This window comes from Drepanopeziza brunnea, assembly GCF_022702325.1.
Source record: "Drepanopeziza brunnea f. sp. 'multigermtubi' strain 214-2 chromosome Unknown ctg5, whole genome shotgun sequence".
Classification (NCBI taxonomy): Eukaryota; Fungi; Ascomycota; class Leotiomycetes; order Helotiales; family Drepanopezizaceae; genus Drepanopeziza; species Drepanopeziza brunnea.
This window is the reverse complement of record NW_027094068.1, coordinates 210121-278792: the sequence shown is the minus strand read 5'-3', so window position 1 is coordinate 278792 and position 68672 is coordinate 210121. Positions and strand designations below refer to the sequence as shown.

Below are 68672 nucleotides of genomic sequence, written 5' to 3'. Positions count from 1 at the left end.
CGAATATCAAAAATAAGCGAAAAAGGTTAAGATCGAGTTAAAGCTTTTATTATCCTTTAATTACGAACTTAATAAAGGAGTTAAGAAAGCTAAGAAAAAGATAATAAAACGGTCTATTAAAATAAAAGTAAAAGCAAAGCTCTTAAAAAAGCTTTGGCTTAAGACTATATTAGCCGCTATCTATTTTTATAATATGATACCGAAAGCGAAAAGCTTTATAAAAAGTCCGAATAAAGTGTTATAGCTTTAGTTTAAGCAATATTTTAAGTAGTACGATCCGGCGATTTTTATACGGATCGATACCGATTTAAGACTAAATTATAACGGTTTAGTTGCGTATAACGCTCGTACGTACTTAATAATTAAAAACCGAAAAGCTTTTCGTAATAAAAGAGCTTTTAAAGTCAAACCGAAAAGATATATAAGCTATTTAGTTAGATATATAGCTTTTAATATATATAAAGTCTATGTTTTTATGCTTTATAAAGTGATTATTATACGCAACGTAACGTTTAATAAAACTTAATTTTATCTTAAAAACGAAGAAAAATCGGTCGGCTAACCGATTAGCGAAATCAAGAGCATCGTTATTGAATTAAAGCATATTAAAGACTTTAGTTAAATAAAAGACGCTTTGTTTAATATAAAAAACGCTGTAAAAGATCGCTTAAAAAAGACAAATGCAACTGATATAAAAAGTGAGCAGCTGTTAAACTTTATAAAGGTTGATTTAAAAGGATCTAGTTAAAGCTTAAAGAATACGATTTTATTTAATTCGAGCGATACATAAACGTTAAGAGCTTTAATTTTAATTAAAGACTTTATAAATACGTTTATATTAAAAGCAACTGCTTTACGAAACGATTTAATAGACTTTGACGATTCGAATTACATTATTAAACGTCTCGCTAGCTCTTTAATTAAAAGCAAAAGCGAAAGTGCTTTAAGACTGCTAAAAGCAAAGAAAAGCACCGTATACGAGTAAAAACTTAGCTTTAATAAAAGAGCGCGCAAATTATACTTTTAAGTTATTATTTAAAGCCGAAGCCCGAAAAGCTAAGCTATAAGCCGATTAACGAAAGCTTTTACGTTAATAACCGGCGGAGATTTAAACCGAACAATTAAAGAAGAGCTTTTAGACCTTTTTAAAGCGAGCATTAATAATAAGAAATTAGACTATAAACACTTTAAATAAAATTCCGACTTTAATAAAAAGCATTCATTTATTAATAGCTGCATTAGAAAACGCACGAGAATATACGCAAGTGTTAATAAGCTTTTATTAAATAACTCTCGCGTCGATTCGAACTGCTATTGTGGAGGGAAAGAGCTCCGACATATACCCAACGTCAAATCAAGAGATATATATAAATATAGCCATGGTAGAATCGTAGGTGAATAAGGGGGGAGAAGGAGGACGATCGAAGGACACTCGAATGTGTGCTGTGAGTACGTGTATTGTATTGTGTAGTGATGTGGTGCTGGTTCAAGGAGGAACCAACTACTCGTCTATATAGGAGCCTGCACGTGACCTAACCACGTGACCTAACCACGTGCCTAGCAGGGCCAGGGCATACAGCGCACCCACGTGACAAAGGTGCCTAGCATCAGTACTATATACATGGACAAAACAAATACAGAGCCGCAACTCCACCACACTATTCGCGCGTTTTAGATTTTGTATCGACTTTTTAAATTAATAACGAACTCGTGCGCGAAGATAATAAAGATTACGAAATATTATACGCTGTTATAACAGCTGCTACTTCGTTTAAGCTATTACTAAAACAGCTTAACCCGTAAGAACGAAAACATTTAAAACCTTTTACTTATTAAAAAGAGCTATAACGGCACTTATACGGCAAAAAGTTTATAGACGGAGCTCTTATAAAGTTAAATAATTAAAAAAAAAAGAATTGCTAAAGAATGATTTTCGAGAACGAAGCTAAATCAAAACTTATACCTTTTAAGTAAGTGTTTATATATAAGATTAGCTCGTCCGAAAAGATCGTAAGGTTTAAATCGAGGATTATAATTAAAAGCGACTTTTAAAACGAATTTATTATCTATTCAACTTACGCTATTACGTTAGCAGTTAAATCGTTTAAGATAATAATAGCTATAGCAATCGAATTTAATTTAAAAGTAAAACAATTCGACGTCGTCAACGCTTTTATTAACGTTATAAGATATACGGATAGCGTCTTAATCACGTATTATTTCTTTAACGATTTTAAGCAAAAAAGTATGCTCGTAAAAGTCGATAAAGCTTTATATAGACTCAGAAACTCGCTAGCTTTATAGTATTTCGACTTTATAAGCATACTCGACAAATTAAAGCTTATACTATTCGGTAAAGAATTATATATTTTTACGAATTTAAATAAAACGGTCTTTATAGCGTTTTACGTAAACGATATTCAAGTTATATACTATTACTTTAATCTTTTTAAAGCGCAAAAAATTATTAACGGTCTTAATAAAGCGTATAAGATCGAAGCGATAAAAGATATTAAATGGTTTCTTAATATAAAAGTCGCTTAAGACCGTTAGCGAAGAACGCTAACGCTTATATACGACGCTTATATTAAAAAAATAGCTAAGAAATTCGAACTTACGAACGAACGCTGCTTAGCAACTCTATTACCGTTTTATAATTTAATTAAAAATAAAAAGATAGCTTCGCGAAAGCAAGTGAAAGAGTATTAAAAGAAAGTTAGATCCGTGCTATATACAGCGATTATATTACGCTTAAATATAGCTTTTGCAGCCTTTTAACTTTCTTACTTTAGCACCAATTTAAGCGCGGAACACCTTCGAGTTATAAACTAATATCTACGATATTTATTTAGCTCGCGCTTTAAAAGTATTTAATACAATTAGTTTAATAAGTCGGAGCTAATAATAGCTTTTAACGCTTTTTACGCCGATAATAAAGAAATAAAGCGATCTTTTTAAAAGTATATTATGTTTTTGTTCGAAAGTGCGATCTTTTAAAAAGCTTTAAAGCAAGATATAATCACTATATTATTTATTAAAGCGGAGCTTCTTAGCATAGCCTTTATAATAAAAAAGATTATAGCGCTTTAACGATTTTTTAAAAAGCTGCACTTTCGTTTTGCGACGCTTTAAATAGTTTATTATAATAATCAATAAACTATTAGGCTTATAGCTAGTTAAAAGGAGCGCATTTTTATTAAACTTCGTTACGTCGATATTTATAATATATAGCTGCGCTAAGAGCACTTTAAAAAGAGCTTTTAAATTTAATATCTTTCTATTAATAAGATGCACGCTAACGGTCTTATAAAGAACTTGATTCGATAAAAGTTTAAAAGCTTTATTAAGCTTTTAAATTTATAAGACGTTCGCGCGTTTATCGAAAAGCTTTAATAGCACGCATATGCTATTTACTTATTACATTTTTTTTTTTTTTTTGTACGTAATTTAAAAGAAAACATTTATTTAGCAATTATAGCCGTCATTCTATCTTATCTTATACGCTTTTACTTTTTGCTTTTTATAATAAAAGATTAATTAAAGCTTTTAATAATCTTTTTACTTTAGCTCGGCGCTTCGCAAGAGTCATAACAACGGCGAGCGCCGCCGCGAAAGCAGTAAGCGTAATAACTAACGCAAAAAAAGCGACGACGACGGAAGCTACGAAAGCGACGAAAGCAATAAAAGCGGCTAGCGCAAGCGCAAGAGCTGTTATAGCAGCAGATTAAAGCCTTTACATAAAGTCCGAAAAAAAGTTTTAATTAAAAAGAGCTGCTTAAATTAAATTATTTCAAAAGTTAAAAAGCTTGACTTACGAAAAAGTAATATACTCGAAGCGCTTTGCGTTATCGGATTACGGTTCGCTATTATAAGACTATTTAATTTAATAAAGGCCACATTTAAATTGAAGGTCTTAAAAGCAAAAGCAAAACTTGTAAAGCTACCAAAACTACTTTTAAAACTTTTACTTTTATTCGCTAAACCGCCCGGACTACTAGCAGCACTTTTTAAAAAGGCAGCATCTAAAGCGAGCTGTTATCGCATAGCATTTCGAAGACTTTAGCGAACTCTTTATATAGCATTATTATCTTTAGCGTTTACGAAGTTATCGAAAGCGGTGTTAATAGCGGCAAAAGCAGCAGTGCAATTGCTATAGCTACTTTTAGTATATCGGAAATAGCGTATAACGCTCGTATCGCAATTATAACAGTTTTTATTAGACTTCGATGTGATTTTATTATTAATGCACTTAATGCACTTTAAAGCTTTAATAGTCGTTAGCATAAGCAAGCGCTTAATAAAAAGGTTTAAAAGAAAAAGCGAAGCTTCGAGAGTAAAAGTGCGTAATATAGCCGCCGCAACTGCCGCAACTGCAATAGCAGCAATAGCTAAAGCAAAGAAAAGATTCTTTTAATAATCAGTATAAATATATTAATCTATTAAAAGCACTTACTTTCAAACGGCTTCGGCTGCGCTTAACGATTTTACTAGACTAAGTTACTTGCTTAAAAAGTATTATATAAATAAATAAAAGTTGAGTGTTTATTATAATAGAAACGAACGCGCTTTTACTTATATAATAACGCGATAAAGACGGCGTTAAAGACTTTTGCTACGTAATAAGACCGATTTAAAAAGGAATTGCATTCTTAATTAACACTTAATTAATAATAATAACCGCTATTTGTTTATTTTAAATTGCGATAACAATCTCTTTTATTTATATCGAATTTAAAAAGCTTAATCACTTATTTTTTTTCTTTTTTATTTGCTTGCAGCTTAGCAGCTACTTTGCTAACTTAAAAGGTGTATTATACGGAACAAGCATAGTTCTACTTAAGCTACATATGACATGTTATATGACCTCGCTTAATAGCGCCTTTAACATATTAGAGCTCTTAAGTACATATACATAAATCTTGACGAGCTTTTTAAATAGAATATACCAAGCTTCATTTAATACACAGAATCTCTTCTTGATCTTAATGCTAGTAAGCATTACACTTTTTTTATAACTTCTTTAATAAGTGCTTAGCTTTTTATTATTTCTCGAATGCGTAAAAGCTCGTCGAAGTCTCGATGATCTTTAAAGTAAAAAAAAGAGATAAGACCTTTATCCGCTTTTAACAATCGATTGCTTTGCTTTCGTGCATCTTTAAAAGACTAAAGCGTATTATTACGAAAAGAATTGCGTAGATTGCCTTTACTAACGATATCTTTAACTTATAGCACGCGAAAGCTTTTTTATAGCGCTTTATATTAGACTTCGCTTCGTACTTAATATACGATATCGAATCCGCACTTACAGCTAAATATTAAATCATTATAATTATTATAGACGTTTAAAAAGCCTTCGATACGGTCTTAATTCGTCGCTTTTTTAAACGCATAATAAAGTAAAGCTAGCCGTATTTATTACTTAAGCTAATAAAATCTTTTCTTTTAAACCGTAAAGTTAAAGTCCGATTAAAAAAAAAAATCACGGATACTTACGACGTAAAATGCGGCACTTTGTAAAGATCTTTATTATTACTAATGCTTTATATGCTTTACTTAGCCGAGCTATTTAATTAAGATCGGATATTGCGCTTTAAATACGCTAACGATATTTACTTATATCGCGTTAATCGCACTTTCGATCGAAATATCGTTATACTTCGAAACGATATTAATTTTATTATTAAGTAAAATAATACTTATAAAATCGCTTTCGCTTTAAAAAAGATCGAGATAATACACTTTTCTCGCAAGAAAAGTACGTATGCTTTTCTTTTCGTAATCGATATTATAATTATTTCGTATATTATTATAAGTTCGAAAAACAAAAATATACTTGCGATACGATAGCTTAAAGTTTAGTTTAACCGCAAGCTAAAGTTCCGTCGATACGTTTGAAAACGAGCGGCTAAAGCTAAGAAAGTCGCTTAATATATCCGCAATCTTGTTAAGATAATTTATAATTTATTTACGACTTTATTACGCAAAGCAATTACTACTTGCGTACTGCTTTTAATGCTTTATAATACGAAAGCGTAATACGTAAAGCGCTATCGCTTAATCTATAAGTCCGAAAGATTAAAAGTTATTAACGCTCGAATCGAAAAGATAATTGATCTTATTAATAAAACGATAACTTTCGCGGCGCGCGAAGTACTTTCGGTTTAAAAAACGATATTAACGGCAACGCTCTTTCGAAATGCCAAGCTTTTTTTCGGCGTTATAGCTTTAAAAGAAGCTAAAGCTAAATTTGCAATAAAACTAAAAACGATAAACGATAAGCACTTATTAATTAGTTAGATACTTTTGCGAATTTAATAACGCAATCGCGGCGCGAAGATTATTAAGATCTTTAAGACTAAAATTTAAAAACTAAGAACTCTTTTCTTAAACGTTTTTCGCTTTCGCTTCGTCTTTTCGCACTTTATATCGAAAAGCAAACGAGACTTAACGAATAATAAAACGAAAAAAAAAGCTGCTGCCGCATTCGAAGCATAATAGCAATAGCTTTTGTTAAAAAACATTACGATCTTTTCGGACGAGTTAAAACAATACGATTAAAGCAACCGATTAATAAGCTACGAATACGTAGTTTATTAAAGACGTTAAAAAATAAGCTACGAATATAGCTTTATTAACGATTGCTTTTACGTTTTTAATACGAAAGCGATAAAAGCATAAAAAAGCTTCGAACGAATAGTGCACGCTTATTCGACGGCGAGACGGATCTAGCTTTGCATCGATAGCATATTAATTATTTAATATTTTCGCGGAAATGCTTTTTTATTATCGTAATAAGCTTTTTTAAACGTTTAAAAAATAATAAAGACTCGAGACGTGCGAATACAATAATCTTTAAAGCATATAAGCATTAAAAAAAACGAACGAGCGGATAAGCTTATAAACTTAAAAGTAAAAAAACCGGATTAAAATACTAATTTAATATCGCAATTTATAATTAACGGCATCCGTATACTCTTCCGCGATATACGAAATAAAGCACGAAAAGCTTAATAAAGCGCAAGCTTTTTTAAGCTTTTACGTTCGTATTAAAAATAAAGCTTTTTATATTTAATTAAGCTTTTTTCGGAGCTAAAACTTTTACGATATATCTTATATAAATTACTTGCGATCCGAATTACGCATAAAGACTTTACTTAATATTATATTAAGTTTTAGCATTACGACGCTAACTTAAAGTATGCTTACGGCAAACGCAAGTCTTTTTTGCATTTAGCTTTTTATTAATTTACGCAACGACGCTTTTTCTTTTAGCTTTATAAGACTCGATCGCGGACCTTTTCGAGCACGATCTCGAAAGCTTACGACTTCTTTAAGAGTCTTTTTAATAATCCGGCCGATTTTTAAGCTTTCTTAACTATCACGGAGTTTTACTTTAAGCATTGCATTCGATAAAAGTGCTATTCTAGCTAACTAATACTACTTTAGTAAAGAAAACGAAATACGCTCCGCTTTACTTAAGCTATAAAAGCTTATTAAATTAACCGCGTTACGAGATTAAAACTCTAAGATAGCGTAATGCGCTTTCGAAAGAATTCTCTTTAACACTAATATATTATATTAAATTTTCTTTTAAAGTTTAAGCTTTTTATATTCACTTTTTCTTTTTCTTTTGTATTCGGCTAACCTCGGTCCGGCCTTGATTCTTATCGTTACGCGACGTAAACAGCTCGCTTTTAGTTAGCTATAGCAATTTATATTTGCTTAACTCTCTTTTTTATAGTTTTCCTTTAATAAAAAGTTTCTTTTCTATATAATCTATCTTATCTATAAAAGAAAGGCGCATGCGATAATAGCTTTCGCTATAGCACTTTGAATTGCTTTTTAAGGCTTTCTTGTATATAACTCTTTAGCTTAGCACGTCGCCGTACCTTATAGGAGGTCCCAGGGCGGCAGGCTTCGCCTGCTACCCGCCCGACGTTAATAAATACAACAACAACAACAACAACAACAATATATATATACATAAATATGCGTGAGGAGACGGGGAAGCGTATTGCATTACTGGAGAGTAGAGGCTTCGACAGGCGTCAAGACTTCCAACTTTGGTTTCGGAGCCTGGAACGGAGGGATACCAACGGAGCACAGCATCCGATACCAATAATACGATGTAAAGATGGTAAGTCAGCCCCCCCCCCCCGGTCCAGAATTCACACCCCTCAAAATCCGCGAAACCAAACAAAATGCGAGAGATCAATGCTGGCAGTGACCCAGACCAAGATGTCGAATGTCTGAGAAACGGCTCGAGATCCTTTGCGTGTTCGATCTGGATACATGATGAGGAAGCAGACAGACAGTGCTAACGATGTTGCAATGCGTGAAAGCCTTTTTTTCGTACCGAAACAGCATTACTAGCTCGAGTCTATTAATTCCACCGGAAGTAGTCTATCAAGCCATCAAGCCTAAATCTACTTATCCAATAAGAACCAAATGCGTAAGATCAGAGCTGAAATCCCCCCCCCCCCCTTCTTTTGAAACTGCTCTTCTAGCCTCTCCAAAACGAGCGAGCTTAGATTTTAAATATCAAACGAGACGCCAAATCTTTTTCTATGCCTTCTGCTCCAGTCAAATCCCATTGGATAAGATAACAAGTCATAGAACAAGACCATCTCATACCCACCGGTAGTCCATGAGCTAAGGTACTCGTTAGTATCTATTGCAAGGCCTACAAAATCTTACTCATCTCTTTACGCTTATGAGTTTGAAAAGAAAGAAAGAAAGAAAAAAAAAGAAAAGAAAGAAAGAAGAAAAAAAAAAAAAAAAAAAGGTGGGGGAAAAAAAAAGTGGAACTTCTCAAAAGAGCCGCAGCCAGGGTATGGACATGAGCGTCTACCGATACTTACTTAAGCATTCTTTCGTTCTGGGTCACTCACTGTTATTGTAACCTACTACTTACGTCGCAGGCGTAAGTATTACCCCTCGAGGGTAGGGGAAACAGGGGGTTTAAAGTGGAAACTAGACTTTGGAAGCACCCTCGAGGGGTAATAGTACGTACTACGTACGTAGTACTTAGGCCTGTACCGTGGTACATACCCTATCCCACGTCCCAACCTCCCTAGCCATCCATCAACTTCCCAAGAACTATACGTACGTACGTACGTACCCGATACCTACCTATCTCCCAACCCCCCCAAACCAGAACCCAGCTAGGACAAATTGGTGATCCCGGCGTACTATCCCCGCCCTGCGGACCTGGGTGCGCTCCTACGTACGCAGTACTAGTACTACTAAGTAGTAAGTAGTAAGTAAGTATCAAGTCTCGCGTACCACATCGTATCATTTATGATTATAAGACGTAAGTAAAAAGGAATTGAAGCGCAAAAGGAAAGAGAGAGACGCAAGGCCGTTCGTTGTCCGGAACAGGGTTTTGCTTGGTTGGTTGGTTGGTTGGTTGGAGTATTACCTACCTAGGTACCTACCTACCTACCGACCGACCGACGCCGAGACCGGCTGGCTGCTCTGAGAATCGCGCAGGTGGCAAGTGGAGGTAGTAGTAGGTACTACGTAGGTGAGTGAGTGAGTGCATGCGTGCGAGTAAATCTATCTTGCTTACTTACTGTACTTACCTACTTACCTACCTAACTATCTACCTATCTATCTAGCTACCACGGTACAAGTACAAGCCTAAGCATTATCCCTCGAAGGTACATCTTCGCTGTTTTTATGCGCTTTTATTTTACTAAGCTGTATACCACCCTTCCGCCGCGATTACGTCTAAATAACGCTGTCTCATAGTTCTAATTGAAGCAACAATTCTTTCTTTTTCGATCGAACCTTACGCTTTTGAAACAGCTATTCTTAGTCGAAGATAGCTTTAATAGACTTTAGGATATTTTTCTCATATACAATCTTTATTTATAATCAAATCGTTTCGATCGGGTTAAGATAGGGAGATAGAGCTGGCCATCCGATCAGCTCGATATCACAAGCTTTTAAAACAGCTAATGTACGTAATACAGTAGTACTACTACGTAGTAAATCGAGCAATATGTCTTTTAGCATTACGTAGTATCTTGCTGAAACTTTAATTCGGGATGATCGTAGAAAATCGGGATCGATTAAAGCGTCATGAGGCCATAAGGCAGAAACAGGCATACACGCATAACACAGCCTCCTTCGCCACTTCTCCCGCCACCTTTTCCGCCACCTCTTTCGCCACTTTTCCCGCTACTTCCTTCGCCGTTTGACTTAAGCAAATTCAACGAAATAAAAACTATTTTTAGCTTTTTTATAATACTAAGCACGTGCGCTCGACTTTTTTTACGTTACCTTTATTTTTATTTATTTAATTTAACTGATTATAAGATATTTCGGCCTTTTTATCGATAACGTGTATTTACTTCGAGATAAACTATTACTTATATTGAAAAAGCTTTACGCTTGTTGTTACGTCACGTGTTGATTCGAGCGTGCACGTAAGGCTCTTCAAACTTCCGCTTTTAGCCTTCTTTTTGTTACTATACGGTGCTAGCAAGCAAGCCTTGGTTAAAAGAATAAAGGATTAGTTAGCCGAAGCTAGCGGCCGCTTAACGAGCTTCGCACGTGATATTCGAATCAAATCAATCACGAGCGAAACTTTAAATTCGATTTGAACTCGAATTTTTATATTAAGTATCGGAGTTTAGCGACTTAGCCGATTTTATGAGCGCGTTTATTAATCAATCGTTTACGGAGTAGTTAATGCGAGAATGATGTAGGCTATACCCGATTGAGATTAGCTCCGTCGGAGGTTCGGCGTCCGAGTGGCTGTCTAATGCGTGTGTGCCTGTTTCTGCCTTATGGCCTCATGACGCTTTAATCGATCCCAGAAAATCTTATCGACGTTTAAGATGCTCTCCCCCCCATGAATACATGTCGGACCCAGTTTAGGCCCATAAGTCATAGAGCGGTGGTTTCTTAATGGCTCGAAGCCTTGTCAACTCCACTATATAGACTAAATACTGTCTCAAAGATGCTTTTCAAAGCTGAATCCTTATAAGTTGATTGGTTTAAGCCCTGGTAAGATCTCTTGCGAAATTATACTACGTACGTAGTAGTAGTACTACACTTTCGACATGTACTGTACTACGTAGTACTATTCATGGCGGGGAGAGGGGGGGGAGAGATTTAAATTTTTTTAAGTAACTTTCGGAATTGATCGGTTTCTGTTCTTTTTCTTAAAACCGTCTTTTTACTGGATCGAGTTTTTCACAAATTCTTCTTGAAAACATCTATCCGATTTTCCGTTAATCTCGACGAACTACGTAAACAAGATGCTAGTTTTTATTGATTCGACGAGTAACATAGACTTTCTGATGCTTTCCCGGCTAAGCCTACGTCTCGTCGATAAACAATACTTTATCTTATTAATCGTCGGTTTAATCAACGTGCCCGCGGGCTTACGTTGATTTATCGATAGCGTAATCGAAAGTCAAAAGAAGTTGTCTTTGCTAAATTCGGTAAGTAAAATCTTTCCCAGCTATAGCTATTCGAATAGCTTTTTCTTTATAACTCAGATTCATTAAAGCAGAGATCTGATTTTGAAGCGTTTCTCGATGAGCTAGTGATTTTAAAACCTAATCGACAATCCGTTTTCTTACGTACTAAAGTATCGAGTGTAATAAGTCGTCTAAAACGTTTTCAAAGTGTTATTAGATTTCGTAAAGAATGTTTAACTTGATCGAGAATAAATATAATTTAAAAAATAATTCAAGATAATAAAAAACCGATATCGTTATATGAAATATAAATACGTAATCGATCGTTTCGAGCAAGATCAAAAGCTTTAAAAACCTTAAGAACTCCGAAAGATTCTACTACTATTATCGATAATTGTGATATTAAAACTAAAAAGAAAAGTACGAAAAGCAGCATCAAAATACTTATCAATTAAAATTTAAACCTGTTCGATACGCTTTTATTATATTCCCGATCCAATAAGACGCTTCTCCGAGCTGCTTCGACCCTTTCAAAAATCTTATTTCCCTTGGTAAAAATCCTTGTTTCGTATCCTCGAGGGGTAATACTTACGCCTGGGACGTAGTAGATCTAAACCATTCATCCATCTATTCATTCATCCATTCATCCATCCATCCATCCATCCATCCATCCAGCTTCCCAAATCCCTACTTGCTTACTCCATACTCAGTAGTAATAACCTACTACCACTAGTTTGAGCAACCAAATCTCTCGTCCCCAGCTCAAACTCTGAACCGCAAACGCAAACGCAAACGCAAACTCATACGCAAACACAAAAACTCTAATTCCTTTACTACGTACTTACTGTAGGTCGGTCGATTATTTCGGTCGATTTTGTCCCATGCCTCGAAGAAAGTGGAGTCGTATTTCCTATGCCTTAACCTACTTTTTGAGTGGGCCCGCCCAGCCAAACCTACTCGCTGCTTTATACAGGAAAATTTTTTCACTAATGCCGGTTACACTAGAATTATTTTTTAAAGTTCTCGATTGTAATTTTAAAGCTGTTTACATTTACAATTTTTTTTAAAAAAAAATTAATAGAAATAAATAAATACAATTTTATCGCTTACGGATCTCGGTGTAGCGCTGAACGTGATCGCGAATTAAGGACACATATGTGTTTTTAATCACAGATATCAGCTTAGGAATCAATTTTACAAGATATGCTGTCCGCGCAATTAACGGTCTTGTATAGCGAACACGATCAAAGTATATATGTTTTCTTTATTATATCGATATCGTAGCTTCTTTAATTCGAACGTTGTAGTTGCAACGAGCGCGCCACTTGCATGTAGCGTTAAAGTAGCATACGTATCTTATATAAGTCTTTTCGCTATTCGGACACTTAAGCTTTTATCGCTCGTGGATAGCTTGATTAGGTATTGCGTTTTTAAAAGCTTTCAGATTGTAAAATACATCGCTTTGCTGAATTGAAACAGGTTTCTCTTAAGAATCTTTGAAAAATAGATCTGTATTTATACGTATTAGAATCGAGTATATCGAAGCCGAAGTCGTTAAAAGTAGCGTCAAGCAGCGAGTAGATTTGGCTGGGCGGGCCTACTCAAAAAATGGGTTGAGGCATGGGAAATACAACTCCACTTTCTTCGAGGCATGGGAAATAATCGACCCTTACTGTAAGACATACTTACTACTACGTAATACATGTGATACGGTATCTAATCGTTCCTCTATGCCACGCCCTTCCCTCCACCCTCTCTCTCTCTCTCTAACCCTCCAACCCCCAACCTCCCACCCCTCCCAACGCCGTCGTGTAAGCCCGCACGCAAGCAAACCGCACGCCGAAAAAACGCCATGTACCTACCGTACCTACGTCTGAAATCTCTTTTTTCTCTAGGCTCCCCCACAGGCCCACCCCAGACCAGATCAGACCAGACCAGATCAGATCGGGCCGAAGAGAAAACGAAATCGAAATCGGATCGGAATCGAAGATGAATCGAAGATGAATCGAAGATGAAGAGGGGGGTAGGTAGGTAGGTAGGTAGGTAGCGTAGGTAGGTAGCGTAGGTAGATAGATAGGTAGATAGGTAGTAAGTGAATCGAATCAACTCATATAAATCGCCTCAAATAAACCGAATCCAACGGGCTACACAGCCAGAGCAGTTCATCTCACTGTACCGATCGATGGATTTGGATTTGGATTTGACAGTTAGGATTTGGACGAGTTTGATTAATACATTGGATTTGATTTGATTTGATTTGATTTGATTTGATTTGATTTGATTTGATTTGATTGGAATTGAATTCGGATACGGACTTGATGGACTTGATGGATTTGATTTGATTTGGTTAGATTCGATTTTATTTGATTCGATTTTCCTGGACCGGGATGGGCTTGATTGGATGGATGGATGGGATGGAGCCAGACGGGAATTACGTAGTAGATGGTCCCCGGCCCCGCCCCGTCCCGTCCCCGTCCCGTCCCCGGCCCGGCCCGGCCCAGCATCTATTCCCAGAATCTATTCCCAGAAAGAAAAGAAAAGAGAGATCAGGAAAGGGAGTGGGTGAGATCCTAGCAGCGCCGTCGTCGCTGTCGCCGCGAGGGAGGGCGAGAGTGTGAGAGAGGGCGATGAAGGCTGAGATATAATTTCTTCTCTCTCTCTCTCTCTCTCTCTCTCTCTCTCTCTCTCTCTCTTTCGGATCGTGTGTGTGAGTGAGCTGGTCGCTGAGGATTTAACTTTCTATTTTTATTTTTTATCTTTATTGTTTATTTTTTTTATTCTCATTTTCATTACAGGGCGAGGATCAAGCCGACGGAAGCCAGAGCCAGCGTCACGTGGCCGATGATGAGAGGGGTGAACTGCCGGTTGCCCGACGCCGTCACGTAGATCTGACTGTGGGTCGGGGAGCCGGGCCTGGGCGAGGTGGCGTTTCCCGCGGGGGGCGCGGTGAGCGACGGCGCCGCGTAAGGAGCGTGAGGCGGAGGTGCCACGGGAGAAGGAATCGTTTCGGGAGAGGGAACTCCAGCAGCCGGCGGGTACCCATCCGTGGGGACGGGCGCGTAGACCTCCATGGCCGCGGTCGAGGAAGGGTGGGTGGGCGACGTGGCTGTCCTCGGCGTGGTGTCGTTGCTCCATCGGCTCGCCGTCGTCGTCACTTTGTGAGGCCGGTTCGCGTTGTCCCGCAGTTTGGAAGCCTCCTTCCAGGACAGAGGGTACGGCTGGGTCGCCAGAATGGGGGCGACGGGGGCCCCGAACACGCGCTGGTACGGGAATCCCTGGTCGTCCTTGCCCGTGACATAGACCAGGAAGTTTTGGTCCGGGACCGTGAGGATCGCGAAGAACTCGTTGGTGGCAGGATAGCCCACCTCGCCATTTCCGGCTTCCAAACACGCCGTGCCCAGAAGGGCGGACGACGGAGCGCGGAAGGTGAAATTCGCGCTCGTGGCTTCTTCGGACATCTGGGCCATGGCGCCGATCTTCTGGTTGTGTGGGGGAGGTCCGCTCAGGGGGAACCATCCCGTATGGCTGGCGCGGCCGCCGATACTGGCGAACTGGAAAGAGTTGAGGTGGAGCTCCGAGACGCCGTTGCAGCTCAAGGCGTACGAACCAACGCCAACAACGCCAACCAGGTATGTTCCGGGCGTGGGCGTGGCGACGGTGATGGTTATGCTGGAGGAGAACGTGGTCCATGTCACTCCCGCCGAGTCGGGGGTCAGCGCAGTACCGTCGGGCTGGCTCACGGTCAGATTAAACTCGGCAGCCAGGAGAGTGATGCTCAGGCTGGTGGTGTAAGAGTCAACGGGGACGTTGAAAGTCTCGGGTCCTGCTGTCAGCGAGCTTGCAACACGCAGAATGCTGACTGAATTGGCCGAGAGGGTGTTCTTGATGTGCGCAGAGACCTTGGAAGCATCGCACGAGGTGCCCGCGTGGTACTGACCGCCAGTCGCCGCAGAGATCTCGCGGTATACCGTGTCGGCCTGCTCGACTTCCCGTTTCCCGAACCAGCTTTTGCCGCCACCCTCGCAACCAGTATCGAACTTGAAGACGGATATCTCAATCCGTCTCATCCTCGCGTCGGCCGTCATGGAGACCCATTGATTGGCTTCTTTAACCGATGCGTCGGTGAAGATCATGAGGGTGGATCCTTGGTCCATGAAATCCATGGCGTTCATTATGCCCTTGACAGAAAGCGGGGGACATTGGAGGCCGTTGGCCGTGGTGAGGTTTCTGATGGCAGACTCGAAAACCCGAAATTCGGTCGTTACCGTCAGGGGACCCGTGGTTTGGTCGTTGTATGGCGAGACGATGTAGAGTCCAGGCTCGTTTTCGGTACCGACGAGGGATGCGGCAGCTTCGATGGCTTGGTCACGAACGGTGTCGATGACGCTGGCCATGTTGGCCGAGGTGTCAATCGCGAATGCCACACTGGGGACTCCAAAGAGGAGACGCAGCAGCCTATCCGAATTGAGAGCGTCTCTAATGTCGTCGAAGAACTGCTCGGTGGCCGCTGTGGCCAAGGTCGCGGCAGGCGTGTGCAAGTCGGAATGGGGAGACCAGTGACAACTCAAGCTGTCCTTGTTGATGCCTGGATTCGTACCGGTCAGAATGCCGATGGCGGGCCCGGCTGGATTGTCGGTTGGTCCACCTATGTATACCGGGTCAGCATTCGCATTTCTACCTCCGGGGATCGTCGACGACGAGCTTCCTCTTCCTCCACGAACCGCGGAAACCTACCGTGGTGGCACTTATAATCAGGGATCGGAACACCGTTGAGAGGGCGATCTTCATTATGGTGGTACCCGCTGGTCACCTTCCAAAAGCCATTGGTGTTTTCGCTGCAATTAAAGCCTCCACATGCGAGCGGCTTGATCGAGTGCGAGTCTGAAGGTCGTGCCACCTTCTTGCAATCGACACACGTCCGTTCTTCAAAGGTCGCAACGTACTCGCTCATGTTGGTGCCACGGATGAGATCCAGATTGGTTTCCCGGTTTCCCAACTCGGCCCAGTTGCTGTGGGAGTAAAAGTCCTGGATCGTGTGAAGTGCTTGCCCAATGTTGTCCCGAGCGACGGCTGTCAGGGGGCTATTGGCTTGGAGGGCAGCTATAGCGGCCTTCTTCTTTTCCTGGATACGCACTTGGGCCTCGTCGAAACTTTCGCCGTCGCAGTGGTAGGACGCAAGATTTTCGATGTCGTCGACTTTGGCATTGGCTTTGGTCATTTCGTCGCGAGCCGATTTCATCTGCTTGGTGATCTTGCTGAGGGTGGGAAAGTAGGCTTTGGCCCGGTTTTCAAAGGCTCGTTCCGTCATGGCGACGTGGGAGGTGCCGCCATCGCCGAAGACATTCTCGCGCCAAGTGGTGGGAAAGAATCCATGGACCGGGAGTAGGAGTAAAGACAGTGAGAGAAGAAAGCAAACGCGAAGTGAGTGTTGTTGATGAAACATTGAGGAAAGTTGAAAGAGTGTAAGAGGAATAGATCCCTTGCGAAATGGAGATGGGGATAAAGAGCGGTGTCGTCACCAATATGTTGGATTGACTGGCAGATGTTGACTTGGTGATGGCGCCTCTTGGAGGTTTTGTACGAGGGTACGGAGTAGCGAGAGCAGCCCTGCCGACGGTAGTGACTGTAGGATTCCCAAAAGAAAAAGGAAAAACTAAAAGGAATGGAAAGGAAAGGTTGGCGAAAAGCAAACGGAAGAGGAAAAGGAGGAGGAAGAGGGGGAGCAAGGGGAGCAAGGGGATCAAGAACGACGGATTCGCTAAAGCCGATACTAAAATAAGAAGACATAGTTGCCAACTACAAGAACGTTGTAGTTTTAGTTGTAGGCAATTCTCCTGGTACTACTACCTTTTGGAGAGAGTTAAAACAACAGGGGAGGTCGTAATCCTTGGACAATACTGTAGCTCGGTAATTACGAAGTGAATAGTAGTAGAGTTCGCTGGCAGGAAGCCATTATTCTAAATTGAGATGATTTGCAAAGGAGCCGGCAAAGCCTTGTCAAACCTTCGGTACGCCGGCCATCGACAGAACCTACGCTTGATCATGGACCGTGCGAGAGCAAAAGAGCAAAAGAGCAAAAAGATCAAGAAGAACAAACAGAACACAAAATACAAAAAATACAAGGAAAAAAATCCACCAGAAAAAAAAATTCATAAGGAAAAAGGAAACCGAAAAACTCCCCCCGATCCGATTTCCTCGTCGGGAGAGAAGATCACGATATGCGAGCAGACGTGTTTTAGGCATGGCAGTTTCACAATCCAGAACAAAATAGAAAAACACGAAAAAAGCCCAGGTAACCCGCGCGTCCAGGGAAATCACCAAGGGCGGCGCACCAGGCAAGACAACGACCGTAATTTGTTTCAAAACATGTCACTGGGTGTACCGCTACCCATCGACAAGGAGATACCTACCGGTACTAGAATCTCATGAGTACTGTAGCAGATCCTCGCTTATCGGACGATATCGAATCTCTCTACCCTGCTGTATTGGCTTCAACTAATTTACGCGATCGTCCCTGGGAAGGCAGACTATTGTCTGGGTGAGGTCAGAACTGACGGAGTAGAGGAATCCAATTAATTATTCGATGTGAGATTACGGGCTGGTCATTAATTGAATCCAATGGTGGAGGAAAGGGGGTAAATCTCGTTCAGAGACGGCCATTTCCTGGTCTCATCTCACGCTCCATCTACGATCATCTATTGTACTCCTCCGTATCTATTGCGAAGAGCGTGATGCAAGATCTACGATGGAGGGAGAGAGAGGGTCCGAAAACGCCGAAAACGGCCAGGGGCGGGGGAAATTTGAGGCTTATATCAGGGTGTTTTGAAAGCAAAAGTGGGGCCCCAGCCTATTAATAAAATCTGACGTTACAAAAACTGTTTCATTTTTTAATAAGACGTCTTAACACCGGATTAGTACGGTACCATTCTACAAAGTATACCGAAACCCTTCCTGACCTTCAATCGCCTTGCCCCCCCTCTCCACCCTCTGATTCGCCAGGTGGAACTTGAGCGTCAGAGCCAGCGTAATGACAATGACCAGCCCGCTGCTAATCATCGTCGTCATGATACCCGGCCCGTACTTTGGTGCATCCTGATCTCGGAACACAGTGCTGCCCACGATGCCGCCGAGGCCGCCAAAGCCGACCAGGGTCGCGGAGCAGAGGGCTCGCTTCCACTGCCCGCGGATGTTGTTCGCCTGGTAGGTCAGCACGGCGGGGATGTTGGCATTGCAGGCGATGGTCGCGAGGAAGACCCCGAAGTAGCGGACGCCATTGTTCTTGGCGTAGCCGAGGAGCGGGAGCCCAATGAGCCCAAGGATGGCGTTGAAAAGAATGATGGGCGCACGCATGTGGTATCTGTCGCCAATCGCGGCCGCATAGTACATGACTAGTGCCGCCGCAACGTAGGGGGGTGCGACGAGGCACTGGGCTTTAGCGATGTCGAAGCCCATGCCTAGGCGCAGGATGACGGGGAGGAAGTAGGCTATAGCGTATGTGTTGGTGGTTGTGAGGCCGAAGAGGCAGGCAAAGCCCCAGACCTTGGAGTCGAGGGCGTTGAAGAGATAGGATTTGATGGAAAATGGCTCGGGTATGGCATCGTGGCGGTCGAGCTCGATGCGCGCGACTATGAACTCTGCTTCTTGTTGGTTGAGGAACTTGAAGGATTTGGCAGCGTGTTCGGGGAAGTCAACGATGAGGAAGTAGCCAGCGATACCGAGGACGCAGGTTATAAGGCCTTCGATCTGTGGGCTGTTAATTGGTGAGTGTGAGGCTTCGGAAGGAGACATACAACAAAGATCCATCGCCAGCCGCTCAGGTTTCCGAGACCATGCATTTGCATCACGCCATAAGCTAGGATACCTCCACAGGCTGATGCCATGCTGCCAATAAGATAGAAGACTGCATTGCGCTTTTGGAGCTCATATCTTGTGTACCAGGTCGAGAGAAGGTAGGCACAGCCAGGGAAGAAGCCAGCTTCAAGAACACCGAGGATGATTCGGAGACCGAGCATCTGGTCCCATTTCTTGACGAAACCAAAGCCCTGGAACCGTTAGCGAGGATCAAAATGGTCAAGTGAAGTACCTACAATCATACAACCTCCCCAAAGCACCACGATGGTAGTTAAGAAATTTCGTGGCCCTACTTTCCGAAGCACAACAGTGGCCGGTGGCTGGAATAGCACATATGGAATAAAGAATATGAGAACAATCAAATTGTATTGTTCGCCATGAAGCTTGAGGCCTTCCGACATGCTTGGTTCTCATCAACGAAAGCTCCGGTGAGAAGGTTATACCGACATACCCCGCAATGTTGACAGCCCCCAAATTCGTTCTATCCATGAGACTGCAGGCATACAAAGCACCGAGAGTCAATACAAGGCGGCAATCAACCTTTCGGATAATTTTCCTCTGCTCTTCAAGGGTAAATTTGGCGATGCGGGCATCGTTCAACTCGTTGGAGTCGTCCGAGACGGTGTGCTCGACGTAGTCGATGGACACCTTCTCGGGATCAGAGGACATGATGAAGTAGGAGACCTTAAACTTGAGATGAATGGAGAGTGGAGGATTCTGACCAAAGATGGAAGATACGATTCAGTGCGGCAGAGTGAAAAACAGAAACTGAAAGGGAGTGGATAATAAAGGAATTATATAGACCTCGATGCGAGACGAGATGCGGGGAAACGCAGACATAAAAAAGGTAAGTTCGCCTCTTCAGCTCTGATCATGCACACCGACGATTGCCAAGTATAATGTATCCCAATTGAACGGGCAGCATGATCACTGGATCCTGCTCGAGCGCACAGAAATGTTATGTAGCACGAGAATGGAGCTTGCTGTGAAGCAACAAATGATAGCGTCGCTTAACTGTCGACTATTCTGCAACAAGCAGAAGGTCCGACATACGGGAACGTGGATATAAGGCCCGCTACTGCAACATCAGTCCGCAAAGAACGTGGCTGTAAAGAAGACGCGGTGCGATCCCGAATGCGGCGTCAACAAAGAGGGGAAGCCGCGAGTGATATTTGATAACATCTCTCTGGCTGGGGGTTGGGGCGTGACTCGGGTCGACGGTCTTTCTCAACCACAATAGCACACTATCTGGATGCTGATCTTTGTTCCAGTGTCGAAGTTGGTTTTGTTGCTATATCTAGCTGCAGATCCAAGGGTCAGACATTGCCAGGCCTGACTCTTTGACAGGCACCGGTGCCAGCTCCACGATACGGGTTCTGGCGGCCCAACATCTCGTTTGAATAATAACTTGCTTCGTAAGCGAGACACACACGTTGACTTGGTGTGGAGATCCGGGGAAAATCAGCAAATGTAGCGCCATGCGAGGTTTGGTTTGCGGGGGTGCCGCTTCCTCAACGCCACCAACCTCCAAACTGGTTTGACAGTGCCAGTCTCCCCACCTTACATATTGGTGATCTTTATAAGACGGGGGGCGGCAATGTGAAGAGCATTCTAAGATTGTGAAAGCCCGCCTCACCTGGTAACTCCAGGAATAGGCTCAGAGGATGGGGATATGAGATCTATCAGGTTAGCATGAAATGGAAGAGCAAGGTTGTCTGAAAAAGCCTTTCGTCCTGGACTCGGCCGGAAGCCAAACGCGGAGAAGACTTCTGCCAAGGAGTGCTATCAAGTGGGAATATTAGATATAGGACAAGAAGTGGAAAAGAGGTAATCCTCGCCAAATCCTTCGGAGCTTTTGAAAATTTAGATGTCGCCGAGGTATTGTTTGAATTGGAGCGGGGTATCGTGAAAATAAACGCCACGACTTAATGCCAATGTTCTCCGAACTCCAATTGTAATGCTCGAATCCCACATCGTGACTAGGTGCATGCCAACGGAATTCTTCGCGATATCACCCGAGTCGTTCTCTTTCCAATCGTTCCACCCTTTCTTTCCATAGATGCCTAAGTTCAAAGCCCACCTCGACCGCGATCAAAATGATGATAATCCACTCCAGATGAATGCCGTGTTTCTCGCTCATTGTCTGTCGGAGAATGCTAGCGATCTCCTGGGCATAATCCAACTTCTCGTTCAATGCTTTGATCCGTACTCCTACGTCCAAAGCTCGTCCGACTTGGTCGTAGTACCCCTCCAGTCCCAACTCATATTTACTGTCCCAGAACAGGTCCGGTAAGGAGTCAATCAGTTCCGAGTAGTGATTCAGTTGCGCCCGGAGTTCCAGCAATTCCCCAGTCTTCTGCAGCATGAATTTTCTGCTGAACGGAAGCTTTGCACCTCGAGAGAGAGTCGTGGGAATTGCTCGAGTAGACTCGAGATATCTGCTCAGCATTGTTTCCAGCACGGCGAGCTTCGTTGATCTAGCAAGACCTGAAGAGAAGGCAATCTTTGCGAGAGTGGTGTCTACTCGAGAGCTATGTAGTGTTAGTAGCCAATCTTGCCGGGCCGTGGAAGAGGACCGACTCGGTATTGCTACCCTGGAGACCAGATTTTGTTCCAAGAATGATCATGTCTCCTTTGATAGTGCTATTCTCTCGCTTGGGATCCTCTGTATATTCCAAATCCTCCATTTCCATCTGTCCCGTATGTGGTATAACAGCGGCCGGCAAAAGGGTCTTCGTTGCCAGATCAGCCACGACATCCTCAGGCAAAGACCACGCCACTACTGATCCAGAAGGAAAGACGAAGATGTCTCCATTGTTGACTCCCCGGGTATGTATAACTTGGTCCATCTCGAAGCCCGTCGCATCGGGGTCGATTGGGAAGCCGTGAGACCGCAGGATACGGACTACCGCGTCCATATCGAATTGGTCTGCCACTGATATTGCCGTGACATTGTTGCTGCCCGATCCTTCTGCAGCGACATTCTGACGCTTGGTGGTGCTCTCTCGCGACCTCTGGGCTTCGACAGCTACTCTGCGAAGGGATGTCTTGCCCGCAGGCGAGCGAACAGATTTCCTCTTCTGCTGGGGCGGCAAGTCATTCGCTGTCGCTGTGGCTGTCTCTATACTGGGCGGCAGTTGCTGCTGCAAATTCGCATTCGATGAAAAGAAGTTCCGCCTTCGGGGAGCTTGTCCGGCCGCGGTGGCATGGAGGCTTCTCAGCAGTTGAGGGCGTAGATTTCCATCTGTAAGGAGTCGCCGAGCTGCAGGCGCACGGAATGGCCGCCCGAGGCTTTGCATCATCCAGACGAAGCTTCAAGATGGTCGCACACGTCGTGGGGAGAGATGTTGTTAAACTATAAATATAAGCTCCATGTTTAGTGGTGATTCACAAGCTCCGTGCTCGGCTAAAGCTCCCCAAGCTTCATTGACGTCGTTGAATCTCAACCTCCTTGCCCGCACCACCAGATGTAATTAACAAAGTGCGCCGCCATGGCCAAAGAGTCTACGGATCAGGGCGACACCAGCAATCTGAAGGGGAAAGAGGAGAGTCGCGATGGGCGGGACACGGTGGAGGAAGAAAGTGTGGACGACAGCGAAGAGGAGAGCGACGACGAAGACGAAGAGGAAGACGAGCCCAAGCTGAAATACGCCCGGTTTACGAGTCATCTGGGTCCGGTATACCGGAACGGAGATGCCACAAGCTGTTTTATGGTTGCGGGGGACAAGATGGTACGTCCATAGCTAGAGGTTTGTTGAATTACGCTGAACTATATACAGATCATCGGAACACATAATGGAAATATCGTAAGTCGAGTCCTCAATGGAAGCTTGTTTGTTACGTACTGAGAAATTTTGAAGCACGTATTTTCACTGCCAACCTTCCAACCACTACGAGCATACCGGGCTCATACCGCGTCGACCTCAAGCATCTCTATATCTCCCTTTCCTCCGCCAAGAGCGACTCCGGTTCCAGAGGCAGTAAGCAGAGTGGTATCTCAAGCCCAAACACCTAGAAGGACCCCATCGACATCTTCGGAGGCCACTGCGGCCAGCCCACGTGGGCCTCGAATGACCCAGCTCATTGCGAACACACCTTCCAACGCCATATACATTGCTACTTCTTCAATCGACGGGAACGTCTGTGTGCAGTCATTGGTAGATGTAAAGGATGTTCAGCTCAGGAATTTTGGGAGGCCGGTGCAAGCGGTAGCTATCTCGCCGGACTACAAGAACGACAGAACATATATTTCTGGCGGGCTGGCAGGCAATCTCGTTCTCACAGTCGGAGCAAAATCCGGGGCTTCTCAATCCACAACCACAGGGACAGCTGCCGCTACAGCATCGGGCTGGCTAGGGGCTATTGGACTTGGTGGAAATGCTGGGAAAGACACAGTATTGCATTCGGGAGAAGGTACTATCAGTACTATCAAATGGTCACTCTCCGGGAAATATGTCTTGTGGATCAACGAGCATGGTGTCAAGATCATGCGGACGCATTTACATCTGGATAGTGCAGATCTAGAGTCGGCTTGGAAAAGAATAGGTCATGTGGACCGGCCCCAGGATAACGGTTGGGAGGAAATGGCTGGTGTTTGGAAAGGACGGGCCGAATGGATTGACGAAAAAAGTCTCGAAACAGACGACGACGACAGAGCTCGCGAAACATCAGTCGCGTCTCCTGCTACAGCAAAGTTGAAGCAGCAGGCATCGAAAAGTGGCCAACGAATTGAAAAGTTGGTTGTGGGGTGGGGAGGCACGGTATGGATCATCAACGTGCATCCTGGGGGTGTAGGTGTTGGTAAAAATATTGGGGAAAGGTCGGTTGGAAAGCCGGAGATCATCAAAATGTGAGGACCCGAAACCCATGATATTCATGAGCTAACCATCCTTGCAGTCTACGCATGGATTGCATTATTTCTGGATTGTCGTTATATACCCCAACTTTGCTTCTTGTACTTGCTTACGTTACACCGGGAGGGGACGAGGAGGACGAAGTAGCTCCCAAGGGACACAACTCCAAGGCATCGACAGGCTCCTCCAGCAGCGAGCCTCGCGGTGGTATTCGTCGTCGACAGAATGCCAGGTCTCCTGAGCTTCGTCTCATTGACCTCAACTCGTCCCAAGAAGTCGACACCGACACCCTTACTGTCAGCCGATTTGAAAGACTGTCGGCGACTGACTATCATCTTGGTGTACTGCCCGCTGCACGTGCTACCTCAGTAACCCAGTCCTCACGTAGTACGTTAGAGACTTTGGCGGGCATGGGCAGCGGGATGTGGAATGCTACAATTAATGCAACGACTCTGCTCAGTTCGAGCGCCAGCGTACGGAGTAATGGCAGCAAGGGCTCCGACACGAAGCAAAGTGCAGCAAGCAGTGCTCGAGGCAGACCCGGAACACGCAGTCCATCAGCCCACCCACACATTGTGGTGCCAGGGATGAAAATCTTTATACACAGTCCCTATGACTGCATACTGGCTACCAAAAGAGATCTCTCGGATCATTTGTCGTGGCTCCTAGAACACGAGAAGAACCAAGAAGCCTGGGAACTGATAGACGAGCATCCCGAGGTCATCGCGGCATCTCCAGAGAAGCTTGCCGAGATTGGGCCCGGGACGCCTGAAAAGAAACAGCAGAGTACCGATGACTTTTACGACGATACTTCGACAGTGAACTCTGCCAGTAAATTGATCAACTCTTCGGTCGAAAAAGAGAAACGTCGTGTTGGTGAGCTCTGGATCCAGCAATTGATCAAAGCTCGCGATTGGGTCGGTGCTGGTAGAGTATGTGGCAAAGTGCTTGGTACTGCCCAGCAATGGGAGGAGTATGTCTACACTTTTGTCGGTGCTGGAAAGTTTGACGAGATTACAAACTATATTCCGACAACACAAATGAGCCCTCCGTTGAAGTCTGAAATCTTCGAGGTAATCTTGGGCCACTACGCTGCACGCAATCGGCCGAGAATAAGGGAGCTGTTGGATCAGTGGCCACCCGATCTTTTCGACATCAAGAGTATCACGACCGTACTTGAGAACCAGATCAAGTATCGCGATCTTCGTGAAGACAGTGTTGAAGATGGCGAGGTCGGGAGAGATTGGCGAATCGTGATGGAGAGTTTGGGTAAGCTTCACGTTGCCGCTGGACGTCCGCGAGAAGCACTGAAATGCTACATAAGGCTGCAAGATGCCGACACGGCGATGTTCCTGATCAAGGAGTATCATCTGGTTGATGCTGTTGCTGATGATATTCCGGGATTAATCTTTCTTCGCGTCTCGAAGGAACAGAAGCGTAGTGCTTCTGTCGCCGAGCTGCAGGAATTGACATCGGAAGCGATTTCGCTACTAGTAGATGAGGCGCAGCATGGCCTGGTCAGTCCACAGGTTGTCGTGAACCAGTTACAAGAAAAGAACATGACTCTCTATCTCTTCTTCTACGTCAGCTCGCTATGGAGAGGCGACGGTATCAAAGAACATCAAGGCGAGACTCGAGAAAGGCTCGTCTCGGAGAGTAAATCTCTCGTCGACGACCTAGCCGATCTCGCCGTCCACCTCTTTGCCCTTTATGACCGAGACCTTCTAATGGACTTCCTCAAGTCCTCCACCTTTTACACGTTTGAAACCGTAAGCATTCCCTCTCCTCCACACTAATCCACTAACAAATCCCAGGCGACACAAGAATGCGAAGACCGTGACTACATCCCCGAACTAGTTTATCTCTACTCTAAAACTGGGCAGCCTAAGCGTGCCCTGCTCCTGATCATCGAGCGCCTTAACGATGTCTCGCAAGCAATCTCTTTCTGCAAAGCGCAGGACGACACGGATCTATGGACCAACCTCCTCGACTACTCAATGGACAAGCCGCGATTCATCCGCGGCTTGCTCGAGGAAGTAGGCACAGCCATCGATCCTATCACACTCGTGCGTCGCATCCCAGAAGGTCTCGAAATCGAAGGCCTTCGTGAGGGACTGGGCAGAATGATAAAGGAGTACGAAATTCAACACAGCATCTCCTTAGGCGTGGCCCGCGTTCTTCGGGGCGAGGTCGCGCTCGCGCAAATGACGCTAAGAAGCGGGCAAAGAAAGGGCGTTAAGTTCGACGTGGTCAGGAAACAAGAGGACCACATAGATGTCGAGGCCTCCGATGTCCCAACCAACACTGATGGAGTGGCTTCCTCGAAAATCGCGCGCGACTTCACCGAAGCCGCTACAGCTCCGGCACTGCCCGCGCCGGGCCATTGCGTAGGCTGCCGCAACCCGTTCTCGGGCCAGGAAATGGAGACATTGGTCGGGTTTGCGTGTGGACACGTGTTTCACTTGACCCATCTGCTGAACTTCACGAGTGAGGGGAATGGCGGGAGGCCGTTAACGCCGCCTGATGTAGAGCGGGACGAGAATGGGGAATGGAGGCAGGGAGACGAGGGGACACATAGTGTTGGCGCCAAGGTTACGCATGCGAGGCTGCTAAGGGATCGAATCCGCGACGGATGTCCGGTTTGTGTGGGAGCAAAGGAGTTAATAGTGTAGCTATTGCTGGAATAATGTGGGATGGGTGACGTGGCTTGGTAGAGGAGCAAGGGCAATATTACGTCTCGGATTTTGAGTTATTGGCATAAACAAGCATGGGGAGCGTGGCATGGGATGGGACGCTTGAGCGCCCTTTAAAAATTTCAGATATAGATACAAGTTCCAAGTCAGCACGCCCGCGCGTATCCTGTGTTTCCTGTGTTTCCTGTGTTTCCTGTGTTTCCTGTGTTTGTTTCGTATTGAGGGGCAGCAGAGAAGAAAGAGTAAGTCGTGAAATGCAAAGCAAACGAAGAAAGAAAGCATCCATCAACAAACATACCTACCTGCCTACCCAACACGCCAGCCAGTATATCCTAACATACCCTCACACTACAGAACCTCAACCAAAAAATAGTAGTAGTGATTGAATGAATGAATGAATGAATGGTTACCAGACAAGGATACGATGCATGAGATACATGAGATACATGAGATACATGAGATACATGAGATACATAAGATAGGTACATAAGGATTGGCTGGCTATATACTATAGCGTAGCCATCCTCATAATCCCCATATCCGTCTCGTCCGTCATAGGACTCCTCCCATTGCGATAGAGCCACAATCTACTAAAATCCTTGACTTGGAACCTCATATCCATCTCTCTCATCTCTTTCATCTTTTCCATATTTTTCATCTTCATCTTCCTTTCCCGTTCCTCTTCCCGTTCCTCGTCCTCGCTGTTTGTGTCCCTGTCCTGCGCGGCCCCGCCGTCTTTGATCTTACCGTTATTCGATTGGGTAACCAGGGGCGGCCTATCGCCGTTAACAAGCTTCCAGTCGCTACCGCTACTGCTACCTCTACCGTCTCTGGCCTCCAGAGGCGTCATCCCCATGCTCATACCCATACCCATCCTAGACCCTCGCTTTCCCGTCCAAATAGGCGACATATTATCCCTCAGCGACGAACCCTCCCGCTCCCGCTCCTCCTCCTGCTCCTCTTCCTTCTCGCCCCCTCCATGCAGCAGCGGCTCCCCATGAGCGCCAAGATACGACATTGCCCAGCCCTCGCGGCGGCCGTCGACTCCGCGTTTATGCTTCCCTCCTCCTCCTCCTCCTGCTCCTGCTCCGAGCTCGAGCACGGACTCCATAAAGGCGTTTGCGGCGGGAGTGTCGTCGCAGCCGAGGAAGCCCGAGTTGCCTATTCCGCCTCTCGCGCTTGTTGTGTTCTTGTTTTTGCTGCTGCTGCGAGGCCAGGAACGGAGGGAGAAGAGGGTGGCGATTCGAGAGAGGACGGAGGGGATGAGGATGGGGTTGGGGTTGGAAGGGTTTGGGGGGGTAGTAGTAGATGCTGGTGCTGGTGGTGGTGGTGGTGGTGTTGGAGCCGGTGCGGGCTTGAGGGGAAACATGGCGTCGAGATAATGCATGTTCATCTGGTGGCCTTTCCCCTCCCGCTCGAACACCCGTCCCATGAAGCGCGGCGCCATGGGCGAGAGCGAGGAAGAGGAAGAGAATGCGGTGGTGAAGTGAAGGACACCCCAGCGGGCGACAAAGTCCGCCGTGTGTGCGTAGTGCTCTATGTAGCGGATGGCTTTCCCCGAGGGGGTTTGTTGGCGCGAGGTTTGGGAGTGGGTTGCAGGTGGGGAGAGGACTGTGCCGTTGCTGTCTCCGTTCCCATTTCTGTTTCCGTTTTGATGGTGATTTCCGTTGGGCAAGGGGTCGTGGTAGTGTACTGAGGTGGTGGTTTTCGTCGTGTACGGCTTACTAGGGGACCGAAGCGCTGCTTGTTGGCTCAGGAGATGCAGGTGCGGGTTGTTGAAGTGGTTCGCTGCGTTGCCAAATGTGTAGACTTCGAGCTTAGCGAGGAGGTCTTGGGGGACTTCTTGGAGGAGCCAGTCGATGATCATGCCGCCCATGATTCCGCCTTGAGAGTGGAGGATGAAAATCACTTTCGTGAGATGAGGTTGGTAGAGAGTGCGTTTTATGATTTGGTAGCAGTCGCGCACATCTTGGGTTGCGTAGGTAAAGTTGCGTTGGATAAGGCATTGGACGACGTCGAAAATTATGCCGTTTCTTGAGGATCGTCAGTCATCGCTCGACAGGCGGAACAATGTCTATAATCTTACGTTCTGTTGTGGACTCCTAATACAGGACGTCCAAACGTAAGAGCTAGCCGGTCGACATTATTCTGCAACCAGTTTCTTCTATATATAATGTTAGATTGAAAAATCGGAGAGAGGTACTGGAGTAAACAAACCCAGCAGCAACCCCATTCAGGAAAATCCACTGCTCATTCTCAAACGTTCCTCTCCCCTCCACATACTCATCCTTACTCCACACCTCCATCTCCTTGCCATTCAACAGCCAACAAATTGCCTCGTTAACACCAACGAAAACCGCAACTCCAATTAGCACCCACCACAAGGGGAACACAACCCAGAACGGCACGCTCAGCACAAATGGGAGTTGCAGCAGTATGAGAATGATATGGAGGGAAATGTCGTACAGGTTGGCGGAGGATGGGTAGAGCTCGCATAGCGGGCCGGATTTTAGGGGGAAGAGCGGGAATATGATGAAGGGGAGGAAGAGGATGTAATGGAAGGCCGAGGCGATATCGTGCTGGAGGAGGACCCAGGGGGAACCGGTGTAAGAGTGTGGGGTTGTGGAGGAACCGCCAACTTGTGAACCATAGAACTTGACTGGTTTTGAGCCGGCCATTCTCATGTGTATTCTACTCGTTCCCGAGGCCGTCAAGGAGTTGTATATAAATCCCAAAGGCACGTCTCGCTTGATATCGGAAGAATCAAAACGCGTGATCGTACGCAGGGCGGTGCCGGTTTAAGTACGGAGTGTATCTTAGGCTGAAAATAAGTTTGTATGGGAGCTTTAGGTTTCCATCGAAAGTTTTCAGGACGTGGCGCGAATCGGACGTTTAATATGCCTTTTGATCCCCCGGGCTTGGGATGAGATGGGGCCCTGGGGGTCGGCTGCTTAGCGGCTGAGATATTAATTGGCCTCATGCTGCCCAATCACACGCATCCGGATTCTTGGGGCTGGAGGGCTGATGTAAACGCTGAGTCTTGATCTGCAGAAGTGAGGCTGGTTGTGGTGCAGAGGATTGAGGGAGGTGTGAGATTTTGGAGGATGCCTGCACAGCTGGTCATGCGCTGGCCGGGATATCGGGCACGTGATGCGCCCTGGGGGTCAGTGGGAGGAGGCGTTACGAACAGATTTCGCAGCTTTGGGGAATTGGTTTACATCTTTTTATCCGAGGCCTCTTTTCGTTGCATCGAAAGCAGTCCCGTTAGGCTAGAACATGAATCAAAACAAAGGAGTTGGCGTTCCAGTTTAGCCGAGCCCCTATTCTTCGGGTGTCTTCGAGGGACTGGCCGGCCGGATTCAGGAAAGGCAGCGACGCCCCCTGGAATGATAACTTCTAATCTTTTTTCAGTTACTCAGTCTTACTTGCAATACGGCATAAACTCTTGGAACAGCACCTCGCCAATAGAATCCCCGTCAGCCCATCACAACCTTGCGTGCCGCAGCGGGTTTTCGTTTCGAAATCAGAGCCGTTGTTCTTTCCACTCTTTCCGAATTGAAGACCGAGGTATTTCATCGCTTTGAGGTTCCAATCATCGCCATAAAGACATTATTTTACGAAAGCACGCCTTACAGTCCTCAAATATAGAGGTACAGCGGTTAAGTGTTGTCCTTGGTCCGATAAAGGGTAGGCCAAGTTTAGCTAAATCAGGTAGGAACGTGATTCCTCGAAATTTCGAGCAAACTAGCTATTCACTCTATCCTACGAGATCGAGGTAATTCGTTTCAACGCACCGCAGCGATGGCTTCAATGAAGCATTCTAAAGCTTCAAAATTAACTCGAGACCAACGACGTAATATTATCTTACTTCATTCAATCTGCTAATCTTATAAACAAATTCAAGAGCACCTCGATTGTAAACTTACGATTCGATAAATTCGTTGCAATCTTAAACCGACCACTCGAGCTACTTTATGCGAAAGCGTTTCGAGTTCCAAAAAAAAAAAAAAAAAAAAAAAAAAAAAAACCCCCCCAGAATTTATTACGATACGCTCTCGAGCAAATCCGATGGATCATAGATCAATAGTATTGAATCTTATAAACCTATAAGACTTGGATTACCGGAGGAAGATATACGCGGGCTTGGGTTACCCGAAAAGCTAGCAATGATTATCACAATACCTATATTATCTAACGAGTGCAACGAAAAAATAATTAGATTTTTTTTTAAAAAAAATTCTATGAACAGACACAAAGGCCGGGTATCTTTTTAAAGAAGGATTAATGTTCGATTAATCAAGAATTGTATTATCAACATTACGGTGGCAGGCCTCTTGGCATGGAAAGTTCTAGGGGTTCTGACTGGCTGGTTGCTTGGGGTTGGATTAATCAGCTGATGTCACATGATATCACGCTCCCGGGGATGCATATACTCTCGGCCCTGTATTGTAGTTCTCTTCCTTCCTTCTTTCTCATACCGAGCGTACGATTAGATAGTACTAAAATACTATTTTATTCCAGCCGTAGCAATCAATATACGATTCCTTCGTCATTATCCACGATTATATCGAGATAATGCGGCGTCAAAAAATACAGATATTTAATTCTTATATAAGATTCAACGCCGAAACATGCATGCCGCAAGAGATATACTACGTAAAAAAGACCTTCTAGAACGGGGAATCGATACTATCTTGAAGTTTTAGTGACCTTTTCTTTTTCGATCTTAATTTAATCCGAACGAGAGGTTATAGTCTAGCATATTATTAAATATTATATTTATCTTTAAGATAATCATCTCGAAGAATATAACTTACGTAGTGTAAAAGCAGACTTGCAATGCATATTGCAGTTTCCATTATTATAACCCTATACCGCACGATATACCGCATGATACACTCCTTAGAGAAGGCTGGTTAAAACGCTTTACCGATTGCTGTATATTATTACGTAGCGGTTATTATGTAGCGGCTGTTATTGTACGGCATTGTTTGCTTGATAGCCTTTTTGCTAACGTAAAGATTTTACTATTATTTCGTATTGCTTTGATTTTTGATTAGCGATGCCGCTTAATTAAGCTAAGTAATTATTAGATCGAAATGCATCTTCGCAGCTGACGATAACGGGATAGCATCGGGTTTTAAAACTTCAAATTGCATATGTAAAACTTGTTCAAATGACAGCTAGCGATCGATCGACTGACTAAGCTATCGGAGGGAATGCGGCTCTTGACTGTTATGCAAAAGCAGACCTGCAATGCGCATTGCAGTTTCCAGTATTATAGCCCTATACCGCACGACAACTTACGATCGGTTGGATTACAAAAAGCCATCAAAAATGCATAAGAAATAGTCGGAGAATTTGAAATTAAAGAAAGCGTTGATCGAAAGAGAGTATGCAAGCAAGCTCGCTCGTTATCAAGCTATAGGTAGCCGAGGCTGAAAGGACTCCGCAGATTTACGTAGTACAAAACACTGACTGATTTTCCATTTCATGCGGAGTACGGGGTATACCGACGCCTCTCTTCTCGATACGGGAAATACTACTTACTACTTTACTAGGTCGGTCAAGTCTAGGCTCTACAGGATACGCCCCCTTTGCTTTCCATCAAGGACAGTACTTACTCACTTAACCGCTGTACTTCTGTACTCTGTACATCGCAGAATCGAATTCCATATTTCAGAATCACCATTCAAAATGATCACCCTAGCCGACCGACACCCACTTGCGAGCGAAGTCACCCTATACCTCCCGTCCGGTAAATCAAACGGCCGTTTTTCTATTTTTGAAGTTCTTCTACTTACGTAATTTCCTTACTCCCCTCATTTCCTTGATGAGACTTAAAACCCGAACCCAAACGCCAAAACTCTTTGTTTTTCCGGTAAACCTGGTTTGATTTAAACTGATCTATTCAGGGCCGGAAACTCGCCGACTCGGAACGTTTTTTTTTCCCCTCATTTATTTTTGTTTACCTTTGGTCCAGGCTTTCAAGCTTTTCAAAGATGGGAGGGGCAAGTTTCGCTTTCTCTATTTTTTATTCGAATTTTATTTTTTATTTGGCGTGTTTTTCATTTTTCAGGCTTCAGCCTTGAACTTCACTTCGGGGGAGGGGGTTGACTTGCTTAGGGGTTGCTTGCTTTGCTTGGGGGTTGGTTGGGCTTAGCGCACTGTGGCGTACGGAGAGATTGGTCAATGATTCGAACATTTTCCGTAGTAGAGCATAATTCTCCGTGCCTCAATACTCAAAATTGAGAGTGGCGCTCTATGCAGTGATTATATATAGTAGTATATATTTTCTATGCGGCTTACACCCCGACGAGGAAGGGTTTTGGAAACTCGAGTGAGGTGTCAATACGATAGAATAGGCTAAAAGCGTATATACAACGTTTCGCTATCAAGAAATCGTGGTGTTCGTGCGATGATACCAATTTCAAGAATCGCGACTAGACTACCGTGCAAGCCACGCTATCTATCACTGCCATACGAGCCGCGTGACGAGAGGTTTTGACTTCAGGGGATATCTTTTCAGAGGCTTTTTCTATGGTTAGTAGAAGCCACTTTCGCGTCGATGGAAGAGGGAAAGGAGGAGATTGATTGCGTTATAATTGTCAATAATCATACCTATGCGGACGGTCAAAATTATCGATATTGCACCAGATTAGACTGGCGCGACTTGCACGGCGCTTCTCGAGCGATGGAAGATTAAAGTTAAAAGAAAAAAAAAGAAAAAGAAAGAAAAAGAAAAAGAAAAAAAAAGAAAAAGAAAAAAAAGAGAAAAAAAGAAGAAGAAAAAAAAGAAAAAAAGAAGAAGAAAAAAAAAGAAGAAAAAAAAAGAAAAAAAAAGGAGACTAAAGATATACTAGCAAAGCCAACAACGCTTTATTTATTTACTCTTGTTCAATAAGACCAGCTATGACAGCGAAGAAAAAAAAAAAAAAAAAAAAAAAAGGCCTGCTTCACGCAGCGGAAGTCTTAAAAGAATTAGTTAAATAATCTTGCGCGTCCTTTTTTTTTTCTTAACATCTACGCCTCTTCTCCGCAATCTCATAACAAAATCGTTTCTCTACGAATAGCTCCTTTTTCCCCGGTCTTTTTTTTCCCTTTTCCCTTTTTTTTTGTTTTTTTTTTCACACACAGATCGATCGGGCTTTTCTATTTCTACGTCCATGCGCGCGCACGAGGGAAAATGAAATATTCGGATAGATGGTGGCGGGCATAGGAGCGGGCATTCGGTTTTGAGTGTTGGGGCGGGGGAATCATTGAATGTCTTTTTTTTTTAAAAAAAAGAAAAAAAGAAAAACAGGAAAAAAAGCGCTCATTTACTTGATTGTTTATTTATTTTCCTTGATCCCTTCATCCCCTTAGGCCCTTTAATCCTCTTAATCTTTCTACTCCCTTTACTCCCTTTAGTCCCTTTAATCCCTTTACTCCCTCTCAATCCCTTTTCTCCCTTCAACCCCCTTAATTCCCTCAAGCCTTTTAATCCCGTAACTAGCCTCAAAAGCGTAAACACGCCACAACCCGTAGCCAAATCTCTCCTCTCCAACTTGATCTGATTTGATCTCGTCGAGAGTCGAGAACTCGCTCGCTGTGTCTTTTTTTTTCTTCTTTCACCCTCCTCTTCTTCGCCTTCTCTCCCTTTCCAAGCTTACTTACTGTCAAAAACGCAAAAATGCGAAGACGGAAAAGCGCAAAAACGCCACAAGAAAAAAAAAATTATTTTATATTTATGTATTGTTTCTCCTTTTTTCTCCTTTTGGCCTGCTTGCTTATTCGCTTATTTGTTTGCTTCCTTGCTTCCTTGCTTCCTTGCTTGTCTGCTTGCTTTTTTTATCTGCTCGTCTGCTTCAGGCTTCCATACCCCTCCCCCCACTCCATGAATACCCATCTTCGCAGACCTACCTAATCAATCAAGCCTCATAAACCGCACAACACACCCCCCCCACAAAAACCGGCAGTGATTCAAATCCGCATACCTATAGGTACCTACCTAGCTAGCTTACTTACTTACAATATACAACGCACAGCACTTACATCCGGGGAAAGCCCCGTCAGCAACCTACCTACCTAGGTACCTAACTCGCTGGCATCGCATCGCATTGATCAAACTTGCTATTTACGTAAATTCCGAAACTGAACCCCTCCCCTTTTTTTGGAGGGGGGGTTCTATAAAAATGTTTTGATTTGATCTATTTGATGTAATTTGTTTGATTTTATTCGATACGATCCGATTTAACACGATACGATTTGAATTAATTCGATTCGATACGATCAGATTTGAATTAATTCGATTCGATTTAACTCGAATTAATTTCATCCGAATGTATCCGATTCAATACAATTCAATTCAAGCAAGTTAAAATGCCAAGTAGCTGGCTGGCTGACACACATCTAAGGTATATATATATCGCATTATATACACCCCTCCTCCCACCCCACCTTCCAAGCTTCGACAACCAGGGCCATGCCCGCTCGCTTACCTGCCCGCCCGCCCAGGGCTTGCCTGCCTGCTTAGCTTAGCTTAGCTTATCTTAGCTTTAGCTCAGGGGGGGGGGGGGCCTGGTACCGGTACCGGTAAGTAGATCTTACTTGTACTACGTACGTTCTACGACGTTCTATGACGACGTACGACGACGTACGACGCATGGATGTGACCCCTTTTTTTCCTTTTTTTATTACCTTTTTTTTTTTTACACTTTTTTTAATTTTCTTTTCTTTTCTGCTGTTTTCTTCTGTTTTCTCTTATCTTCCTTCACCTTTTCACCTTTTCTTCTCCATTTTTTCTATTCTTTTCATTCGTGATTTTTATTTACTTTTTTATTTACTTTTTTATTTACTTTTTTATTTACTTTTTTATTTACTTTTTTATTTACTTTTTTATTTACTTTTTTATTTACTTTTTTATTTACTTTTTTATTTACTTTTTTATTTACTTTTTTATTTACCTTTTTTTTTTGGTGCATCTCGATCGTGAATCTCGTGGATCTTATGGATCTCGTGCATCTCGTGCATCTGTGCATCTCGTGAATCTGTACTGTAGAGGAATAGAGCAGAATAGAATAGAATAGAATAGAATAGAAAAGAATAAAATGCAGTACAGTATAGTACAGTACAGTAAGCGGGGTGCCCCCGGGCAGACAAGGAACAAGTACCGTACAAGTAAGTGAAGGGGAGCGAGTGAAGGGGTAAAAGAGTAAAAGGGTAAAAGGGGGAAGTAAGGATCCCATCCCATCCCATCCCATCCTATCCCTCCCATCCAATCAAGTAAACAATCACACGCACCAGAACAGAGGAAGTGTAGGCAGCACACAGAAACCTCTCGTCCCGACAGGGGAAACAGAGCGATAGGACCAAGGAGAAAAGACAAAAAAAAAGAGATTCGTGGATCATCCATCTTCTTTTCATCTTCTATGTAGAATTACAAGAGAAAAACACACCATCGTGGTGATGTTTTCTTTCGGTGAGAAACAAGAGCAAGCGCGCTAAACTAAAAGTATGTAGAGCTATACGTGTATTGTATGACATACAGACAATGACAATCATAATGGGGGGGGGGAAGGGGGGCCATTTCCCAAGAACTCCTCAACTCCGGCCGGCGAGTCAGAGGCGCCTTCCGAAAAAAAAAAAAAAAACCAGAGATTTTCCTCAAGATGAAAAACAAAAACCAAAGAACATGCCCCCATCTCGCCGTCATCGTCACATTGCTGTGTGGTATCTTCGCCCATGGGTTTTTCGATTTTCCCCGGCGCGCCCCTCCCCCCACCCCCCTCCCCCCATTCCTTGCAAGCTGTCCCAGTTGTCAGGCAAATTTGACTGTCGGGGTACTGATCTTCCCCCAATCCTCCTCCTCCTCCTCCTCCTCCTCCTCCTCATCCCTTAACCATCTAGCGCGACGCGCGCTGGCCGAGCTCGACAAACTCTCCACCTTCCGAAGCCGTCTTGCCGGAGACGCCCCCCGGGGGGAAGACGTCCTGGGTGTGCATCCAGTGGAAAGCGCACTGGACGAACAGCATGGGGGCGAAGTCACCGGCGTAGATGTACCACTCCTTCTTCATGAGGGCGCCGTCGTCACCCTGCGAGAACTCGATGATACGGAAGACGCAGCGGAAGATGATGATGGCGGCGGCGGCGAGGAGCAGCTTCAGCAGTTGCTGCCACGAGTACTTGCCGTACTTGGGCATGGAGTAGTAGGTTGGGCTGGAGCGCATGCGCTTCCAGAAGACGAGCGAGATGAGCAGGAAGAAGCAGAAGAAGATGAGCTGGGCGACCAGACCGGCCATGAGGATGTCTTGTCCCATCATGGCGGTGTCGGGGTTGTCAGATGCCGTGAGACCACCACCACCACCCTGCATCACGAAGGCGAGCAGATCACCCGTCACGAAGATCTTGGTGACCCACTTGGGCCGGATGAGGGAGGCTTCGGGGGCTTCGACGAAGACGACGATCCGTCCGTACATCATGTAGATCGTCGCGGCGTAGAGGGAGGGCGGCAGGATCAGGAAGAGCGCTTGAATGATGTACGGTCCGCTGGCAAACACGTCGTTGGCGGCCATATAGCGGCCGATGAAACCGATGGTCATCACTATGAAGAGGGTGGTTAGTCGAGGCACCGGTGCATGAGGGGGCATGGGCGGAGGAAGACGGGATACTCACTCCAGCCACCACACACGAACGCGGTGTAGAGCCAGGCCTTTCTCTTAATCATCGTCCACGTGTGCCAGATCGAACTGGCGCCGAATAATGCTGCAAACGCGAGTGCCAGTGCCTTGCTGGGCGTGTAATGCTTGAAGTTACTCTCCTCCCCGGCCGCGTTGACCTCCTGTCTCGCCACGAGGATGGCAGCGGCACCCGCCAGGGCGGCGGTAGTGAGCGTGGGAGCCATGAGGACGTCTGTGCTGGGTGGGGTTGGGGTTGGGTTGGGGTGTGGACGGCGGGCGACAGCAAGCACTTCAGGTTACTGGACGTGACCGTAGGAGGGTTCCGAAGTGTTGTTGTGGTTGTGGTTGTGGATGTGGTTGTAGTTGTGGTTGTGGTTGTGGTTGTGGAAATCGGGACGGATCCGTCTCTTGACCAAGCGGGTGTACAGGTCTACAGTAGAGCTGTTGAGGATTTCTTGGGTTGTGAGATGTGAGATGTGAGTGTGATTGTGAGTGTGAGTGTGAGTGTGAGTGTGAGTGTGAGTGTGTTGATGGTATGAGCAGAAAGTCAGAAGCACGGCGACGGGGTAGATATTATATACGGATAAACATAGCCCCTCTTCACATCGTGCTGTACAGGTAAGTCCAAAAAAACCCACGGCGAAGTGAAATTATGTTCGGATAGCAGAGAGGCTCTATACGGAGCACAGCAATGCTAGTGGCTCTTGACACTCTTGTCCCAACTGCAAACGACCCCCGGCCAAGCGGCTTCGACTCGTCTGAAAAACCGTCTGAACTCCTGGAGACTCTTGGTTGTCTTGGTACGCGGGACAGGTCCAAAGACATGCGCATCCGACCGTACACTAAGCCCCTTCCAGCTATATCGGTGCTTATGTGCAGGAGCCGAAGCGAAGGCCAAGCCAGCCCTGTTTGCAGAAGAGAACCCCAGCCGCCGTGATTTCGCATATCGTATTCGCAGTGAAACTCTGTAATTCCTACCCTACCTACGGTTACGCTCACGCTTACGGTTACGCTTACGGTTACGGTTACGCTTACGTTTACGCTTACGGTACGGGCACCACAACAAATAGTGGTACCGGTACAGCCTACCGGTTACCATACGGTCCCGTACGGTACGGACTGTCGACACAAGACCCGTACCGATGCCCGGTGCTCTGCCCTGACAAGTGCTCCTGATTGGCCCAGACTCAAAAAAAATAGAGCAAAAAAAGAGAGAAAAAAATTTATATACATATACGTGTTTATATATATATATAACACAATATATAAAAAAAATTATTTTCAAACAAGATACCCCATCAATCTGCGCCACCTTGGTGGACATGGTGGATGAAGATCAGAATGCAAGGATCTGCAAAAGCCAACCTTGCACTCGGCGCTTGGAATTTGGAAAATACAGTAAGTACCGTACCTACTTCCAGTACCGTACTACAATACAGTACTACTCCGTAGTCAATCTGCATCTTCCTTCCACACTCCTCCTCAACCTCAATCCGTCGGAGACCACGCGGCCCCGACCGAATCAGGCTCGACTCGCCATCATGGTTCATCCAGCTCTGGATAGTGCCTGTAGATTCCCATCCCGTACTGCTGTCTCCTCCCGCTTGCCAAATATTTCTTGATGTTCGGCCGCTGCTGGACATTCTCGTAGAGCGCAAAGACCTTAGCGTAATCCCCCCCCTTCGCGAGCCGGCTGAGCGCGTTCGGGAAGGCAAATCCAAGGCCGTCAAGACATTCTAGCACCAGGGTTAAATACTAGTATCTTCTTATAAAGTCTTCTCAAGAACTTCTCACGAAGCTTTCTTTCAGGTACAGTACAACAAGCAGTAAGTAGTACGATGGCATACGGAAGCGAGTACTGACGGAAAAGCACGAGGTCTGCGTATGTCAACACTCCTCCGTACAGCCACGTCCCGCCTCTGCTAGCTTCGCCGCTCAAGACTCTCTCGAAATAGGCCAGAAACTTGGGAAGTCGGTTCTTGATATAGTCCTGCGATTTGCGCTGGGCCTCTGCCTTTTGGTCCTCGTAGTACAATCCCGTCGACACCGGGTGGTGGCAGTCGTGGACCTCGTTGCTCAGCCCATCGAGTGCCGTGAGCGCCAGTTCGTTGACGCGATAGACACCGCTGGCATCTTCCTCTACGCTGGGGACCAAACCCAGCCTCGGGCCCAGGTACAAGAGAATATTGGGCGTTTGGCTGATGAGAAGCGGGCCGTGCTGGAGGATAGGTGGTGCCAGGGGAGGAGGGTTAAGCGCGTCGCCGAGATTGTTGGCGGAGATCTGGGAGGTCACGAGACCCATGCCATCTTCGACATGAGCCGAGTCAGTGTACGGGGTTGAGGTCTCTTCGAAGGCCAGACGGATGTGTTCACCACGGCCGGGGATGCCTGGCCAGTAGAGCAACTCATACGGAGGAACGTCCTTTTGGCCCGGGGATGATGGTTGGTGATGTTGGGAGGAAGCCATGCCTGTCTGTCTGTTCGACTGTAGGTGAAGATAAGAAGAAGGGTAAGTGTTTGGAGTTGTAGGAGAGTTAGTAGGTAGTTGTAAGACTGTCTGCAGGTGTACCGGTACTCTGTAGGTGATAGGTGAGAAAGGTGGTCGGGGAACGAGGAACGAGGAACGAAGACTAGCTTTCGGGGATACTCACATCTTATATCCGAAGTTTATATCCGAAGTTTATATCCGACAGTTAAGCTACAACTACCGTTACCTACGTACAGAACTCGGTCTACTGACTTGATGGATTTCGGGGTCGATGACGATGCAAAACCCGATGGGCATTACTATTCATATCCATACGGAGCACGACGAGGGGTTGCTATGGCATCTCGAGCCACCTGGTGATCCTGTATCTTGGAGTGGGTCCAGTGACTTGGGATGATGGACAAGACTTCCTGCGCCAGCCACACTACTCAGCCTCCTCTCCTTTACGTACAATTAACCTCAGTTATATAAGTCTAAATATAAGTAGCGATCATCACTAGATTACCGGTACAATCAACTACAACCTTTGCCCAAAATACATTCGATCCCTTCGCGTTTCATCGCTCGCTGTCTGTTTCACGCGGCTCAGGAGGGCCCATCAACATCCATCCCATTAACATCCATCCCATCAACATCCATCCCATCAAAATCCATCCCATCACCCAACACCCAACATGTTTCTTATGACCATGGTCCCTCTCCCTTTCTGGTGAGAAGCTCTCCGTGAATCTTCGGTAGTGAATAGAGATAAGTAAGGAGAGATGATTTTCATCTTTGTTAGGGGGTTTGCATAACAAGAGAGATGCTTCTGAAGGAGAGAGAGACCAGTGTCAATAAGTAAATTTGTCCACGTGACTTGATGCAGTTTCTCCACTAGCTAGCCTTCACCTTCACCGTCACCTTCACCCTCACCCTCACCGTCACAAGGGGTACCAGACCTATATCCAAACTCGACCCCGCCCTCCCACCTCCACTCCTCAACTAACGACTCGATACACTTCATTCTTGTGACTCCCTGCCAGAAACTTCATCAACTCCATACAGACTCACATCACCGCCTCGAATCCGACGGCAAGCCTGGCCGCCTATACCCTCCCTCAACCCCAATGCTCAAACCACCCACCATGTCCACCACCCACCCCCACCACGCCCTCACATTCAACGGTCCCCCCAAACGCAAACGGGGCCTCCCTGCCATCTCGACCATCCCGCCAACTCCTCCGCGCTCCTCGCCCATGCCTGAAGACACACTGCCGACATCCTACTCACCGTACCTGCTCCCGCCTCCGCAACCACCGCGCGAACGAGACGGCAGGGCGGCATCGCCACGGGCCGGGATTGCGTGTAACTTCCAAGCCCTACGGCTAGAAGATGCAGGTACGGGGGCCAGGTCTGATTTTGGGCTGCCGAGTCGGAGTCGGGAAAAAGAGAGCGGGAAAGGGATGGGTGTGGGCTGGCCCAGGGCGTGTGATGAGCGGATGGATGAGGACGGGGATAGGAATGGAAGTGGGAATGATGACGGGGCGCGGAAGAGGGCGAAGCTGGTGAAGATGGAGAGGAGGGAGGTTCCTGAGACGCCGCAGCCGCCGCAGTTCAGGATGTTTGTTGCGCCGCCGCTGGAACGGACGATGGATCCTGTGGTCGGGAAGATTACGACCGGCAATGAGTTTGACCAGATGATTTTTCGAGGGAGCCCTGCGCTGGTGACGAGGAATACAGGGAGGGCGTACCCGCTCGTTTACAGGCTCGCAGAGTCGAAGTCTAGGAAAAAAAGGGCTGGGACTCCGCCGCTGATTAGTTTGGCTAGGAAAGCGGGGGATGGGAGGGTGGAAGGAGTTGTGGATGAAGAGAGAGCAGCGAATACTTGGCATGATGATGAGATTACGGGTCATGATCCTTCGGATCCAGAGGATGATGGGGAGGGCATTAATGGCATTGGATTCAAGCCGACAGCTGCTGAGGCGTATGTGCGTACGCAGAAGCGGAGAAAGCAGATGGCTGCCTACAAGAACAGGGAGGAGCAGGAGAGGAGGCAGTCGAGGATAGATAGACGGAGAGGGAGCCAGGTGACAAAGGCAGCTAAGATGGAGCAAGAAAATGCGAGGAGGGTCAGGTTCGGCGAGATGGAGGCGACGAAGATAGTCTGGACATGATGGGAACTTTCCACATCATGTACGGATGGAAGCGGCCCAGGATAGATGCTGGTGGCAGGCTCTGCTGGATACTGAGCGAACATTTCTGAAGTAGCGAAGGCGTCTGGATTTGGAAAGCCGGGACATGGCTTGAACGGGTATACCATCTTCGGTCCCAATCTCTATGTAATGAATCATAATACATGTACACGGCGTGCAGTCTAGCACTACCAGAACTTCCACCACCTGGCCTTCGCAGCTTCTTCTGCTCTTCGATCCGCTTCCTCTTTCAGCCTCCTCCTCTCCTCTCGCTTTGCTTTGGCGGCCATTTCCTTCTCGGCCTTCTTGCGATCGATAATCTCCACCGCTCGCTTCATATGCGCCCTCTCCAGACTCCTCCGATAGAGACAAAACTCGTAGTTCGCCCACGAAGTAAAGACAAAGGTTCCCACGGCCCAATTACAAGCTTTCGGAAGAGGAGCTGTAATCCCACATGTCATTAGCCACCGAGCCGAAACCCCCCTCTGCAAGTCCCCCCTTTGCCGCTCCCCTGCGTCTAAACAGCAGCAGCGCAAGGTATGATCTATGGTGTTGTGGGAGATGGATGTAGAGAAAAGTAAACCCACCGCCCCAAACCGCCCTCACGCCCCCGACCCCAAACGCCCCTCCGATGCCCATCAGCAGACTCTCGCGCACACACGGGTACATGTGGACCTGCTTGAAGTCGCCCAGGCGCACCGTCTTCAGCGCGCTGGTCAGCGTGGGAGCCTGCTCGTGCCGCCCGGCGGTGTTTTGGCCGGAGCCCTCTGGCAGGGCATTTGCGCTCGCCGGCGGCGTGTTGAAGACCTCGTAGACCTTGTTGGGGCCTTCGCTTGATTCCGGGGGAGGGCCCCGTGGGGTCGGGGTCGGGTGCGTTTCTCTGGTGTCGCCGGCCATGATTAGGTGTGTCGTGTGTCGCGGGTGTGGATTGTCGTTGTGATTTACGAGTTGAGGGATGATCGAGTCAACATGTAATCATCGACTCTGTTGTGGCGGTGTCGATGTGGCTGGTGCGCGAAGTTCAACTTAAAGTGCCCACACGCGTCTGTCTCGACTCGACGCGCTTCGCGAGATTTACGCGTTCGCATCAAATAATCGACCTTCACAACACCACGCCCAATCGCCCCGAACTCGTCAACTCAGATCTCCCGGTTCATCTTGCTCGTCACGACTTGACTGCGATTAGGAAACATCAGATACAAAATCTAAGCCAGCTCTTTAATTAGACTTGACTGACCCCTGTTCTCCCTTCCTCCTGTCCACACTACCACGCAGGGCAGGACATCCTGCACCATACCACCACCCTCTTCCCTCTACCATCGCCGCCATGCCCGGTCTACGCATACCCAAGAATGGATATCGTCGGGGCGGAAAGCAAGCCTACCACGGCCCCCGCAAGGCAAAGACCTTCACAGCCTCTAAGGGCGCCGAAGGCACCTCTTCCGAGGCGAAGCGTGAGGCCATCAGACTTGCCCACGAAATCGACGAGGCGCAAGGCTTCGCCCGCTACGAGGCCGGCAAGAAGAAGACGGGCTGGCTGGTCAACGTGCGCGCCACGTCGGTGGAGGACGCAAAGAACCCGGACGGCAGAGCGGCGCTGGACTGCTACTTCCTCGAGGACGACGGCGGCACGTTCAAGGCGACGCTGGAGTACGACCCGTACTTCCTGGTGGCGGTGAAGCGGGGCCACGAGGCGGAGGCGGAGGAGTGGTTGAAGCGCGCGCCGGGCGGAGGGGTGGTGAAGAGTATGAGGAAGGTCGAGAAGGAGGACCTGCAGATGCCGAATCACCTGCTCGGCTACCGGCGGACGTTCTTTGAGCTGCGGTTTGCAAACTCGGCGGATCTGCTGGCCGCGAGGAGGGATATCATGCCCATTGCCGAGAAGAATAAGAAGAACATGAATGCGATGGATACATATGCCGAGGTGGCCAGGTACGTGGCGCTGCTGGGAGGCTCGGGGATGGGAAGAGAGGCACTGATGAGGGTGATAGTGCGAATGCTGGATTCGACCTTTTTGATGACGACCGGAATGACGAGCGACGGGTTAATGTTTCTGTGGCCGATGCAAGCGATTTTATTGTCGATATCAGGGAATGGGATGTACCATATCACGTACGGGTAATGATAGATTTGGGTATGCCACGCCGCCAACTATCTTCGCGAGTGAACCTGCTGACAGGGCAGATATACGAACCGGAAAATGGTACTCGGTCGAGGCCAAACACGGCGTCACAACGATGAAATGTTTAGAAGAGCGTTTGGAAAGAGCGGATCCGGTGGTTATGGCGTACGATATCGAGACGACGAAATTGCCTCTGAAGTTTCCGGATGCGACGATAGATCAAATCATGATGATTTCGTATATGATTGATGGCCAAGGGTTCTTAATTACGAATCGAGAGATTGTTTCCGAGGATATTGAAGATTTCGAGTACACACCCAAACCGGAGTACGAGGGCCCGTTTATGATTTTCAACGAGCCGGACGAGAAGGCAGTGATTGAACGGTTCTTCCTTCACATCAAGGAGGCCAGGCCGACAGTGATTGCGACTTACAACGGAGACTTTTTCGATTGGCCATTTGTGGACGCGCGAGCAAGTGTCAATGGAATCGACATGTACCAGGAAATCGGCTGGCGGAAAGGACCCGAGGACCAGTATTGCTGCGATTACAGTGCACATATGGACTGCTTCCACTGGGTCAATCGCGACAGTTACTTGCCGCAAGGAAGTCGAGGTCTGAAAGCCGTTACCACAGCCAAGCTTGGCTACGACCCGGACGAAATCGATCCGGAACTCATGTTGAAGTACGCCAGCGAAAAGCCTCAAGTGCTCTCTGAATACTCGGTTTCTGATGCCGTGGCCACTTATTACTTGTACATGAAATATGTGCATCCCTTCATTTTCTCACTGTGTACGATTATTCCGCTGGGTCCGGATGCCGTCTTGAGGAAGGGAACTGGAACTCTTTGCGAGATGCTGCTCATGGTACAGGCGTACCAGAAGGAGATTGTCCTGCCGAATAAGCATGTCTCACCCAAGGAAGCGTTCTGGGATGGCCATTTACTCGAATCTGAGACTTATGTCGGTGGTCACGTCGAAAGTATCGAGGCAGGTGTGTTCCGTGCGGATATTCCTGTGAACTTTGCCGTGGATACTACGGCCATCGACGAGCTTCTCGCGGATTTGGACGCTGCTTTGAAGTTCAGTATTGTGGTTGAAGAGAAGAAATCTCTTGACGACGTGACGAATTATGATGAGGTCAAGCAACAGATAATGGACCGGCTGAACAGCTTGAAGAAGACTGCGAACCGGAGTGAGCGACCCCTGATATACCATCTGGATGTTGCATCTATGTACCCCAATATCATGACGACAAACCGATTGCAGCCGGATTCCATGATACAGGAAGCGGACTGTGCGGCGTGCGATTTTAACAGACCTGGAAAGACTTGCGATCGGAGGATGCCTTGGGCATGGAGAGGAGAGTATCTGCCTGCGAAACGAGACGAGTACAATATGATCAAGCATTCTCTCGAGAACGAACGCTTCCCTGGGAAATGGCCGAACAGTCCGATGAGAACATTTCAAGATTTGTCCCCCGATGAGCAATCGACCTTGATTCGGAAACGTTTACAAGTTTACAGTCAGAAGATCTACCACAAGATTCACGAGTCGGAAACTATCGAGCGGGAGGCAATCATTTGCCAGCGAGAGAACCCGTTCTACATAGATACAGTCAAAGACTTTCGAGACCGACGATACGACTATAAAGGGAAGCAGAAAGTCTGGAAGGGCAAGACGGAAGCTCTCAAGGCTGCTGGTGCTCCTCAGGCAGAGATTGAAAGTGGAAAGAAGATGATCGTTCTCTTCGACTCTCTGCAATTGGCGCACAAGGTCATTCTCAACTCGTTCTATGGATATGTTATGCGAAAAGGATCGCGATGGTACTCTATGGAGATGGCTGGCGTTACTTGTCTGACCGGTGCTCATATCATCCAGATGGCTCGTCAACTGGTTGAGCGAATTGGCCGACCTCTGGAACTGGACACGGACGGTATCTGGTGCATGCTGCCTGCCACTTTCCCGGAGAACTACGGCTTCACTCTCAAGAACGGCAAGAAACTCGCCATTTCGTATCCTTGTGTCATGTTGAATCACCTGGTTCATGGCAAATTCACAAACCACCAATACCAGACGCTCGTTGATCCTAAAACCTTCAAGTATGAGACGCATAGCGACAATTCCATCTTCTTCGAGGTCGACGGCCCGTACCGTGCTATGATTTTGCCGACGTCGAAAGAGGAAGACAAGAATTTGAAGAAGCGTTATGCCGTGTTCAACGATGACGGAAGCCTGGCCGAACTTAAGGGTTTTGAAGTCAAGCGAAGAGGAGAACTGAAGCTCATCAAGATCTTCCAGCAGCAGATTTTCAAATTCTTCTTGGAAGGCACGACCCTGACTGAGACCTACGCTGCTGTTGCGAAAGTTGCTAACCAGTGGCTTGACGTCTTGCACTCGAAGGGTGAGACGCTTGCTGATGAGGAGTTGATTGACCTCATTTGCGAGAATCGGAGTATGTCCAAGACACTGGAGGAATATGGAACTCAGAAATCGACTTCGATCACGACAGCCAAGCGCCTAGCTGATTTCTTGGGCGAGCAGATGGTCAAGGACAAGGGGCTGAACTGCAAGTACATCATTTGCTCGAAGCCGAAGAACGCTCCTGTCACCGAGCGTGCTATTCCGGTTGCCATATTCTCGGCCGAGACTAAAGTGAAGCGATTCTTTTTGCGGAAGTGGCTGAAGGAAGATCCGGCAAATATGGACCCCAGAGCTCTCCTTGACTGGGGCTACTATCTTGAGCGTCTGGGCTCGGTCATCCAGAAGTTGATTACGATTCCAGCTGCGCTGCAGAAGGTCCGAAATCCGGTCCCGAGAGTGCCTCACCCGGAGTGGCTGCAAAGGAGGATCAATGTCAAGGAGGACAAGCTAAAGCAGAAGAAGGTGACGGACTCGTTCAAGTCGGCACCTCTGGAAGAGATCACCAACTTGATGGATCCCCGTGCTGGCGACATAGAGGATTTTGGCGTCAAGCTGCTGAAGCCAAAGGCTCTTGGAGCGCAAATGTCCCAGGCGACGCAGAAATCCCAGAAACGAAAATCGCCAGAACCAGACAGGCCTATCTCGATCAACCCCTATGCGGCGTTGCCAGAGACGATGCCGGACCCAACCCAGGACTACGTAGGCTTCCTCCAGTACCAGAAGCAGAAGTGGAAGATCCAAAAGCAAGAACGGATACGTCGACGGCATTTGTTCGGAGAGTCTCGCGTCACCCAGAACAACATTGGTGTCACTTTCCAAAATCAAGCTGAGATCACTTACAAGAGTACTTGGCAGGTGCTTCAGCTGCGAGGCACCACAAGTCCGGGTGTTGTGCTGGCATTCGTGCTCATCGACTCGAAAATTCATACGTTGAGAGTCAATGTGCCGAGACAGATTTTCCTGAATTTGAAGGGGAAAGAGCTTCCGGATATCGAAGTCGATGGGTGTGAAGCGCAAAAAGTCACGCATACGCTGCCGAATGGACATCCCTCGGTGCACTTGTTCAAGCTTACGATGCCTGAGACTGTCTATATCAACGACGCTCAGAAGCTCTCCTTGCTTTTCAATCATCCTAGCGTTGAGGGCGTGTACGAAAAGCAGGTCCCGCTGAGCATCCGCGCTGTCCTTCAGCTTGGAAGCTTGTGCACATTTGACGAGTCCCAACCGGGTGTGCTCGGTAAGGGTCTCGAGTCTGGATTCGATCTGTCTGGTCTACGCCGTGCTGTTCCTAAGAACCCTTACCTCACCACCTCGCCAATGGTATACCTGTACCTGTACCACGTCGTTGCCGGCGACCGCCAAGTCTTTGCCTTGTTCTCCTCGAACAAGGAGCAAGCCCATGTTGTGATCCTCCAGAAGTCCAAGGACTCGGCGCAAGACCTGCCCAATATTGGCAAGATCTACAGCGAGATGCTATTGCGGAGAGAGCAGGAGGCCGAAGGGCAGGAATGGCAAAACTGCTTCAAGTACCAGGCAAAGCTGCAATTCAAGACGAGCCAGGTGACCACGAGACGAAAAGCACTTCTGGAAGTTGGCGACATTGTGAAGAAGATGAAGAATGACGAGTCCAAGCCGCTGATGCTTGTCGTACAGTCACCGCAGCGACGGATGCTTATCCACGACGTGCCCATCTTGGCTGACTTCCCCGTTCTGCCACTTAAGTATGAGATCTCGGATAGTAATCTCCCCCCACTGCAGTGGCAAGCATTCATTGCAAAGAGGCTTGTCAACCATTATCTCAGTCTAGGGTCGTGGATCCTGCATCTCACTGAGCTGGCCAGATATGGTGATGTTCCACTCTGCAATCTTGAGAGAGACGATCCTCGGTTCCTGATCGATATTGCGTACGCAAGACGACTGCAGAAGAACAACGTGGTGCTGTGGTGGTCTGGGGGCCCCAGACCGGATCATGCTGGGTATGAGCAAGATGATGTTCTTGGGCCTCTGGAGACCGTGCAGATGCCTTCGGTCAACAATCCTGGAACGTACCCTTCGGTGTGCATTGAGATCGATGTACGGAACTTGGCCATCAACACGATCTTGACCTCGTCTCTGATCAACGAGCTGGAGGGAAGTGACTCGATCTCGTTCAATCCCGCGGCGCCCCAAGATGACTCCCCGAGCGACGGAACCAATGTGCTCTATTCTGACAATGCATTCGCGACTGCTGGTGTCACTGTTCTTCGTGAGATGGTTAAAGCCTGGTGGACCGAAGCATGCAAAGGCAGCAGCATGGCTGATGTTATGGTTCAGCACCTCGTCCGATGGGTGGAGAATCCGGACTCCTTCTTGTACGATCGATCGCTGCGTTACTACGTGCAGATGATGTCCCGTAAAGCATTCCAGCAGCTCATGACCGATTTTCGACGCGTTGGCTCTCACGTCGTCTTTGCAAATGCCAACCGCCTCCTACTCCAAACCACCAAGTCGGAAGTGGGGAACGCGTATGCCTACAGCCAGTACATTCTCAAGTCCATCAAGGCGAAGCCCTTGTTTCACTTTCTCGACCTGGAGATCAAGGAGTACTGGGACTATCTCATCTGGTACGACGAGTTTAATTACGGCGGCAAAGCCTGTACCGAAGTCGTCGAAGCCGAGAAACAGACTCTCGACTGCATCATGCACTGGCAGCTTAGCAGATTCCTTCCTGTGCCCATGCAACCGATCTTTAACGACTGGGTCGTCGAGTTCGTGCAGAAGATGCACGCTCTCAAACGTCCCGCCTTGATCAACGGCGTCGAGTCTACGCCGCGCCCTACACAACTGCCTGTGCGTGCTCTGGGTGAGGATGCCGCAGAGGACAAGATCATCCTTGGCAAGGATTTCGAGAAGCCTCTGAAGCGACAGATTGCTGGCCTCATCCGCCGGCAGAAAGACGAGATGCTACATCCCGAACTGGCATCCGACTACTCCTTCCCCGTGCTGCCGGGCTCCCACCTCCAGCTCTCAAATCCGGCACTCCAGCTCGTCAAAAGTCTGATGCAAGTCCTGAGCCTGGACAAGAACATCACCATGGAAGCGCGGCTCCTCCGCAAGGACCTCCTCGCCCTCTTCGACATCCGCGAGTTCAGCACCGAAGCCCGCTTCGTCAACCCCTCCTCCTCCCTCCGGCTGCCGCAGCTCATCTGCGAAAACTGCACCATGGCGCGCGACGTCGACTTCTGCCGCGACGACGACCTGCTCCCGCTGGCGCCGGGCGAGGCCTCGGCGCCGCCGTGGCGGTGCACCTTCTGCGCCGCCGAGTTCAACCGGCTCGAGATCGAGGAGCGCCTGATCGGCATGGTGCAGGCGGTGCTGAGCGAGTGGACCGGTCAGGACCTGAAGTGCGGGAAGTGCCGCGCGGTCCGGGTGAACGATTTCATGGAGCACTGCGCCTGCTCCGGCGTCTGGACCGAGACGGTGCGGAGGGAGGAGGTGGTGGGCCGGCTGCGGGTGTTTCGGGGGGTGGCGGAGGGTTTTGGGCTGAGGATGCTGGGGGTGGTTGTCAAGGAGGTTCTGGATGGGGTTTAGGGGGGGTTGTATAGGGTAGGGTTGTATAGGGTAGGGTCGGGTAGGATAGGGTTGGACTGCATAGGATATAGGATAAGGTAGGATAGGATAGGATAGGATAGGATAGGATAGGCTAGAATAAGGAAGATATACCCTTTTAAAGAACTTGGTCACTCACTCACTCACCCACTCACTTACTCGCTCACTCACTCACTCACACTCATCCTTACACTCACTCACCCACTCACTCACTCACTCACTCATTTACTCACACTCATCCTTACACTCAATCATTCACACTTATCCTCACTCACTCCCTCATTCAGCATGTCATCAAGCGGGCGTAAGCGAAGAGGTGTCTGTTTTCTTGTTTGTTTGCTTGCTTGTCTGTCTATCTATCTATCTGCTTGCCTATCTATCTACCTTATCTATCTATCTATCTATCTGTCTATATATAGTCTACAGCATACGCTCTATACTACATACTACATAGTACATAATACACCTAACAAGGTACCTACCTACCTACCTACCTACCTACCTACCTACCTATCCTCTTTTCGATGTTAACTAGATGGATATGGAGTAGGGTAGGCTTTATTGGTATTAAGATATATATTTATACTCACACCCACACCCATACCCATCCTCACTCATCCTCACTCATTCATACTCATACCTTCACTCATACTTACTCACACCCACTCACTCACTCACACATCCTCATCCACACCCACACCCTCACTCATCCTTATCCTCACACCCACCCACCCACCCATCCATACTCATACTCATACCAAGCTAAAAGACTGCAATTTCTCCTCCTCAGCTAGTTCGTCGGGCTGTAGGTACCTATCTTTTCTTGTCTTGTCTTTTCTTGTCTTTTCTTGTCTTTTCTTGTCTTTTCTTGTCTTTTCTTGTCTTTTCTTGTCTTTTCTTGGTAGAAGGGGGATTTGAGGATTTGAGGATTTGAGGATTTGAGGATTTGAGGATTTGAGGATTTGAGGATTTGAGGATTCGAGGATTTGAGGATTTGAGGATTTGAGGATTTGAGGATTTGAGGATTCGAGGATTTGAGGATTTGAGGATTTGAGGATTTGAGGAGTGATTGATTGATTGATTGATTGATTGATTGATTGATTGATTGATTGATTGATTGATTGATTGATTGATTGTTGGGTGCGGGCGGGCTCGGGCAAAGGGATCAAGAACCGTCGGGTGTCAAAGAACAGGCAGTTATACAGTACGTGATCAAATGAGGGTAAACTACCCCTAAATACCGGTAATGCATGCATGCAAAGCAAAGCAAAGCAAAGCAAAGCGGGAGAGGCAGGCGTGCGTGATTGAGATTGATTTGAGTGTGTACCTACTTATCTGAGTCCGTACCTACTTATCTGAGTCCGTACCTATTTATCTGAGTCTGTACCTATTTAGATGTGGATCTAAATCCAAATAAGAAAAGAGAAATATAAAATATCAGATTGATGAGTGAACAGATGCTATTTGGCGGTGCATATCCCAATCTCTAGCCATGGCCAGTCTGACCTTCCGACAGCGGTGGCGGATCGTCTGGATCAGGAAGGGGCGACCTACTTTACTGACCGCCTGACTGACTGACTTACGTAGTATCCCTCTGATTCCCGTTGAAGTCCTCGTTTCTTTTCGCTCGGAAGCATTCCCAGTCATGCGTTGGCTGCTGCTGCTGCTGCTGGGGGGCCTGGGGGGCCTGGGCTTGGGCTTGGGCCTGGGCCTGCTCTCCACCACCACTTCCTTCCCCAACAGCACTCCCACTCCCCCTCCCCTTCCCCTTCCCCCTCCCCCTCGCCCTCAATCTCGGCAACGGCAGCGGCAACGGCAGCGGCGCATCACCCTCCTCCTCCTCCTCCTCCTCCTCCAACTCCTCCACATTCGCCCTAATCTCCAGCACATCCAACATCGGCAGCCGCACCGCCTGCGGCCAGTCGAAGAAGTTGTCCGCGTCCCAGAGGGCCTTGACGGCCTGCAGGCGGGCGGCGTTGGGGCCGTAGTAGGCGTTCTCGTGGTGCTCGCGGGCGATGCTGCTGTCGGGGAAGTTGACAAAGGCGGCGCGGCCGCCGAACTGCGAGAAGGGTTGGAGCTGGGCCTTGAACTTCCGGAGGAAGGAGCGCATGGCGTGTTCCATCCATTTGGCTTCGGGCTCGTCCCAGGAGACCATGATGTAGGCTTGGTAGACTAGGCAGGGGGGAGGGGGAGGGTGGTGTTAGTCGGTGGGATGTGGATGGATGGGGATGGGGATGGGGATGGGGATGGGGATGGGGATGGGGATGGGGATGGGGATGGGGATGGGGATGGGGATGGGGATGGGGATGGGAGTTGGGAGTTGGGAGTTGGGAGTTGAGTGATGGATGTGTATGTATGTATATCGGGAAGATTTGCTCAAGTGGGAATTAAAAAAAAAAAAAAAAGGCGAACGGTGGAAGAAGATGTACGTACCCGAATCACGCCAGGGGAAAGCCGTTGCAGTCGAAGATCGCCGGCTCGCCTCGCCTCCCGTGTGGATGAACGCGATCTGTGCCAGGACCTCCTGCCCTTTGTACTTGTGTTTAAAGCAGGCCAGCTCGGACTTGATGATCGCCGTGACCTGGGTGATGGTCGCCGCGTCATTGCCAAAGACAAAAGACGTGTAGATGGACCAGCTCGGGTTGGCGGGCTTGACCTGACGGCCTTCTTCTCGCCACTGGTCATCGAGCGACTCGTACAGGAACTGGGAAGACTTCTCCTGTATCTTTCGCTCGTCGAACAGCTCGAGCAGCGATGGCTCCTTGATGGCCCGCCTGATCTGCCTGTCGAACTCGGCGCCGGTGCCGTTGAAGTTGGCGACGAAGCGGACAGCCATGTGGCCGGGGAGATTGGTGACACGGGGTCTATGATCGCATAGCCACTAATGAATAATGCAAATATTAGCGGGCGAGATCTCTCAGAGGAGTCTCGGGGAACAATGCCGGAAAGCGCCTACAGTTGAGTCAATGGTCATCTCGTTAGACCATTTGTGCTTGTAGAATTGCTTCATGGTGACGGTCATTGTCTCCAAGTCTTTCGGATACCACGTGAATCTGTCACTGGTCAGTTATTCCGGAGGATCCGCAGATGGGGCGAGAATCGGTACCAAGTGGCCCGCTCGCTCTGCAAAGATCAGGAGTGGGTGGACATACCTAGTGTTGACCAAGGTCGGGTTCTTCAACTCCTCTACCGCCATCTTGAGCTCTACAACGACGCCAAAGTTGCCGCCGCCCCCACCGCACAACGCCCAGAAGAGCTTCCCTCGGGAGGACCTGGGATCATCGGTTGCCTTGACAGTCACCGTTCCACTGTTGGCAGTGACAAGAGTAGCCTGCAGCAACCTATCGCAGCCCATTCCAAACGACCGGGTGAAGGGGCCAATGCCTCCTCCCATCAAGAATCCCGCGACTCCCACCCCAGGACATCGTCCACCTGAAGCATGTCAGTCAGTCAGCGCCCCACCTCAAAGAGCCAGCCCGGAAACGAAGCCGACGAAGAACTGACCATTGATCGTGTACCCGTCAATGTGCTCCCCGACAACGAAAGGCTTATAGCAGTGCCCCCACAGCGCGCCTCCTTCGATACGGATAGTCTTCGACGCCATGTCAAGCTTGACGGCGCTCATGAGATGCATGTCGATCAATACGCGGCCCTTGAACGCAACGGACGAGCCCGAGTAGGCATGGCCACCGTTCTTGATCGTGACCGGGATATGGGCGCGCTTCGCCTGCCTGATGATATACTCCACGTCGGCAGTGGTGCGCGGATGGACGACCAAGGCAGGCTGCGCGAAGCGGAAGAGACGGTTGGCAACGGCAATAGATCGAAAGTATTCCGGATCCGGGTCGGTGTAGACGGGGATGTTCTGGTTCGTGATGAGCTCGACCAGGTCGGCGACTTTGGCTTCGGCCCTCAGCTTGGTTGCTGGTGACGGTGGGGGGGTCAATTCTTCTGCTGATCTCTTCCTCCCGCCGGAGCCCGACGGAGCAGCCGAGCGTGAACTTCGCATAGTGAGATGAGATGAACGAGATCTGATGTATTATTGAAGGCGGCGTGTGAATGGGAAGAGGTTTTTTTTTGGGGCGAGGAATGGTGCCAGGTTTATAGGGAGGCAGATCGGCTTTGTTGTTTCTGAAGCGAAGCATGTCTTTGTTCTCGGTGGCGACGAAAGGTTACGTTCGCGATGGTAGCACAAAGAAGGCCGACTCCGACGAGGCAGGATCCCGTGTTCTCCAGATTTTTCTGGAATGGAAGCATGGTCCCTTCCGAATACAGATATGAGTGAGTAGGCAGGTAAGTACATGCTGTACTCGTAATATTAAGCGAGTCGTGAAAACAAAGCACGATAAACGAGCAGACGCTTGCACACAAAACTGGAAATAGGAGCAAGAGGCCAGATATATAATGCAAGTCTACAACACAAACGATTTTCGACAGGGCGGGTAAATAAATTATGCTGATCCAGAACGAAGAAGCCATAGCAGACCGACAGATGAAATCTCATTTTCGCATCCGTCTCATGACGTGCGACTGACTGGCTGTAAGCCACTTTCCCTTCCGTGTGTGACATGCATCTGATGAATAGGAAGGTATTAGAAGTACTGACTGAAGCGAATTAGCAAGGAACAAATGGAACACAGTGCCAGAGTGCTGGCCAAAGTCTTAACAGTGCGTCTCTGCAGAATAGCTCAATCACACTCGCGTGATCTTCGCAACTCTCTAGTAAAGTTTTGCGACTCTCGGGGTATCTATCGAAATTGGAAATGCTTTCAGAATCACCCAGCGCCCGCGGTAGGAAAAGATCGATCAGGCGCTTCCGCCTTTACTATGGAAAAGCGGAAATCTCTTGGTCTTGTGGTTATCCAGCTTCGTGGTATTCTCATCCATGACCTTTTGAGCCTTCACGATCGTATCCGTCCGCTGAATGCCGGTTTTGGCCGGATCTTTTGCCTGCTCTTCGGGATATGCATCGGCGAAAAGGTCTTTGATTGTACCATCGCCAGTAGCAGCTTGATAGATGGCAAAGCTGGTCACGAATTGAGCATGAGCGCCGACTTGAATGGCATCCAGGAGACGGATAGCGAAATCCTGGCAGTTGTTGGTGACGAGGTTATAGAGTGGTCGTTCCAGCCTCATCTGGTAGATTGTCATGGTTGCTATGTTGCAGATCAGTATTCTACTCGTGGTAGAGTCGGGGAACCCACCGGATACCTACCGGCTTGTCTCACCGCTTCGTCGGTGAACCTGGTCTTCCCCACCTCGAACGTTTTCCATTGCGGCCGGTCCAGCTTATCGTTGTTGTAGATGATGCAAAGCTTCTCGTCCATCCACAGCTGGTGAATATAGCCGCCAACCAGAACCGCCCAGTGCTGAGTTGGGTCAGGGTACTTGCCGATATTCTTCGCGACTATCTTCCCGGACTGCTCAGCCAGCCACTTTCCTCCCATTACCGCCATCGGGTGCCAGCCTATCTCAACCGTTCGAAGCTTGCCGTCCACGCGAGCCTCGCCCGGCGGGATCACGTTCGGCGTGGCACCCAGACCCAGAGAGTGTTCCAGCCCGGTCTTTCCTTTGACGAACTCGGTTTCGGCCATTAATCTTCCCTTCTCCCACCCCTTGATCAGCTCCTCCTTGGATCTCTCTTTTCCTCTCGCCCACCCATCTGATCTGTCATGACTCAGAATGTTTTCTGGGGCCGATGATTCTGGATCACGATGTACTCACAGGTACCCGCTTAGTTTCGCGCGCTTGCCCCGGCGCTTGATCTCCGAGGTCTCAGAGGTCTCAGAGGTCCCGGAGGTCCCGGAGGTCCCGGCCGCCTCGGACGACGGGTGGACGGGGTCCATGAAGACTCTTATCTGCGATGTAGACTATTTCGATGGCGCGTAAGTCTTCCGGAACAACAAAACTGGGCTGGTGAGGATCCTTGTTGGATAAAGGGGGCACAACCGAGATGCAGTCCGCTCTCTGTACGACTCCTCAGGTAGGCCGGCACGTGCCCACATGACTCTCATCCTCGGCAAAACTAAACTTGCATCGCCAGCCAGAGACAAGACAAACTATCATTGCCCACAGCGAGGAACAAATTCAACCATGAACAGAAGGTGTAATTGAAAAGGTGGAGAGAAAATGCAACAGAATGACTTAAGTTTTTTTATTTTTTGTTTTTATTTATTTTTTAAAGGAGAGAGAGAGAAAGAAGAGAATAAAAAAGAGCAAAACTCAACTGCAGCCCCATAGTGACGGGGTTCATCTGGGGTTCCAGCTTACACATCTACCGGTAATTGAACATATCTGTCGGGAGGCTTCTACCAGCGAGAGCCCCGATTTCTCGCCTTCTTCGGAGCGTGTGATAAACAGGCAGATTGATTAGATTGACTCGCTGGTGCCCGCCGCAGCTATACACCGTGCGCCAAGCCTGCAGACGGCAAGCCGCAATGGATTCGTGGTGGATACGGTACCGGTACTCGGAGAGGGGCCATCCTCGCCCGATTTCACGACTGGAAACGAAACAGATTCATACCCACGAGCGAGCCACAGCCGGGCCGAGGCAAGGAAAGAAGCCAACCCCGAACCCCCCCTTCTTAAAGAATTATTTCAACTCAGATGGCGTCTAGTAGATCGGGGAAGCGTGAAATCCTCGAAAATCGTCAAGGCGGGTGTGAAAGCCTTGAAATCGACTCCGCCAAGCAATCGATCTTGTCTTTTTCTTTCTTTCTCTCTCTCTTTCTCTCTCTCTCTCTCTCTTTCCGTTGGGGAACCCCCTCGGGTCTGGTGTAAAGAGTCTTCCATCTAAATTATAATGCCGGAGATCACTCTCCCCCACCTGACTCTCATACGGACTGGGTATCCTTAGCATCCGGTCTGTCAGCTAGTGGTCGGATTCGCTTCTTCTGACCCACCACGTCAAAGCAGATTAACCGCGATAAGTACCGGTACTACGTAGCAGTTTAAGATATTAAATCTTCCCCCGCCTTTGACGAGTCAAGATCTCCGAGCAAGGTTCGACGATCCTTCGGGACTCGGGTCGATGGTACTACGTAAGTGGGGACGCGATAGTGAGAATCTGTGGATCTGTGGGTCACCAAAAATAGAAAATGCCTCTCCCAAAAAAAAAAATCTTATTTTTTTATTTATTTACTTTGTTTTTTCTTCTTTCTTTATTCTCCTTTCGTTTCGCCGTTCCCATTCTCGAAAAGTCCCGATGCTTGCTATCCCCCAGCGGATGCAGCTTCCCAACCCCGCGCGCCCTCTTCCCAGACGCGTGGTTCGATCAATCGATCGCTCAATCAGAAACCGAGCGAAGAGAGCCTTCGAAACCGGACCTGGGCGCGGCGTCCCAGACGCGGTTGTAACCTTGTCTTTTTTAAAAATCCCGGACGGAAAGATTGAAACTCTTTTTTTTTTTTCTCCCCCCTCTTCCCCCCTCTCCTCGATCTATTTCTTCTTATGGAAACGTTGGCTTCTATTTTGCCTCCGATCGCTGACCACCCTCGCTACACCATCTTCCGCAGGAGGTGTGGCCTGCTACAGTCAGGACTCCTACGTACGTAGTGTACGTAGTGTACGTCGTAAGTAAGCCCTGACATCGTCAGGACCGGAGCGACAGCCCCCCAAAAAAAACAAAAAAAAAAAAAAAAAAAAAAAAAAAGTCCCGAAAATGTATATACCGCATATAGTTTCTCTGTACTGCTACGTACTACTAGTACTAGTACTACGCACATCCTGTAGAAAAAGAAGGCCCTGATCGCCACGGCGCCAATGGATCGACGGCCGTACCTGGCCCACATCATCCTCTTACCTCTCGAGTCGGTCTTTTTTACACCTCCACCCGGGCGATCTCCCCCCTCTCCACTCTTCCATTACCCAGGTATCGACGAGGACCTGATCGAGTGAACTCTCTCTCTCTCTTCTTTTCGCAGTACTGTATACCTAGACGGAGACTTGACTTTACTTTCTTTTCCCACCCCCATTTTTTCTGCGTCGCATCCGCTCTCGTCTCGTCTCCTCCAGCCGGCAACGCCTACGGCGCAAACGTCGCAGACGGAGCTTTTTTCCCACCCACCCTGAGGGGTAGGGCAAGCAGGGGTTCTACAATACAGTAAATAAAAGCGGAGAATTTAACCTTCCCAGACACCCCCCCCCCCCTCAGCCTGTAACACCTCCCTCCCTTCTACGTAGTACTTCTACTTCTAGGCCCTGTCGTCGTACTACATAAATTTAGCGCGTGCCCGCCCGTCGCCCGTATTGGGGAGTGATCTGCGGCGACCTGGGGGACCGTTTTCTTTCCTTTCCTTCCTTCCCCTGCTGGAGGGAGGGGTTCCATCTGGGATCTGCTACTGTACTACCGGTCGGAAGATATGTAAGGAAGTAAGGAAGGAAGAGGCGCGGATAGAGTTTATTTAGACCGTACGCGCTCTATCTATAGGCTATAGTCTGTAGTCTGTAGTCTGTAGTCTGTAGTCTGTAGTCGATAGTCTGTAGTCTGTAGTCGATAGTTGATCCAACCGGCTGTTCGGGGGGCGGGTGGGAGGGCGTTGTCCGTCCGTGCGTGGTTTCTGGAGGGGGGTCGAGTCGGATGGAAACAGGCCTGGCTGGCGTGCGCTTCGCTTCCGGAGGAAGCAAGATCGATTCTCGTCATCACGGCACAAGAGAGAGAGAGAGAGAGAGAGAGAGGGAACCACGAGCGGGGATCAGTGAGTGAGTGAGGGAGGGATCAGTGAGGGGGCAAGCCCAAAGAATCGTTTTTAAAAATAAATGCCACCAGGGCGAGCATCTCATTCGAAAGTTATAAAAAAAAAACCCCCCCTTTTTTGTACAAAGTGCCCGGCAAAAAGTCCCGCTCTATAATATCCCTTCCCTTTCTATGCGTGCGTGCGTGCTTGACTGACTACTACTAAACCCATCCGGGCCGGGGGTCCCCCCCATCTCAGGCGAGGCGATCGAGCTTATGAGACGGAGCAGGCGCCGGTGGTCTCGGGTCCGAGCTTCTTGGGCTCGCTGCCCTTGGCGACACCCTCGTAGGTCAGGCAGGGGGTCTCGACGCCGGACACGTCCGTGTTGGTGATTTTGGCAGTGTCTCCGAAGTTGACGTTGATACCTGAGGCGCGCCTGGTCAGTGACGGTCCCCGGCGGCGGGCAGCGGGGGGAGGAGGAAGGGGAGGAGGAGGGAAGGAGGAGGGAAGGAGGAGGGAAGGAGGAGGGAAGGAGGAGGGAAGGAAGGGGGAGAGAGAGAGCTTACCGGCCAGGGTGGTGACACCGGAGGCATTGATGTTGTCCAGGATGATGTGGCGCTCGTGGCTCGCCGCGCAGTTACCGCACGCGCGGACCAGCGTCTGGGCGCCGTCGACCGTGAAATCGGAGACGGAGAGCGTGCCGGCACCGTTGAATTGGAAGACCTTGTCCTCGGCGCCCGAGGCCGACCCGCCGATGATGGTGGTCACCTCGCCGGCTTCCTGTTCGCGGACGGTGAAGGCATCCTCGCCTGGGAAGGAGACGGGGGGTTAGTATATGCGGTGAGGCGTGCCCGGGAGGAGCAGCTACTTACAGACTTTGGTCCAGACGACGTTGGTCAGGGTGCAGGCGCCCATGCAGTAGACACCCTCCAGCTGGTCGGGCCCGATGACCACGTTGGACAGGGTGGCGCCCTTCTCGAGGATGAAGACGGGGTCCTTCTCACCACCCTCGGATTGGCCAGAGCAGGGAACACCACGGTCGAAGGTGCCGCCTTGGCCATCGAAGGCGTCGCCAGCGGCGATGACCTGCGGCGCGTCGAGGACGGTAGTGGCACCGCCACCGGAAGGTGGGGGGGGAGGGTTGGACGGGGCGGGAGTGTCTCCCTCTCCTCCGGTAGGAGGGGTCGTAGGCTCAGGCTTGTCGCCATCCTCTCCGGTAGGAGGGGTCGTAGGCTCAGGCTTGTCGCCATCCTCTCCAGTAGGAGGCGTCGTAGGCTCAGGCTTGTCGCCATCCTCTCCAGTGGGAGGCGTCGTAGGCGCAGGCTTGTCGGCATCCTCTCCGCTGGGAGGGTTAGTAGGGTAGCCGGCAGGAGGGGTGGCAGGCTTCTTCTCGGACTTCTCCCCAGAGCCCCCAGAGCCAGACTCCTTCTTGGGCTTCTTCTCCGTCTTCTCCCCAGAGCCCCCAGAGCCCCCAGAGCCCCCAGAGCTCCCAGAGCCAGACTCCTTCTTGGGCTTCTTCTCCGTCTTCTCCCCAGAGCCCCCAGAGCCCCCAGAGCCCCCAGAGCTCCCAGAGCCAGACTCCTTCTTGGGCTTCTTTTCCGTCTTCTCCCCAGAGGCCCCAGAGCCCCCAGAGCCAGACTCCTTCTTGGGCTTCTTCTCCGTCTTCTCCCCAGAGCCCCCAGAGCCAGACTCCTTCTTGGGCTGCTTCTCATTGGTCGTCTTGGGCTGCTTCTGGCTCTTCTTCTTGTCATCGGAATCCTCCTTCTTGTCATCGGAATCCTCCTTCTTGTCATCGTCCTCCTTGCTGTCAGGAGTGTCGGGAGTGTCAGGAGTGTCAGGAGTGTCAGGAGTGTCAGGAGTATCGGGAGTGTCCGGAGTGTCCGGAGTATCGGCGGGGTACTGTCGTGCTCGGAGCTTGTAGCTCACCGGGGGAGTGTCCTCGCACTCGGTGGCAGCCAAAGACTCCTCGCGACGGGCAAGGGAACTCTTGGCCTGTTCGCGGCGAGCCGGAGTGGGCGTTGCGGTGACTCCAAGGGCGAGCGCCAGCGCTGCGAGTTGAATGGCGGAGAACTTCATGTTGACTGAAGAGGTTTTTTTTTTTTTTGGAAACGAGATGTGTGATGTGCTTGGTGTTGGAGTTAGGAACTGACGATCGACGAGCTAGCTCAGTCGAATGCAAACGAAAGTGAAGCGGTTCGGGTGTAATACAAAAATGATATCAAACTTGAATGATGGAGTGAAGAAGAGAGTTGAACTGCTGAAGAGTGATGAAGAACCGAAAACGATGATGAGCTGATGAGAGAAGATAGGATGAAAGTATCCCGACTTATATACACCGAATCGACAAGCCAAAAGGGGGTTGCTCAGAAGTGCAGCGCGATCATCGTCTAGGCGGCATCATGTTTCGCAATAATGAGGACTATACAGAAGGCCTGGTATTGGGCCTTGGTGTCCAAGACAGAGCTCCCGTCTGAAATCACCAGGAGGCATGACGCCAAGTTCGATCGACTCTGGCAGGCCTCTCTGTCATTGCCGTCAAAAAAAAAAAAAAAAACCAAAAGCACAGAATTGTCTCATGCCCGCATGAACTTCGGTTGACGTATTCCAAGCGGTGACAAGTAGCATGGCACGTTCCAAGATCGTCTCACGATAGGACGAAATATTGATGGTGGTTAGAGTTCACCCCAAATTAAGCGAGCCGTTTTATAGTTTGCGATAGATTACCCAGAGACACCGTACTTACGGGTAGAGGGCAAAAAGTGACCTAACATAACCTGAGCACAAGTGCTGTGAAGGAGAGAATGTACATCTCATCGGAGGGTAGAGGTGTCGGTGAACTGGAAGGAAGCAATCTGCTGCTTTGGAAAATGCGTCAGGTTGATGATAGCTGTAGACGAGCATCGACAAAACAAATGACTGCACTTACCACCCACGGCCAAGATTGGAAATGCAGCGCTATTTTTGGCCAAGGCAAAAGAATCTTGTCTCACTCAACATTGTGTATGCCTCGTCGTCAACCGCTGAATGTCCCGCCACAATTTAATATACTCACGAACTCTGTTAGAGTAGTGCTCTTTTTGCCCGGTCAGCTCCAGCGTCATGAGTCTGGCGAGAGAGGCTTCATTCATGGCATCTGGACATGTCAACGGGCGTCATCGACACCACGCTGTGCTCTTTCTGATTTCCACGCCCCAGGACCGCTCGCTCCGTCCCTGACTTCTGCAGAGCCTCAAAAGCTGACTGACCTCTAGGGACACGGAAGTGCGCTGCCCGATACCGACCCGGCCACGGAGCAGGCGGATGAGGGATATTGTGCTATTTGGGTCGACGATCACAGATCGGCCTCGCCCGCATAATTCCTCTACCTCATACATTGTGGGGTAGGTTTGGGCAAGCCTCAGCCACTTAAACTCGATCAACCCACCCGCCGCGCCAAACATGGGGAGGGATCGAGGAATTAAGGTTCCGAGTCCCGAGCCTGCGAAGAGGCTTAAGATAAGGTTGGTCTAAGATTAAGGTTGGGGCTAGGAGGTAGCAAGGTCAGTTACAGTAGTCGAAATTGAACCAGATCTCTTGACGAAATCCCGTCCTGAACAGAAACAGAGAGACTTTGGCAAATCGATTTAGGCTTATTATTAAGGGTAGTGAACTCTGAAGAAGAGATACGTAACTTCCATCCCATCCGGGCTCGGAGATTTCCCGAAGTCTGTCCAGATCAGCGTTGGTCAACCGGCGAGTCCTGATATTGTCTCAGTTACTTGAATCGTTGCGATGCGCGTGGCCGGATGGGGGGGTTTTTCTTTCTTTCTTTCTTTCTTTCTTTCTTCTTCTTAATATCGAGCGACGTTTAGCGGATGCAAAAAATAATTCCACTCTACTCGAGGCGTGGCAGATGCAGTGGGCCGGCCATACATAGTATGATTACTTATTACTACCGGGAACGATTCTCGATCAGGTGCGGCCAACTCGCGCCAAGCTCCACCATCCCCTGCCCTCTGTCGCTTCCGCTTGCTTCAAACCATCAATAACGAGTCAGGCTAGGCGACCAACCAACTCAAGCTCATCTTCATCTGCAAATCGATGCGCATCCAAAGACAAGAAGGGTGCGACTCAAAATCGCATGACGTGTTGGCTAGAGTGCCGTCGAGCAGAGAATCGAATTTTCAGAATGAGTGCAGAGGAAGGACGGGCGCATCAATGCTGAGCGACAAGTACTCTGCTACAACTACAACTGAAGCTGGTAGATATCAGGGCATAGCGTGCTCGAGCCTTGGCGACTGACATTTATAGTACGTCGGTTGAACTTACCTACGTAGCTACGTCGTCATTTGAGCCGCACTCCTTAAGTAGTACAATAACCACCCTCTGGACTGTAGAGCGACAAGCGAGATTTCAGAGTGGGAAAAGCCAAGTCTGAATAGGATCAACAACCTTACACAGCTCGTCTCCACATTAGCGTAGCGTAAGCGTCCCTCTCGCGCGGTTAAGGATCATGATGGGGCGCTGCCTTGCATCGTGCATAGCCTCTCTCTTAACTTAGTCGGAGTATTTATTGGCATGAGCCGAGAAGAAGATAAGAAGGCGCCGAGCTAAGGGAGGGGTAAAATCCCCAAGAACCTAATCGCCCTTTTTCCCCTTCCCCCTATCCGCTCTTGCATCTTCCGCCCCCCTTTCAAGCCCCCGTGAACTCTCGTACCAAGAAAGCCACATATGGGCGGCTGGTGCGATTGAGTAATGGGTAGGGCAATCTATATTGTCTTGACGAGTGGGGGGGGTCCAGAGGGGAGTCGAGCGGTTAGAGTTTCATTCCCTGCGTTCCCTTGCAACTTTAGCCTTTTGAATAATCATCGCTAGGAGAATAAGGTACGTAGTAGGTACCACCAGCACGGGAACGAAAGACTGGGAGGGAAGCCGTTAAGTTCTCCTCGACTTCGACCTCCTCTGAAGACGTCACGCTGTAGTATCGCCGTTGACGAGTCTAGCCGGGTCACCCCCGTACCACCGTACGTACTCGGTTCTTCCCGTAAGTCGGAACCACGGGAATTCTGGATCTGTCCGATGTTGATTGTGACCAACGAGGCCAATAGGAGGCGAGCTACAATCAACTGGAAAACTGGAGCGACACAGTAATAGAGCTGAAACCTAGTTCGAAAAGCGTTGACAAGGGCCAAGCCACTTCGCGCCGATCGAGTACTTGGTAGCTAGTACGTAGTACGTACTACCCTTACCACAGTTGTCGGGCCGTCTCTGGCCCCTCACCGTTTGTGCATGCAACGGCTTCCTAGGTAGTTAGTTATTACTGTACCGGTACTGTATCGTGCTCGTGGTGCTCACGGTGCTCATGGTGCTCACGTGAGTCCTGCCACATCCCTTGCGTCTGATATCGAGGCAATAGGGGTCGCTACACCGCACTCACTCCTTAATCGATACCATCCATGCTCACTACAGTACCACCCTCCTACCCTCTTCGTCTTTGGGTCTCAGTTTGTTGCGTACGCAATATCTTCTATTGACCAGGGGAGTTACCCTTCGCTTTATCGAACAATACGGTGACCACACATGACATTCTACGAAGAAGTACAAAGCTGTGAAAGACGCGGGGGAGAAAGTTGGCTGTGACGAATCCCGCGCGCTTAGGAATATGTAATTCAGTGTAAAGGTCCGTATGTTTAGCCAAGGCGGTTGAGAGAGGAGAGGATTGAGTTGAAGAGAGCCAGAAAAGGCTAGGGCATCGAAAGAAGCGCAGTTGGGTAATAGGAGATGCGGAATCGATATGGTGCTCTAATTTGGTCCAGTTGACTTTGCGATAGGTATGCAGATGATCCGGTATGTGTGTGTGAGAGAGAGACCGAGGCTCACCTGATAATTGCGCACAGGAAATCGCAACCTTGTTATCAAGAGGGACTAACCTCTTCTCAAAGTACAGAAAAAGGGGGAAGGGGCAACCCATTCTCTCACCGTCAGATCCCTAGATTGGGGGCAATCGGGTGCTGGTCAGACTGCTTGGTCTAAGGGTGGTCTCGGTCGCCCGCGGCTTGGAAAAGTCTAGACCTCAAAAACCCCAGGCAGGTTTTCTAGCCTGGGGTGTGAAATAACGCTTTCCCGACTAATGGCTTTGGTGGGCAGGTTTGAGAACCTCGGTTTCGGTCACGGGGATCTATTTGCATGAATTTAGATTGGTCAGGTTGGGCAGCGCTGAAGGTTCGGATGAGGAGGCTCGGGACTTAAAAAGTGCATAAAATCTAGAATGTTGAGATGAGAAGCAGTTCCAGAATTCGTAAACAAATGCATGACATGCACAAATAGAAGAATTGAGTGTATTATTTATGTATGTATTCAATCTGATGCAATCTAGTCCGCCCAATTGCGCCAGCGGTAGGTACTGTAGCACAACGTAAAAATTCCATCCCGTACCATGCTATGCTGTGCTATTGTTGCTATTGCTACACACAAAAAGGCAGAAAAACAACAAACAAATACGCAAGCCCATTCTGTTACCCGGCCCGTCCATCAGATCCAAATTGTAGTTCTATCACCAGCTATGTATCGTACAATCCGCAATCCACACTGTCACCATCACCATCACCACCTCGCGAAGCAGCTTAGCCTGAGCCAGTGAGTGTGATATATAGATATCCACATCGTAGCATGCCAACAACCAGCCTTCGCAGCGAAGGGAACGAGAACCCGACGATCGAGAGGACCGTCTGGTCTCGAAGACACTTCTTCGCTGCGCGTGGCTTGAGATGATACCGGAATGACAGACAGCGCAGAGAAAAAGAAGCATGCGCACCCATTCCGCCGCACCGTACCGCACCGCACTCCGTCCAATACACACACACACACGCTCTCCGTGGCACAACGTCGTCAAGCATACAAGCTCCGAGGCGCAGCGAGGGGAACGAGAGGAACCAGACCCCGTGATACATTCCAGATCAAGGTCAGGGACTCCCGAAGAACACATCCTCGCTGTCCCGGAACAGGGGCTCCGCCGACGCCGCCGCCGCACCCCCCTCTTCTTCCGCGGCCCCGGCAAACGCGTCCTCGAACTTCGCCATCGACAGATGGTGATGATCCGCCGCGGCGGGGAGCATCTCCCCCGAACTAGCCGCCGCGAACGCCTCGAGGAACATCTCGTCGTCGCGATTGGCGTTGTCGTGTTCCGAAAGGTGCGCGAGCCCGTTCAGGTGGTCCGTCGCGCCGTCGTGGTGGTTGCCGATGTCGAGGTCGTAGTAGATGCTCGCTGCCGGGCTGCTCGAGGACTCGCACAGGCCTGGGGGCGAATGGTAGCTGCTGTGCATGCTCTTGGCGGGCGAGGCCGGGTGCGAGGCGCCATGCGTGCTGGAGGCGATGGAGGCACGGTGGGAGCGGACGCTCTCGGCGCTGGGGGAGTGCCGGGCCGGGTGGATGGCCTGAGGAGAGACGCAGTGGCTGGGGGTGGGTGAGCGGGGGTGCGAGTATTCGAAGCTGGCGCGCTCTGGGGCAGAGGACTGCTGCATGTAGTGGCTTTGCTGCGTGTACTCGTAGTTCGCGAAAGGCTTGTCGTCCAGAATGTCGGCTTCGCTGCGCGGCGACGGGCCACCGCGACTTTCGGACCCGGAGGTGGAGGACGACATGGAAGAGGCCGTCTTGTTCTTGCTTCGCGTGCGCGAGGCTTTGTTGACTCGCTCTTCCGTATCCGGCCGGTTCTTACGAGGGCGGCCACGCTTGACGACCTTCTTCACCACGCCCTCCAAAGCTCCGATACACATTCCGCGCTGTCGGTGGCGAGTCAGAGCATCGTGGCGGGCGAAACTGTTACCACATTGGCATGGGTATGGCTTTACGCCGCTGTGGATCTTGGCATGTCGCTTCAGATCGTGCTGTCGGACGAAGCATTTCTTGCAGTGAGGGCACTGAAATTGTCTGTCGCCGAGATGTGTCTGGACATGCGACTTGATGTTTTCTTTACGACCGAATCGCTTCTTGCACTCGGGGTACAGGCAGATCCATTTACCGTCGCTGGGATCTGGTCCGGAGATGAAGTTGGCGATATCGTCGATGGTGATTCCAGTGTCGGTAATAGACTCCTCCAGGTTGATGCTGTCCACAGATTCAGATCTACGATGCGAGGGGTGGTGGGTATGGTGAGATTGGTGAGATCGGTGAGAGGGCGAGTTCGACATGGGAAGAAGATTGGCTACATGTTCGGGATATGACATCGTGTTCGGCTCCAAACCGAGTTTGTTGACAAAGGGGTCGCCAAACATCGCATCCTGCATGACCGCGGGCGAAGAGGCATGGGAGGGGTGAAAAGACATGGATGGCGTCATATCGTTTGGCGGGAACTGCGGACTGCTGAGTTGCTCATCCTTCAGGAACTCCAGGTTGATATTTGACATGTTCATGAAGTTGGCGGTTGGCATAGGAGCAGAGTCGAAGCTGTGTGGGTTGACCACTGTCCCGGCTTGGGGAGAACTGGGCATGTAATTCCCCTCGGCTGCCTTTCTCATATCGTCGAAAATGCCTCGGGCTCGCTGGTTTCCCTTGGGCTTAATCGTTTCTTCCATTGAAGAATCGTAGGTGTCCAGGAATCTCTGGTTCATCTGCTCCTGCTTGACCATACGATCGTGTGGAGTGTCCACAGGTGTGGGGGGGAAGTAACCTGGGGTTGTCAGTCAAGATCTCTCCTTCCACTGGACTTTACGTACGCGATACATTCTGGTTCGTGGGTGTGATTGGGCGGCACGGCGATTGAAGTGCGAGGTGCTCGAATTGGTTAACTCTGTCTAGTATCCCTCCACTGATCCTTCTTCCGGCCGAGTTCCTTCTGCTGTGACATGCGCTGTTCGTTCCCTGGCTCGCATTCTCGAAACCAGCCGAGAAGTCCAAATACGCAGAAGGGGTCATGACCTCGGGCTGGTACATGTTGTTGAAGTCTTGGTTCCCATTGAAGCTATTGGGATCGACTTGGATGATCGTATTGATGGGCCCCGGAAATTGGAACTGAGACTGGGAGAGCCTGTGTCCGTACTGGTTCGTACATCCGGCATCAAAAGATTGTCGCTGGGGGGTGACGCAGGGCGAATTGAGGCAATTCTCGTCATTGTCGTATTGAGCAAATCGCTGGCCCGGGCGTGCCAGTCTTTGCTGCTGCGTTTCTCGCAAAATATGCTGTGGTTGTGTCGATTGATATCCTGGGTTAGTATTTCTTGTCGTATAGTCCTGCGCGGGTGATGTTCGTCGTCGTTGATCCAGGCTCATGCCACGTCTGTGGGAGTTGTGGCGCTGGATGGTGGGCAGGTTGGAAGCCTTCACTGCTTCGAATGCATTAGGTGTCGATTGTTGGCGTCGGTGTTGTCGTTGTCGTTGTCGGTTGTGAAGGGCAGTGGTAGGATTGGACAGCATTATGAATGCTCGAAGAGTCCGGAAAAGTCGTCGTTGAAAGTAATGCAATGAAGCACACCTGGGTTCCGAAACTACAGTGAGAGCGTTAGTTTTGGTAATGGTAATGAGCAAATGAGGGAAGTCTGCGAAGTGTGGAGAGGGAGTAGAGCTTCAAGCGAAGGTCGTCTGTCTGAAAGTAAACAAATGAGCAGTTGCTCGACGAAGCCTGCCCCAAGTCCCTGATCCAACACGACAATATTCCATTGTAGAGAGCAAATGATTGCGAAGCCCAGGAAACTCCGTACCTCACGCAGCGCAAGCCGTTCGGCCGGGCAGATTGAGATTGTAGG

The 68672-nt window shown here is 48.5% G+C and overlaps 15 protein-coding genes across 15 annotated transcripts; 3 read left to right on the top strand and 12 right to left on the bottom strand.

The window, feature by feature from the left end:
- Window positions 1-14224: 14224 nt before the first annotated feature.
- L3040_003560 (uncharacterized protein) lies at window positions 14225-16743 on the bottom strand (the record flags this gene model as incomplete). Its single annotated transcript, XM_007291874.2, has 2 exons — window positions 14225-16080; window positions 16170-16743. 2 exons carry the CDS (start codon window positions 16741-16743, stop codon window positions 14225-14227), a joined length of 2430 nt encoding a protein of 809 aa, XP_007291936.2.
- A 1619-nt stretch (window positions 16744-18362) lies between these two features.
- On the bottom strand, window positions 18363-19955 carry L3040_003559 (uncharacterized protein; the record flags this gene model as incomplete). The annotated part of the gene is made up of 4 exons (XM_007291873.1): window positions 18363-19178; window positions 19226-19477; window positions 19523-19688; window positions 19738-19955. 4 exons carry the CDS (start codon window positions 19953-19955, stop codon window positions 18363-18365), a joined length of 1452 nt encoding a protein of 483 aa, XP_007291935.1.
- A 1342-nt stretch (window positions 19956-21297) lies between these two features.
- L3040_003558 (uncharacterized protein) lies at window positions 21298-22588 on the bottom strand (the record flags this gene model as incomplete). Its single annotated transcript, XM_007291872.2, has 2 exons — window positions 21298-21817; window positions 21867-22588. 2 exons carry the CDS (start codon window positions 22586-22588, stop codon window positions 21298-21300), a joined length of 1242 nt encoding a protein of 413 aa, XP_007291934.2.
- A 189-nt stretch (window positions 22589-22777) lies between these two features.
- Window positions 22778-26811, top strand: L3040_003557 (uncharacterized protein; the record flags this gene model as incomplete). The annotated part of the gene is made up of 5 exons (XM_007291871.1): window positions 22778-23017; window positions 23066-23092; window positions 23147-24135; window positions 24183-25908; window positions 25954-26811. The coding sequence occupies 5 exons, from the start codon at window positions 22778-22780 to the stop codon at window positions 26809-26811; spliced, it is 3840 nt and encodes a 1279-aa protein (XP_007291933.1).
- A 529-nt stretch (window positions 26812-27340) lies between these two features.
- On the bottom strand, window positions 27341-29510 carry L3040_003556 (uncharacterized protein; the record flags this gene model as incomplete). Its single annotated transcript, XM_066156456.1, has 3 exons — window positions 27341-28865; window positions 28919-28993; window positions 29050-29510. 3 exons carry the CDS (start codon window positions 29508-29510, stop codon window positions 27341-27343), a joined length of 2061 nt encoding a protein of 686 aa, XP_066012044.1.
- Window positions 29511-36716: 7206 nt separating this feature from the next.
- Window positions 36717-37714, bottom strand: L3040_003555 (uncharacterized protein; the record flags this gene model as incomplete). Its single annotated transcript, XM_007291869.1, has 2 exons — window positions 36717-37414; window positions 37486-37714. 2 exons carry the CDS (start codon window positions 37712-37714, stop codon window positions 36717-36719), a joined length of 927 nt encoding a protein of 308 aa, XP_007291931.1.
- Window positions 37715-39029: 1315 nt separating this feature from the next.
- On the bottom strand, window positions 39030-39957 carry L3040_003554 (uncharacterized protein; the record flags this gene model as incomplete). Its single annotated transcript, XM_007291868.1, has 2 exons — window positions 39030-39226; window positions 39354-39957. 2 exons carry the CDS (start codon window positions 39955-39957, stop codon window positions 39030-39032), a joined length of 801 nt encoding a protein of 266 aa, XP_007291930.1.
- A 1127-nt stretch (window positions 39958-41084) lies between these two features.
- L3040_003553 (uncharacterized protein) lies at window positions 41085-42131 on the top strand (the record flags this gene model as incomplete). Its single annotated transcript, XM_007291867.2, has 1 exon — window positions 41085-42131. The coding sequence occupies one exon, from the start codon at window positions 41085-41087 to the stop codon at window positions 42129-42131; it is 1047 nt and encodes a 348-aa protein (XP_007291929.2).
- A 206-nt stretch (window positions 42132-42337) lies between these two features.
- On the bottom strand, window positions 42338-43046 carry L3040_003552 (uncharacterized protein; the record flags this gene model as incomplete). The annotated part of the gene is made up of 2 exons (XM_066156455.1): window positions 42338-42591; window positions 42737-43046. The coding sequence occupies 2 exons, from the start codon at window positions 43044-43046 to the stop codon at window positions 42338-42340; spliced, it is 564 nt and encodes a 187-aa protein (XP_066012043.1).
- A 430-nt stretch (window positions 43047-43476) lies between these two features.
- L3040_003551 (uncharacterized protein) lies at window positions 43477-50263 on the top strand (the record flags this gene model as incomplete). The annotated part of the gene is made up of 3 exons (XM_007291865.1): window positions 43477-44081; window positions 44141-44283; window positions 44334-50263. 3 exons carry the CDS (start codon window positions 43477-43479, stop codon window positions 50261-50263), a joined length of 6678 nt encoding a protein of 2225 aa, XP_007291927.1.
- Window positions 50264-51860: 1597 nt separating this feature from the next.
- Window positions 51861-54290, bottom strand: L3040_003550 (uncharacterized protein; the record flags this gene model as incomplete). Its single annotated transcript, XM_007291864.1, has 5 exons — window positions 51861-52453; window positions 52715-53162; window positions 53238-53334; window positions 53434-53713; window positions 53786-54290. 5 exons carry the CDS (start codon window positions 54288-54290, stop codon window positions 51861-51863), a joined length of 1923 nt encoding a protein of 640 aa, XP_007291926.1.
- Window positions 54291-55087: 797 nt separating this feature from the next.
- Window positions 55088-56127, bottom strand: L3040_003549 (uncharacterized protein; the record flags this gene model as incomplete). Its single annotated transcript, XM_007291863.1, has 3 exons — window positions 55088-55437; window positions 55497-55948; window positions 56006-56127. The coding sequence occupies 3 exons, from the start codon at window positions 56125-56127 to the stop codon at window positions 55088-55090; spliced, it is 924 nt and encodes a 307-aa protein (XP_007291925.1).
- Window positions 56128-59229: 3102 nt separating this feature from the next.
- L3040_003548 (uncharacterized protein) lies at window positions 59230-61032 on the bottom strand (the record flags this gene model as incomplete). Its single annotated transcript, XM_007291862.2, has 3 exons — window positions 59230-59381; window positions 59523-59765; window positions 59829-61032. The coding sequence occupies 3 exons, from the start codon at window positions 61030-61032 to the stop codon at window positions 59230-59232; spliced, it is 1599 nt and encodes a 532-aa protein (XP_007291924.2).
- Window positions 61033-61766: 734 nt separating this feature from the next.
- L3040_003547 (uncharacterized protein) lies at window positions 61767-62330 on the bottom strand (the record flags this gene model as incomplete). The annotated part of the gene is made up of 4 exons (XM_066156454.1): window positions 61767-61808; window positions 61883-61911; window positions 62009-62089; window positions 62198-62330. 4 exons carry the CDS (start codon window positions 62328-62330, stop codon window positions 61767-61769), a joined length of 285 nt encoding a protein of 94 aa, XP_066012042.1.
- A 3567-nt stretch (window positions 62331-65897) lies between these two features.
- On the bottom strand, window positions 65898-68343 carry L3040_003546 (uncharacterized protein; the record flags this gene model as incomplete). Its single annotated transcript, XM_007291861.1, has 2 exons — window positions 65898-67600; window positions 67647-68343. 2 exons carry the CDS (start codon window positions 68341-68343, stop codon window positions 65898-65900), a joined length of 2400 nt encoding a protein of 799 aa, XP_007291923.1.
- Between the last annotated feature and the right edge of the window lie 329 nt (window positions 68344-68672).